At 38.7% G+C, this 62,032-nt stretch overlaps 1 protein-coding gene across 1 annotated transcript; it reads right to left on the bottom strand.

The window, feature by feature from the left end:
• Window positions 1–3,766: 3,766 nt before the first annotated feature.
• Window positions 3,767–55,321, bottom strand: LOC145981338 (methyl farnesoate epoxidase-like). The gene is made up of 9 exons (XM_083114554.1): window positions 55,218–55,321; window positions 31,383–31,494; window positions 28,708–28,938; window positions 21,762–22,180; window positions 17,496–17,604; window positions 15,126–15,306; window positions 13,413–13,527; window positions 11,620–11,761; window positions 3,767–4,032 (listed from the first exon to the last, which is right to left on the bottom strand). The coding sequence occupies exons 2-9, from the start codon at window positions 31,465–31,467 to the stop codon at window positions 3,851–3,853; spliced, it is 1,464 nt and encodes a 487-aa protein (XP_082970680.1). The 5' UTR covers window positions 31,468–31,494; window positions 55,218–55,321; the 3' UTR covers window positions 3,767–3,850.
• Window positions 55,322–62,032: the final 6,711 nt, after the last annotated feature.

Below are 62,032 nucleotides of genomic sequence, written 5' to 3'. Positions count from 1 at the left end.
TATGGTATCTACACTCTGTCCAGCCTATCTCTGGAGCCAGCGAACAAAAGCAAGTTTCTGCACAAGTAGTGACGCGAGCCGGCTCCGCCAATTAACACGTGAGAGCGAATGGAATTGCGTACAGGGGGGAAGCGACTGCAGTACAGCCATCGCAGCAGCGTCGCTCTACCCACTCGATTTCCCCCCTTCTCTGCCGCTATGCGCGGTCTTGCTCCAGATATATCCGGACGTGTGCTGGTGCAGAAGTTGCCACCAGCTTGTTTGGCGTTTTGTTTCAAATTCTTAAAGTTCTCGATGCGTAAAACAAGGAAAATAATTATGGTGGTGACGAATTGCTTGGTAATAATTACGCATCGACGTTTTACCAGCCAGCTATTTTTTAATGGAAGAGACATTTCGGCAAACACACTTCGTATATGGTTGAACATTCACCCGATGATTATGTAACAATGAGAAGAGCCTTTCATTTTGATTGTTACGTAACACGCGTTCACTCTGCACCAATAACTGGATCAACCACGAGCAAGTGAACAATTAAGCAAATATTTTATTAATAATGAATCTGTTTATGTAATACGGTTTAGTTACTGACTCACAAATCCTTCTTCTTCTTCTTCGATTCCAGAATTTTTTAACATGCCGTTTCTCTATCACGTTACGGAATGCAGAGAATGTTTTAAACTAAAATAATATAAATTACAGGGCTCGAGTGTAAAACATGGTAAGTGACATTCTGGTCATTTTTGTGTTACAAAGTAAAATGTACCATCCTTGAATTGTTGAGCGAGATTGCCATGTCATACAATTGCATTGGTCTCAGTGAAGCCTTCTGAAATTGGTAAACACAGCACGAAAACAATTTATCTACAGTATAGTTTCTAATTACCTTTTTTCTTAATGAACTCAGAAATCAACAAAATGTCATTTACCATGTTTTACACCCGAGCCCTTTAACTGATCGGCAGTGGCGGCGATTAGTGAGGGCGCAGGGGGCAGTTCCCCCCTTCTTTTGCAACTTCTGCCCTGCACTGTGGCCTCTTAATGCTAAACGTTATCTTCCAAGAAAAAGTAAGCATCCCCCCCACCGTTTTGACACCATCTCTCTCTCTCTCTCTCTCTCTCTCTCTGTCTCTCTCTATATATATATATATATATATATATATATATATCGCACTACGTTGCCAGAGGTCTCGGGTTCGAATCCTGGCCTGGGCATGGGTGTTTGTGAGTGTCCATTCATCAATTTCTTCATATCAATACTCATCCGCATCTTCGCAAATTAGCCAAAAGTGGCACGAGAAGAGAAGTAAAATGAAGCAAATCAATCAATCTCTCTCTCTCTATCTATTGTATAAATCCATCTTATACAATTAGCTTATTTCAAATTCTACATGACCCAACGATGTCAAGGCAGTGAGTGTTGATTGATTGATTGGTTTGTTGTTTTAAGTCCACTTTATGCACAGTAAGGCTAACCGGGACTGGACCTACAGTTTAAGTGGGATCCGAACAACTATGTGCCTCCATCGCGTACAGTGGGTGTAAAAGGAAGAAATGGCACATATTCCTTAAAGCTTAACGCCCACTAGGATGGCGGAAACTCGACACCCCAACCTCCGAGTGGAAAATTCCATGTGCCTTTCCGAGGTTAGTTCGCCCATGTACCGCGCCGCCACGCTTCGAACAGCGGAACATTTTTCATGCTCGTCTACAGCGGAGCCGAGTATGACGCTTGCCGGAGCTATACGAAGAGACGTGGAATTGCACGAGAGGGCATTTGGAGACGCAACCAAATGAAAATTTCCGCCATAGAAACATGCAGACTTCTGGCACGGAAATTCCGCGCTTCGGTTCCGCTGTAGTGGGCGTTACACCATTTCATTTCAATAGAAGCAGACAACAGAAGTTCTGTTGCCGATTTCCCCCCCGCGTCTCAGTGCGCGATATGCTTCACTCATGCCCTATAGAGGCTGTTCGAAGAATCGGATTGTTGTGAAACTTCGTTTAAAGACACGTAATAATAATAATAATAATAATAATAATAATAATTATTATTATTATTATTATTATAAATCTCCAAATTTTCACCAGGAGGTGGAAATGTGGCGCTGAAATAACAAAAAGCAGAAGTTGGGCTTGCAAAACTTTATTTTTAGTTTATGTCGTTACAGCAGTGTTCAATACGTGTGTCCTCAATGTCAAAGAGCTAATGAATGGTGGCATGCATCGCTTCCCGGGAACTTGTTCATTGTACTGTGACGTCTTATATGGCGTCAGTCATCATAGAGGGATTCTACGCCCAATTTCAGCGCCACATTTCCACCTGATCCTGAAAATTTAAATTATTTTGTCTTTCGTCACCAATCACTTCCCTCATGATCTGCATAGCCTCTCTACCAAGTTTTACAGCAATCTGGTGCTTCGAACGGGCTCCAGATGGTTCTGAATAGCAAACTAACTAACTCTCTAGCCTACTTGAACCCGATGGTTCATGGCTGCACCAACACAGGACTTCCATTTGTCCCTTTCCTGAGCAAGATCTATATACTCTTTTCCATCCCTACCAATTTCCCTTAGGTCCATCTCAACGTTGTCCCTTCATCTTCGTCTTGGTCTTCCTACTGGTCTCTTACCATCAGGTTTCACAACAAGAATCCTGTAAACTCCTCTTTCCTCTCCCATTCGTGCCACATGGCCTGCCCATCTAAGTCTTCTTGATGTAATCATTCTAATAATATCTCGTCATGAATACAAATTATGTAGTTCTAAATTATGTAACCTTCTCCACTCACCTGTCTCCTCATCCCTTTTAGGTCCAAAGATTTTCCTAAGGATCTTATTTTCAAACACTCTCAATTTATGTTCATCTTTCAATGTAAGGGACCAAGTTTCACACCCATATAATACTAAAGGCAAAATTACTGTTTTGTATATTTTAACTTTTAGTTTCTTAGATATTAAACGAGAAGACAAAAGTTTATGAAGAGAGAAGTAACATGCATTTCCTGAATTAAGCCTACTTTTTATTTCCTCTTTAATATAATTTTTACTTGTTAATATTACTCGTAAGTATTTGAATTTGGAAACTGGTTCAATCGAGTTGTTATCAAAAATTAGATTTTGATTATTACCTAACACTTGGTTTCGACCTGTAAGCATATATTTAGTTTTCTCTTTGCTAACTTCCAAACCTATCTCTTTAGCTGGTTTGAAAAATATTTTAGCATTATGATGTAGAGAAATTTTAATTCCAAACCCCACATTTCCACCTGGTAGTGTAAATTTGAACTACTTTTTCCGTCAGCATTTGCCCGTGTCCATTGTCATTCAACCGATGAATATTTATTTATTTATTTATTGGACTCAACAGGTACATACCTAATTACAGAGCCCATATGAAGGATACATAGTGAATACAATTACATATATTTCTGTAATATAGAGATAGAAATTATATATAGCAATATTTATTTATTTATATATATATATATATATATATATATATATATATATACACACACACACTTTATCAGATCATTTCATTAGTAAATTATGTGATTAAGCTCAGGCCATTATGTTAATAGTGGCTTTACTGGAGTCCCTCCATGCACTGTCTGAAATCTCAGGAGAGAAAAAAAAATACTCTTCACGCCAGGAGACGGAGGGGGGCATATTGTCATTTATACGAGAGAATAATTATCTTTAAATATACAAAACAAGCATTTTGTTTACAAAGATATAGTTATTGTTTTTATTGTTTTATGTAATACTACAATTAATACTTTTAAAGAACGATTTCGAATTAATATCACATCTCGCTGAAATATGTATTAAGCAGAGGAACATATCGTTATCTTCTTTCCTCCAGAAAGGCGTTGTAGGGTTTAGGGTGGCAGGCGATCCCATCCTGCACGTCTGTCGACGGTGGCGCCACGTTCGGCGGGACGCTGAAGTTAAAGTTCTTCAGCAAGACGGTTGTGAATAGGAATAAAACGTTCCTAGCGAAGAGTTCCCCTACGCAGCGACGCCGGCCTGGAACCAAAAAAGTATAATCAGTCATTGTTTCACATCATAATACAGTACAATTAAGGCCCAATCACACGGAACTGGATTTCCAGTAGGAATGCCCTAGTGGGTGCTGGACTGGCTACCCATCTGCTAGTTTTCGCCTCACGCGATACTTGTTACCGTACTTGTCGGTATACTTTGATCCCATAAGACATTGCGCAGAGCAGACAATCTAAAAAGATGGACGAGCAAATTGAAGCACGTTGTACGAGAATTACTGCTGTTATTAAAAGTTAAAGTATGAACTAGGAATTGGCTCGGAAGAAAATATGGTAATCAATGCGTAATGAACAAGCTTTTTAACGAACTCTGGTATGCATATTCATGCATGAGATTCGCAGGATTCCTAAAAAAGTTTTGTTCAACTAAATATAACAAACATTTAATACGCTAGTAATAATAAAGATTTTTCATTATTGGCTAATCATATTTGTCACGTACAAATCTCATCGCTTTGCACAAATACATAAATATTAATGAACTGAACACGAATGCACATCATCTCTGTTACTTTTTCTTTTATCGAGAATCGAACAAAAACAACCAACACGCGGAAACCACAGACAAGAAACATTCCTTCGCCAAACTCACAGATTACACTGGGGAACAGTGAAATTGCGGCACACTGTTTGAGAGCTAATTTAGGGCAATTTCATGCTGCTGAATAATGATATAATAATATATTTCCTGAATTGGCTCTAATTTATGAAATAAATTCAACTAAACCAAAATGGCGGAGACATAAGACACACATACAACCTTAGTGACAATGAAGTTCGACCAGTCACAAATATAGGAGTGCGTTGTGAAAGAAGGAGAACACATGCATATGCTGAACATATTTTATTCAGCAGGCTACATGGAACAAAGGAAAACGTAAATTTCCGCTGCAACGCAGCAATGTATGGTGTCCACACAAAATAAAACATTTTCGTCCGTCTACACGTGACATTGAAGTTCGACTACTGTTAGAGGGGATCCTGTTTACCATGGTGTGACGCCGCCCCGTCGGCGAATAACTGTGGCAATGCTTCGGGGCATGCTGCGGACGAGTCGTTCAAGGTATTCCACGTCGATGCGGTGCCATTCCTCCTGCAGGCAGGCGATAAGAGCAGCCACTGTCGTGGGTCCCCTCTGTTGCACACGTCGCTTAAGAACACGCTCCACATTCTCAATGGGCGAGAGGTCGGGACTCGATGGTGGCCATGGCAGAGTTCGCACGTGATGGCGAGTCAACCATTCTCTTGTCAGCCGCGCTGTATGAGGCCTGGCATTGTCGTGTTGAAAGATGAGACGCCGCCTGTGGAACAGGTGCCTTCGCACTGTTGGAAGATGCCGCTCCAGTATGCGTGTATAGGCCTGTGCATTCACGATGCCCTCACAGACGTGTAGTGGGCCAACCCCAGATGCCGTCATGCATCCCCATACCATCACTGACGCAGGTTTCTGTACCCGACGTGCATAACATTTTGCTTCATTCTGTTCCTCCTTCCGACAAATGACTGTTTTCCGTATTTTCCCGTACACAACATTGAAAATGGATTCGTCCGTCCACAAAACCCTGTTCCACTGCCGAAATGTCCATCCCCGGTACATTCGTGCCCACCGTAGTCGATTGCCTTTGTTCAACATGGAAAGGAAGGGTTTACGTTTCGCCTTGTACACTCGGTAACCGCATCGCTGTAGGTAACGGCGAATGGTTCTGGTTGACACTTCAATGTGAAAGCGTTCTCGAGTCCACGGTCGTAATTCGGCCACAGAAACATGATTGTTGGTCTGGATATAGCGCCTAAATATCCGTAGGTCACGCACGCTCAGCAGGCATTTTCGACCGGGGGCCTTACCTGGCTCTGTAGTACCCGTATTTTGGTGGTGTTTGATGATGCAGTGGACGGTTGACTTGGGTAAGTTCAGTTGGCGCCCTATTTCCCGTTCACTGAGTCCATCCCGTTGCAACTCCACCTCTCTTCTCCTCACGGTGTTGTCAACAGGTTTGCTCCTGGCCATGGTGATGATGCACTGCGGTTCCTCGGTGCACAGCACGCGCTTATATACGGCGGACTCCCTTATCGTGTCCGTGACGTCATGCTTCCGTCGAATGCGCCACTATCTGGAATTTGCCGTATGGGTGTGGTGCCTGGTCGAAGTTCAATGTAACGCGTATAGTTCCCCGTTTTCGTTCTTTACGTGACCTTGGGTGCAACATGCTGGGATCACGATTCTTGCCTGCTCACACGCCTCCTCTTACACACATGCGTCACTTCTGCGGGTCACCCATTCCACCGCCTATGCCTCTGTGCATTTAATCACGTATTCCTTTCTGGTCGAAGTTCATTGTCACCAAGGTTGTATAAATGAACTTCCAAGAACAATTTAATATTTCTTTTTGTGATTACAATCTTTGTACCATTAAGAAACTTATTTATTTATTTGTAAATTGTTGCTAGGCCTGTACAAGGTTGATTGTATTCGTAATATAACAATGGAAGATGCAATTCACTCTTGACTGTTCGGTTTCCACCACATATGCAGCTATTACATGGCTGTTGTTTTTAGTCCCCATAGTAAGGCAAAATTATTTATTTTATGTTACTCATTTTCACTAAGCACTGTATACATTACGTAAAATTGATAATTTGAACAATTTCAGCCCATTATCAAATTTTGATATTAACGAGAAAAGCGTGGAGTAATTTTACCTCCTACATTTTCCATGGTGTGTTTATTTTTATAACTGGAGTCAATTCAACTGAACCAATCATACAATTGGCAATCACAGCTGTTTTGTGTGCTGAAACTGTTATTAAACTTTATGCCACAAAATAAAATCTTTTTTTTTGTTTCCCAGTGTTATCTTCATATGGCCAAACTCCGCTCTCCTTCGCTGTTCAACAGAATCCAGTCGAGGATAGCCAGTTGCAATTCGAACATGGTCTATTCCTCAAAACCAGTCAAGCAGCCAGCCCGGTGGCCATGATATCCACCCACTGGTAGCCAGTTCAGCTCCAACTAGGGCATTCCTTCTGGAGATCCAATTCCGTGTGATTCGGCCTTTAGAAAATCAATCATTCAGTGGAAAAATTGTTCAAAAGTTTAAACAATAAAAATATTTCACCAAGTCTTCTTTTGTAGGCATATTCATATCATATGATGTTGTCTTTATTTTTAATCTCAGACTATTGCAGTGACGAAATTAACTACACGCTACATAATACACATAAGGATGACACGACAAATAATAATAATTACGAAACAAAAATATAAAAAGGAGAACCAAAAAAGACAGGAAGATGAAGCCAACATACTCTGCTAAGCACTCGCACAGGAACAACGCATTGACACGTAGAGAGGCAGCTTATGAATGCTATCATACAGAGTGTCCCAGCACATATGAACATTTTTGGTGTCACATACTTTAAAGTTACAGATGTTCATTGGCAGAAATACTTTGTCTCCAATGTTACAGAACAGATCGACAAATCAACAAACAGCAGATATGATTTCCACAGGAAGGGAAGCACAGGTATTGTCAGTCGTATGTTTCATGTTATTCAGTGACCATGGCTTTGTGTGGTACGCATCGTTCTTCAGTTTCCCAGAGGTAGAAATCTAAGGGTATTAAATTGGGTGATTTGAGGGGGGGGTATTTGACACTTCTTACATTGCTAACCTCTGCCACTTTGAGTACACTAATGCCTACCACCTGGCGGGCTGTGACGAAACTAAAAGCTACAGAATTTCTACACGCGCTCACACACACGCAACGTAGACATTGCAGCTTCAAATACAAAAAGATCAGCCAAGTTATCTTTAATAGTTTCTCTGTTATTAACGTTTAAAGAGTGTAAACACTATTTTGAGACACTCTGTATGTACTTGCTATTAATGAATATTAACAGCTTCTTTCACTCTGAAAATGAAATTATCTGAAAATATTAATAATAATATTAACGAACGGGAACGTTCGTTTCTGACTAGTCGGAATTGTTCCAGATATTCACGAACCGGAACGCCGTTCCGGTCCGCTCCGGTCCATTTGGAGCCCTGCCTATCATAATTGATTCGTGTTTGCTCACACCTGTTCGAAAGCATTGACGTTGCGAAGGAAGGTCGAACATATCCGCTCTTCTCTGGAAACTGGGCATCGTTCATTTAAAATTACATGCTAAATAATTGTTTTTATAGTAGATGTCAAAATAGTTAAGTTAATTGGTGACTCAATAAATAACCAGGAGAAAAATTTGTTAGGCACAAAAACTTCAGAAAGCAGGTCATAACTTCATGTTAATTTTAAAAAAATAAAAGGTTTCACATGAGTTTTCATTTTTTTCTTTTTGCATGAAATATAATTAAGCCTTGTTTCCATATTAAAAACACTAAGTTGCTGACCAAGACAGTTTATTAAGATAAGAAACACTTAACAGGTAACGTTTCAACCCTGTATGAGGGTCTTCCTCAGACGAAGAAGGAAGGGAGGACGCACTATTTTAAGTATAGCCAGCAAGAAGAAGGAAGAGAAGAGAGAGGAAGAAGAGGAAGGGGTGAAGTGCAGAGGATGTGAAAGTGTATATATAGGGGAAACGAAGAAGAGACTTAAAGACAGGTTAAAGCAACACATGGATGATGTGAGATTGAAGAGAGACAGGAATGCCATATTCAAACACACTAGAGAAACAGGACATGAAGTTGAATGGGATTCGGCTAGGCAAATAGGAAAAGAGAAGAGAGAACTAGTGAGAAAATGGAAAGAGGCCAAAGAAATAGAAAAGAAAGGAGAAGACATCATGAATTGGAATGGAGGACTCAAGATAAATAAGGAATGGAAGAGTGTGTTAGAGAAAGTTGAAAGGATGAAGAAAAGGAATGAGGGAAAAAGAAGTATGAACAAGGAAGAAAGAAGAGAAAAGAAGAAGACCAGAGGAGGAGGTATTCATCCATATCCAAAAAGGCAGGAGGGGTGGGTGAGTGGTAATCAGGTGGTTCTAGACTCTTGCTAATCTTGACCTGTCAATCACCTGTCAGTTTAGTAGACCCATTAGTCAACACCTGTCAGGAGGTGTAATGTTTAATTCCTTTGGAGAAATCTTCCTAGATAAGGACTGTCAACTTGATTTGTTGTTGTGTGGCTAGTGACCCTGCTATGTGTATCTAATCTTTCTGTGTTTTGTATATTTCGTCATTTTATTTTAGTTCTTCGTCTGAGGAAGACCCTGATACAGGATTGAAACGTTACCTGTTAAGTGTTTTTTATCTTAATAAACTGTCTTGGTCAGCAACTTAGTGTTTTTTTTTGTTTTTTTTGCATGAAAGTAATTCATGGCTAAAGTTTCCCCCTAAAACTCGAACTTTTATCTTGAACGAAATGTGCAAAGGTTATTTATTAATAATGGAATAGAATAACAATGCAATTCAGTAGGAGGCCAATGAGGGTGAATCGATAAGGAGTCTATCCCCTGCGATTTGATAATAACGATAGTATATTAATAAATTGGTATAAAATAATAAAGGATGATTCGTATAAAACTAACACATTTCTTTGTCGTTTTATTGAAACTATAATACCTTGTAATTCTCCAAGTTAGTTTCACATGACGCAGGACATCTGGGAGATTCATAAATCCTCAAGAGAGCACGCAGCTGTGCAGAATTTGGTAGCTTTCGTCGCTGAAACTGGCTCATTCATTGCAAGGATACAGGACGTGCTTCATATTTTCATGGTATTTGTTGAGCAACTGAATGACAGAGAGCTGCGTGAAGGCTGGAGCTGAGTCAAGGATACTTTCAACAAGACGGCGCCACATGCCACACAGCGAACAAATCCATGGTGCTCATTGAAAGGTTTTTCTGGCGACCGGATAATTTCCAAGAACCTGTGGCAACCGAGATCTCCGGATTTGTAACCCCGGACTTCTTCGTATGTGGTTACTTAAAAGACAGGATTTAGGCCACACGCCCCCAGACTTTGGACTATTTGAAGCAGAACATTGTACACGAGATCAATGGTATTGACAACAGCGTTCTCCAACGAGCAGCCAGCGACATGGAACGACGAGTTGCGTTGTGCTTGGAGCAGCAGGGAGGACATTTTCAGCATTTGCTGTAGAGGGTAGTAATCTCCCAAAGTTACTCTACATTTGTGGCGTAACAAATTGTGATTAGCAACATTCTTCTTGAAATAAATTAGGAAAGAAATGTGTTAGTTTTCTGTGAATCGCCCTGTATTTTGTTTTATTCGTTATTTTTGACATCGGTATTTGATTATTACTATTACCTATACAATCTGAACTTTTCCAAACGACAGATTTGTGGCGACCCCCATGTTTTATATTTGAAAACTGTCATCCATCTTGTCCAGGATGTCAGAGATACTGTAAGTGTGACGTCACGTATACAGAATTGTCCTTCCGTATGTAGCAGATGCATTTCAGTGGTCGTTACTGAGATCACTGTGTCACAACACCTTGTGCAAACTACAAAAATTAGTGTATTATTACTTAAAATTTAGTACGATCAGCCATTACATTATGACCACCCCTACCCGCGAACATTTAGGACGAATGGAGCACGGAGAGTAACACGTGACACGCTGGCAGCATGGTATATATTGGGCTCGCTGTTAGTTGTGTATCCGGCGTAAGAAAGGGTAAAGCGGCCGATCTCTTCTCAGTTTGATAGAGGTTAAATTGTGATGTCACGGCACCTTGGTACCAGCATCTCTGAAACGGCACGGCACCTTGGTACCAGCATCTCTGAAACGGAGTGGTTTGTTGGCTGCTCTCGTGCCGCTGTTGTGAGCACGTATCGAATGTGGTGCAAACAACGACACGTCATCCGGAAATATGTCGACAGCGGCTCGTTGATGCCAGAGGCTAGCGGAGGCTGTCGCGCATTGTTTGGAGCGACCGCAGGGCCACAGTGCGAGAAATCGCCCAGGGGTATAACAGTGGTGACCAGGACAATGTTTCACGGCACACGGTTCATCGAACACTGCTGCGTATGTGACTGCGAACATAATGAGGTAGGAGATCATAATGTACTTGCTCATCGGTGTGTAGTAACTCAGGTAACATTAGGGGACTGAGAAGAAACGTAACTTATTTAAAGTATTGTCATAAAAAATAAGATTATTTATTATAAGGGATATAATTACTATTGTTTGTTTATTTTTATTAAGATGAATTTAGATAAGTGTGACGAAAGAAGTGAATGATACTCTAACTATACTCTGTCCAGGCTATTTATGGAGCAAGGCCACGCATAAAGGCAAAGAGGAGGAATCGAGTGGGCAGAACTGAAGGCTGGTAACTGCAGTCGCTTCCCCCCCTCATGCAATATCGTTCCTCCCCACATGTTCATTGGCAGAGCCGTCTTGCGTCACAACTTGCGCAGAGACGTGTTTTCGTTCGCTTAAAGAGTATGGAACCAGTTATACTTTGTAGGAATATTTTCAAACCGTGACCAAAATATGAAAGTTCATTCTTCGGCAAATTGATGCTACCAGCAAATATAACGGGAAAGACGAGTAAGAAACCCATCCTTTTGTAGCCTTACCTAATCCGAAGGGTATGAGGAACTCATCGTGGACAACTTCTCCTTTCTCGTTGAGGAATCTTTCTGGTCTAAAGTTCCCAGGATCTTTCCAGTATTCCTCGTCCATGTGCACGCTGTGCAGGTTCACGTACACTGTTGTATTCTGCAAAGAAGATCATATGTCACTGGTATATCTGTAAGGGTCAATCAGTGTTAACCAGGCTGCCTCGTATATCTCGATGTGTAGATAGCGCGGCTGCACAAAACTCCTGCCACTGGCATAGGCGTGCGCAGACCCTCTGATTAAGGTGGGTGAAAGTTCAGTCGGAGATAGAAAAACCTCATTCCATCTCACTGTTTTATTGTATTATATGGGAAAAGCAGCCGATCTCTTCCCAGTTTGATAGAGGTGAAATTGTGAAGGCACGACACCTTGGTACCAGCATCTCTGAAACGGCACGGCACCTTGGTACCGGCACTTCTAATAGAGTGCACCGAAAAGCACTCTATTAGAAGAATTCCAGTTTCCGTAAAACAAAAGTTATTTGTTTCCATCCCCCTTTATTTTCCTTCTCTCTGGTTCAGACTAATTTACGCATAAACACGATTTCGTACAGTAGATTCAAAACAACTACACATAATATGAATCGGCAGGTTTAAGTAGGGAATGAAGACCAATAAATTGCAATATGACCTTTTGTGCTCGACATCATCGGAAACCGTCGCTCTACACGTGAGTGTGAGGAAAGATATAAAAAGCAGTCCGTAGAGGAAGATAAAGAACCCTGAAATCAACGTAAGTTGTAAGAAGACAATGAATCCCTACCACTTATCCAGTTCTTTTTTGATTTCTCACAAATTTACTTTTTGGACTTATTCCCTTCTTAAACCTTCCGATTCATACATTTATTTCCAATGTGTGACCATTTTTTTCTGCGACCACGTAGGTGTAACACAACTAGGCTAACGAATAAAATGCGTGAGTCTTAATAACAAGTAATTTGCTGGAGAACGAAGTGAGAAAGTCCAATTACATAGGAAGTAAACCCGCCGTAGTTGCGTGGAACTTTCGTCGGCTTGAAAATACTTTACTTTTTCAAGATAATAATATTTTTTAATAACGGTAATAATATTTCTCTACACTAAATGGTTAAGTAGAAGAGAAGGTCTTAACTTCGCCATGTAAACAAAGTCGTAAATAAATAAATACATTTCTATTAGGAGAGGCACCTGCCCCCCCCCCCCTTGACCCACTGTGCGCACGCCTATGGCCACTGGAAGGGGGTTCCGTTGTCGCCCGGTAGATGGCATTCGCGTCGCAGGCTTGTGTGAAGCAGTGCGAGTGTGAGCCTTGTGAAGTGCGGACGTGCAGGGACTTGCCGTCCGGCATATCATGGAGCCAAGTAGGGAATTTGTGAACAATTGAACTGGTTCAGAAAATTTGAGGGGCTCAATCTCTGGACTCTGTAGATAGAGTATAATAGATTTCCAGAAACTGGATATCTTCTAGTTATTTACTTGTATTTTTTGGATATTTACTGATATTCTGTTATAATACCTTTTTCTTCATTTATTGTGGTAATCCTCTGAATCACTTTCTGTTAGGATACAATTTAGACATTTTTTACGATTTCAATTGTTTTTGTTCCTATTGTATTTTTAAGGTAATTGAATGGTGGATACTGTAAGAAACATATGAAAGTGTAGCATATATTGTTGTTTGTATGTAAATTCGCTATAGTTAGCTGAGTTTGCAGAATTAAGATACTTTCCTTTATTATTTTATAGGAAAGAGAAATATGATATTTATTTACCTTAGGAATTCTATATCCCAGAAGGTCCACATCTTCTATGGTTCGCCTAGGAGACAAGGACACGACGCTGCTCAGTCGCTGTACTTCCAACAGCACAGCTGTTGTGTATGGCATTCTAAGATGAAATACAAACAAAATAAAGACGAAATATATGTAACATTGGGAAAAATATTTTAGAGAGCAATGAGTATAGTCATAGTCAACATAATATTATTCTGTAATAAGGTACCGGGGACCATATGTTCCTCATACAAGAACACTCAGTCAATCTATAACTGATCTAGTATTTTTCTTTCCTTTGTATCTTTATTTACACGTACGTATGAAAATTCTAACCGACATAGCGGAAGAAGTAGATGTTGTTTAGAATGGTAGGAAGTCGCCTAAGTATTGAGCAGCGTGTCAAATGTGTACGTGTATATAAGGAAAGCCAATTACATCTCCAAGCTTGCATTGACTTAAATGGAGGTCAAATTGATAATTATGTGGAAAACAGATAAAATTGTCATTGTGGTGTCTAAGTTACTATCTTCAGAAAATCAGAAGTTGCCAATATTATAAATATGCTCTCATTGTTAAATGTACTTGATGATCAAAAGGTGTCCCCTTAATTCGTGGCCACCCTGTATCTTGCCCTTTCTCTCGCTCTCTCTCTACTGTTCTCCCTTCAATGTTCTCTGAGCTCTGTCTCTTTACCTCCGCTCTGTTCTATCCATCCCTTTTCCCCTTTTTTTTTCTCTCTCTCTTTCTCTCTCCTCCTCTCTACCTTCCTTTCGTTCTCCCTCTCTTCTTTCTTTCCCTACTCTCTTGAAATCTCTATGTTGATTGAGTTGGTTATACTGGTTTCCACATTTAACGTTTCGATAATCCGTACTTTTCAACGCCCTTTACGCCTTCATTTATCTTTCCAGCTGATGAATTTTGCCAATCCGCCAAAGACATTTCTACTTGTTTTATAAATATACTTTCTTAGATGTACCAAATGTGATCTACACTCTGTCCCATATATCTCTGCTGCAAGCGAACGAAAACAAGTCTCTGCGCAAGTAGTGACAGGAGCGTATATTCTTGGGTAGCTAGGCTATATGCAAAGCCTGAACTATAGAGAATAAAATATAGGAGAAAAGTCGATCAGAAATTGTAAATATAATCATTCATATAAGTGAAATGATGATGGTGATTCTGGAGTTGACAACCTGATTTCTTATGAGTTGGCAACCTGATTTCCTATGAGTTGGCAACCTGATTTCCTATGAGTTGGCAACCTGATTTCTTATGAGTTGGCAACCTGATTTATTATGAGTTAGCAACCTGATTTTTTAGGAGTTGGTAACCTTATTTCTATTCATAGCCTAGTACCACGTGACATAGTGAGATAGCGAATATTTTGGACTCAGTATACGCCGCTGAGTAGTGACGTCAGGCGGCTCCACCAATGAACACATAAGAGTAACGGAATTGTGTGGAGGAGGGAAGCGACTGCAGTTACCAGCCTGAGAGCAGCGTGTACTGCTTCGCTCTGCCCACTCGATTTCCCCCCTACTCTGTCGCTATGCGGGGTTTTGCTCCAAAGATACCTGGGACAGGGTATAGGTAGGCTCTGTGTCTAGAATTCACTGTAGATTCTTGAATAAGAATTATCCAGATAGAAAAATCACACTACGTTTAGTTTAGTCCTGCAAAAATAATCGAAATGTGAGAAAGTGAATAAACCTTTTCACGTGGTCCATACTGGGTGTAGCCTCTTCGCCCATAACTTCGTCTATCTCCTCCTGAACCTTCCTCTGAACGTCCGGATAAAGGATGAGATACAGGATAATGAATGTCAGGGAACTGGAATTGGTGTCAGCGCCAGCTATGAAGAAATCCACGCACACCGGGAATATCTTCTCCACTGAAACACAACAAGAAATTACGTTTAGATACATTATCATTCGCCATGTCGAAGGTTCTGGGTTCGAGTACAAGCCAGATGACTGTTTTAATTTTTCTTTGTACTAATTTCCATGTGTTATCATCGTCGTGAGTTAGGTAGACTTGAGAGTATTCCAAACTACAACGAACATACTTCTGTCATATGAATATATTTATTTATTGAACTCAACAGGTACATACCTAATTACAGAGCCTATATAATAGATACATAGTAAATATTGTTACATATATTTCTGTAATATAGAAATATACGTGTGTATATATATATATATATATATATATATATATATATATATATATATATATATATATATATATATATATACACACACACGCGCGCACACACTTTATCACAACATTTCATTAGGGAATTATGTGTTTAAGCTCAAGCCAATGTGTTAATAGTGGTTTTACTGACTTCTCATAGGTTCATAGAAAACATGTCAATGGTGTTATTCTTGATTAGCAATTAATTGTAACTGGTGCACATTCTCCACAATGGAGATTTCTTTTCAATTTCCGATCTATTTTCTTTAAAAGAAAATGTCATTCTTTAGTCTAGTTCAACGACGGGATTCGAAAATTAATCTGACAGAGTAGATGTTCACCATCTATTTCGTGATTTAACGGAAGGTCTCATCATTGGCGATGGCTGGTGTGATTTATGTGCTTCCGTGTATATGGGGGGGGGGGGGGTGAAAATCTTTAAAAATTATTAAGCATTGGCTCTGTCGACACTTTCTCAGCCATTATAACCATGTGTTCAGTGACTTGTACAATTTGAGCCAAGATGGCCGCCAGAAGACACGCAGGACTCTACTGCCTACTGTAAAGCGAGTGAGTAGTCTGTGAGAGCGCGGTGAAGCGACGTTATGGGAGACGTATCGCAGCTTTCTGTATCGTGTATGTATATTTCAGTATTTTTATTATAGTTTGTCTACAGCATCATAACCATTCCTGGAAAGGCTGCAGACTGCGTCAGAAACAAGCGGTCAGGGGGGCGAACAACATGTGCTTCAATTTTCGTAGAGAAATTTTTGGATCGATGATTTTAATAATTACAAAATATTATGCAGTTATCCCGCTCACCTCTGCCTCCCCCCCCCCCCTCTAGAACGCTGGTCGCCCTCGCTATATACACGAGAGCGCTGTTTTACAAATACGGCAAGTTCAACATGCCTGCTCTATAAGCAGATGGGATTCGTTCCCTCTAGTTCATTTCAATTTCAAATCAAACTCGGAATTCTTGATTACGGAAACCAATAGCATTTAACTTTTTTTTATTTTTTTTTATAAATGTATATTTGGTTGTAGCTTTGCTGCTATGCACCAGTTACATTTGTTTTACATTTTATAACTTTACAATTTCATAATTTTACAATTTCATAATTTTACCATTTCATAATTTTATAATATAATATTTTCTCTCACAATATAGTTTTTAAGTACATATATTATTTTCTTCGTTGGGTTCCTCAAAAGTATAGCATTTAACTTCTCCCAACGTTTAACATTAGCCCCGTCCAGTTCGCTACACTTTTCGACTCTGCACTCACGTGTCTAGTTGGTTGCACGGTGCAACACCGACTCGTCTACTTCGTCGATTTGGTGTCAAGTAGTGTATTTGGTGTCTGCACCGTTTGCACTACGTTCTGTAGCGGTGTAGTGTGTGGTGTAAGGTCACGTGGTGCGTGCTAACTAATAAAATGAACGTTGAAAGCAGCAGACAGGCATTTGTTGAATCTTCTGAACTTGAACATCGATATCCGTCTACTTGGTTGAATGCCATTTCCTTGCATCAGCCTGACACCGGGATACACAAGCACTATACCAAGTGTCAAAAAGTGCAGCGAACTAGACGGGGCTATTAGGATACTCTTACCGGTCGGGGTGTATGGAGTGAGCCTTTCTGAAGACATCCAAATGTCAACCTCACTTCCATGTAGTACACCTGCATTTTGCAGACTAACGAGGCTCTGGCGTCTGAACCAGCAACCAGTAAAATCTTCTGTGAGGCTTGGGTTTCGTGCTGTCTATATGTCTTTGTGATTGTCCCTTCATCTGATCCGTCTTTTCAGCATTCATCTTCATCTTTACAAAGCTAAAAGTGGCAGAAATGCCAAATATAATATATGAAATCATTCTTACCTGTCATGAGGCCTTTCCCGTTATTCTCTTCTATCTCCTCTATGCAGGCATCGAGGAAATCTCGTTGCTGCCCCTCGACACGTGTTTCGCGGTGGTTCTTGATGGTTTCCTAAAATTGCAAAATTAAATAACTTTTTTCTGCAGACAATGCTACCATATTTTCTATTTCCAGTCGTGAATATTTTCTTACTCCTAATATGAATCTGCTGGCAGTGTTGTTAAAGGTCCAGGAATTTTAAATAAATTCAATTCCGGTCCAGGAGAGAAAATCCGCAAGCGTAAATTGGTTCTGGACCGTAAAGGACCTTTTTATCTGTAAAGTATTTCAATTCGGTCCAGGAACTATTTTTCCGGATCAATTTAAACACGGCCAAGGAACCTATTTTAATGAAATAATACACAACTTGGACCGAATTTAAATTGTGCGAGAAAAAAGGTTCCGGTGCTGTAGCGGAACCCAAGAGAACCCATTGGATTTTATGGGTTCCTGGATTTTAAACAACCTTGTCTGCAGGTGACTGACTCCGAATGCCAATTACAGAGCAAGAGTCAGAATTTGAAAAGTTTAGAATTCTTGAAACTTGTGTAAAACAGGTTTAATTGACCCCTCCAGCTTGAATCCTGGCCTTCATGTTAACGGAGAATTCATAACGGAGCAAAAAGCGACACTTGCCTCTTGGGAACGAGCCAATTAACAGCAACGTCTCACACCGCAAGGTTTCACCCTGCGAAAAAATACGTTAATTCAGATGTCGTCTATGTGCCAAGTTGCCTGGACCTCTCTGGTATGCCCCTGCTTATTTTCACAGACATTGTCGTATGATATGTTACTGGGAACACACTCGATCGGCTGTCCAACGTACGAGGGCAAATCGAAAAGTCTGTGCTCCATTTTTTTTAAAGCCGAAATATGAGGGGCAGTCAAATGAAAACCGAACACCCGCTACAAAGTGACAATGGAGTTGGTTTTATTCAAAAGTAATTGCCACAAGTGTTAAGACATTTATCCCACTGGGAGACGAGACGATCAATTCCAGTCTTGTAGAAAGATGTAGGTCGCTGTCGGATCCACAACCTCACCTACTGTTGCACTTCCTCGTCCGAATGAAATCGACGTCCACGAATGTCTTTCTTCAGGTCACCAAAAATGTGGGAAGTCACAAGGGGAAATATCGGGGCTGTACGGAGGATGTTCAAGCGTTTCCCAGTCAAATGTCTGAAGCTCATCCCTCATCAGATTGGCAGTATGGGGACGGGCGTTATCATGCGAAAGGATGATTCCGTCCGACAGCATTCCAGGGCGTTTTGACTTTATGGCGCGTAGCAGTTTATGTAACGTGTCTGCATAGCGCTGCGCATTGATTGTGGCTCCACGCTCTAGGAAGTCGACAAGCAAAGGGCCCTTTCAGTCGAAGAAGAAGCTCAGCATGACCTTACCGGAACTCGTATGGACAGCCTTGGATTTCTTTGGCGGGGGAGAATCGACGTGTTTCCATTGTTGGCTTTGTCGTTTGCTCTCGGTCTCAAAATGGTGGCACCACGTTTCGTCCCCTGTGACGATACGTGACAGAAACGCATACTCTTCCTCGTGGTTCCGCTGCAAATGACTCATACATCCAGTCGTTCTGTCAATCTTTTGTCCCTCCGTCAGTTCATGCGGAACCCACTGCGCGCAAATTTTTTGGAACTGCAGGTGATCTTTGATAATGGCATGCACAGAGCCATGACTAATGCCAACCTGAACACGAATTTCTTTCTCTGTGATTCGTCGGTCTTCCCAGATCAGACCATCGATCCTCGTAATCACATCAGGCGTAATGGCTCGATGGGCCTGTCCCGGGCGCGGATCGTCTTGCAGTGATGTGCGTCCTTCGCGAAATCTCTTCTGCCACTCGTGCACACTTGTCAGGGACATGCAGTGTTCGCCATACACTGCAGACATGCGACGATGACTTTTGCGTGTTCCAGCACCCTCAGCCACCAAGAAACGAACCACACCTCTCTGCTCTTCTTTGCTTGCCTCCATTTCCAATGCTGGACGAACATACTTTTCACTACGCTCACCTCCTGAGCAATGACGAAGCAGCTGTGTGGACCTGTGTGTTTTCACTATGCATTTCTCCTACCCTACAGATGGCAGTATAGATACGTAACAACAGTGTTGCCAACTTTTGCGAAGAATGTGGGTGTGGGTGGAATTTGCGAGGAATGGGGGAAATAATAAACATGCAGGGAAATCAAAATATAGGAATTGTTCTATGTACCTTCCACTATTTTTTCATATAGTCACCGCAGTGGTTCTGGTATTAGTCTCATCGCATTGCTAGTTTGGAGATGCCGCTGTTGTAGAATTCGGCCGGTTGATCGTAGAATCAGCGTTAGACAGCGGTCTTCGTCGCCGCAAATGAACCTATGTTCTGTTAGAAACTTTTTCAGTGGACCACTGGGGGCGAGGTCTGGACTATACGGTGCATGTTCCAGATTCTCCCATTCGAATGACTGAAGTCTGTCGATGGACCTGTTTGCCACATGAGGCCTGGCGTTATCGTGGAGGATAACCACATTGTCCACATTGAGAATTACTTGGCGCTTTTTCCTGATGGCAGCTCGCAGACGCGAGAGTGTGCCACGGTAGCTGTGAGCGTTGATGGTGTCACCTCGTGGCATGTAATACAGAAGGAGTGGTTCTCGGCGATCACGGAAGACCGTGAACATCACCGTGGCAATGTTTTCCGTTGTGAGCGAGGAGCAATGACCGATCATTGTCATGAAGGTCTTCTCGGCCGTTTTCGAACCCACCACCGCACACTTCCCAAAGCGAGACACTTCTCTATACGACGGCTTCATTTCCCTATGGATCTCGATGGGCGTTTGTCCCCTGCTCCATAGAAAACGAATAACACTTCGCTGTTCATACGACGTGGACGTGTTGCGTACTACAGCCATCATTGCCTACTGACAGCAGTGTGGTCTTGGAGTAGCCGGGAGTTAACGCTAGGCCGTTCCAAGAAAAACCTATTTGCATTGAATGGATATCTCAGTTTCTCAATCACACTATTTTTTCGGTTTGCCCTCGTAATAGCTAAATAACAATATTGAACATTTAATCGCGAAAAAAAAAAGAAATCAAGAGTGTCTTCCAATTCAGTGTTTGTCTCAAAGAATTTCCAGTTGAAGACCACAGGGAAAGAACCTGCTTGGTCCATTTTCTTGATTTTACAGAAGAGCACGCAATTTCCTTCTTATGAGCACGTTCTGTCCCTGTATATGCAACCAAAATCTCTTTGCAACGGATGGAAAAAGCACTTTCTATTCTTGCACTATTGCAAGTTAGAAAGAACCTTCACAGAGCTATTTGACAGCACTTTACCTCAATTTGGCTAAAAGTGTTCCAAATGTGTCATTGCTGATCCACATTTCGTAAATAGATTTCTTTTCCATATAAGTGTCTGTTGAATTTCTGGGATTTTACAAAATTTCAGGAGCACACAGAAAACATTGAGGGGTCCCATATCATATATCCCCGCATTGTGGGGTTACATGCTTTGAATCTAAAGCAGTGGTTCTCAAACCGTGGTACGCGTACCCCTAGGTGGACATGAACGACTTGAAAGGGGTACGCAATCAGCTCAGTTGAGAAATGTCGAGAATACCCACTTTTTTCATACTTCATAGCATTAACAGTCAACAGGAAAATAAGGCTGATTTTTTGTCGCTGACACTCTTATATTTGTTTCATTTCTTAAATTTGGAGCAGAATATCCGCCTGAAAGTTTCAAGTGCACAACCAGACATCAAGAAACTGTATCAGGCTATGCAGGCACATCCTTCTCACTAGAAACTCTGAAGATTTACAATAAAAACTCCAAAATTATGCTTGACAGTTTGTTCAAAACCTTATTATTGTTCTTTACTTTTTTCTCAACAACTCTGGGAAAAATATATGAAAATTAAAGTTTTTTTTAATGTTTTTTTAGCATGCATGTTTCCCATTTTTATTCCTGTATCTTATCAGAAATGTTCCGAACACCCAGTAAAATAATAAACATAGAATTCTCATGTTTATTTGTTTACCATCTTTCCACATACAGCCGGAATACCATTTTGCTCCATTGCAGATTCACGCCTCCAACATATCAAAACCGCCCCACCAATCAGGCAGTCAATAAAGGAATCCCCAAAACCCTCTATTCTGAGAAAACCTATGATCTAGACCATCGAAGGATCTAATTTTCAAGAAATTATCGGAAGAAGAAGCTCACTCACCTGCAGGAAATTCCAAAAACATTCAACGAACTCCATCGTCTGCTTGTAGCCCGATATTTCCGGGAAGAAATACCTCAGCTCCGGTATTATAGCCAGAAGAGCGGCACACGAGAAAGTGTCTCTGTGGGCCCTGTTCATCAGATGCCACAGCTTCAGAAGCACGGGGTCGTCGTACTTGAATCTGCGACCAATTATCAGCACCCACAAGCAGTTCATGACGGGCAGCTCGAAGACGTTCTCCATGGCGACCCCAGCCTCCCCCGCCTCACGGCCCTTGTCCCTCAGCTCCTGGACGAAGTGGATGGCCTCGTCCACGATGAAGCTCTCCATGCTGTTCCTCCCGAAGCCGAAGTCCTTCATGTGGTGCACGGTGAACTTCCGCTGCTGTTGCCAGGGAACGCCGTTCGACATTATTATACCTACAGAAGGAAACCAATATGGCTTTACACATATAATTTCTTTCAAGTACGGTAATACAGGGTGCGCCACGGGAAACGGACGGTTTTCAAATGAAGAATTCAAGAACAAACGATGCTCAAATGTCCACTTGCGCCATGACTGCAACTGACAGTGCATGTACTGCTGTTACGCCGAGCCGGGTCGAAAATGGCATGGCCGAGCGAGTTCAATGCCACCCTAATTCCATACCTACCCCCTCTCCCTGCTTCGATTTAGCCATTTGAAAACCGTCCGTTTCCCGTGACGCACCCTTTAGTATGCCAAATGATATTTAATATATTAATATAGACTCACAATCCGATGTCAGAAAACGTAAACCGAAATTATTTCTGTGTTCGGGTGTAAAAATCTAGCTTGGCTACAATATTGTTCAGATACTGTTTATTAGTTGCCCATATAGCACAAAAGTTCCAGGGAAATCCATACGATATCCACAAATGTCCAGGCCAGGTACATGGATATTGTAGATATCTATTAGACGTCCATAGAATGTCCCATCCTGGATATTCAGTTATGGATATCCATAGGACATCATTGGATATCCCGTCCTGGATATCCAGATAATGCCCCTACCTGGATATCCATAGAATGTCCCGTCCTGGATATTCATGGGATATGCGGTATATGTTCATGTGTTATTCAAAAGTTTATATACATGTTTTGATATCCGTGCAAAGGTTCATTCATAGTGTCCAGTCATTAATATATTATATGCAAACTCTGTGATGCAGTCTCAATAAAAAAATTTAAAAAACTTACAAACTTCCTCCTAAGGCAACGTGTCGTTTACAGTCCATTGTCTCACCCAGCGTCTCACGCATGCGAGAAGACTAGGTGAAAGTTCCTTTGCCTCTGTAGGTCCATTCCCGATTAGTCTTACTGTGCACAAAGTGAACTTAAAACACCAACTCAATCAATCAATCACTCAGGCTTTGCGTCAGACCGTCCTTTGCGTTCTGATTTCGCCAGTGCCATGCTGCAATCGATAGACGAAGACAACGACTACCTTCAGAAAGTGATGTTTTCTGACGAAGCCACGTTCCACGTGTCCGGGCATGTTAACCGCCATAATGTTCTGATATGGGGTTCGCAAAATCCCCATGGCACTCGTGAACACATGCGTGATAGCCCAAAGTTGAATGTGTGGCGTGGACTGATGCGTGATAGAGTGATAGGCCCATTTATCTTTGCCGAGAAGTCCATTACCAGTAACATTTACTACGACATGCTTGAACAGTACCTCCTTCCTCAGTGGGAGGAATTCCATAAGTTTTCAACAAGCTGGGGCAACCCCTCATTGGTCTAAGGATGTTCGAGGTCTTCTGGATAGGCATTTCCCTGGCAGGTGGATAGGCCGTGATGGACCTATTCCCTGGCCACCGCGCTCTCCTGATATCACACCCTTTGATTTCTTCTTGTGGGGGTATGTCAAAGATTATGTTTACCGCACTCCTGTTCCACATGTTGCTACTCTTCGAAGAAGAATAACGGAGAGTATCCTAACTGTTACTGGTGATATGCTGGGGTGTGTATGTGCAGAAATGGATTACCGCCTTGATGTTCTGAGGGGCGCTCATTGAGGTGTATGGCATATAAATGTGGAGAGTTTTAGCTCATTTTGCAATCAACAGCATTGTTCTGTTGCATGTAGTTTCCGAGCTATGTTTTTGTCATGGTACCGGGACTTTATGAACACCCTGTATAACATTATCGGATATGTGTGTGTATTTGTGTCCATCTGTACATGTGTGTGTGAGACAAAGAAAGAGAGAGAAAGGGATGTACTTGAGGTAGACGTATGTGTGTACGTGATCTTTCATATGTGTACGTGATCTTTCATATGTGTAAATCTAGTTCAGGAATGTTTTTTTCGTATCTAACATATGTGTGAAAAATATCAAGATAATATCCATTTTGTTCATGTGAACAAAATCGCACAGAGGTCCGAAAAATATCCAAATATGATGCACAGAATCTACAAAACGTATCCAAAAATGTTCCACAGAATGCCCAAAACATATCCAAAAAATATCCAGAGAATGTCTAAATCATATCCTTCATGGATATCCTATTGATATCCTCTGGACGGAGATATGGATATCCAGGGGATATCCAATGGAAATATACTGGATATCCAGAACTTTGATACGAATATCCAGAAGATATCCATAAGATGTCTTCTAGATATTTGGGTACTGTGTGAGTGCCCATGGATGGTTTTTAGAGTGACTGTACTTTCGACATTTCGAGAGATTTCTTCTCCGAATATTAGGTATGAAGCTCGTCAGCACACACGTCTAAAAGACATCCATTGGATATTCGTGTCGGAAATTTTGACTATCCAATAGATATCCAGGAATATCCAATAGACATCGATAGCATGTTCCCTGGATATCTATTTGTCCGCATACATGATATCGAGTGGTATGCAGAAGAATATTATCTTTAGGCGAATTCGTTTTACATAATTTTTGCACGTACTTTGGATATTCTATGGATAAGAAAAATTACATTTGGATCTTATCTGGACGTTGTTTAGATGTTAAAAGAACATTTTTGGACAAGTTTTTAACATTTTCTGGGTTTTATTGCAATGTAAAAAGAATGTTTCCTGGATGTATTGTTGAGTAGATTGTAACTTTCTCTGGACATTTTCCTATTATATATGGATATAACTTTATCAGGACACTATTTAGGCATCAGATAGATGTCTCCTGGATTTGTTTGTATAATTATTTAGCAAAATCTCAGGAAATCGCGTATATTCTAGAAAATACTGTCCATTATTAAGAAACTTTTTATAGAGTTATGGATATTTCATCACCGTTTTGTACACACATATATAGCATTTATAACATGCACCCCTCTCTCTCTCTCTCTCTCTCTCTCTCTCTCTCTCTCTTTCTCTCACACACACACATACACACGCACAGACAACACGCACGGAGGCACACAAACACACAGTCACCCGTCTAAATTTCCGAAAAATCTTTTATAATTATGATAAGCAGAGTATGCACCTAACTTGAGCATATTCTTCACTTCCACGTTTAAGCACCGCACTTTACTCTGCCGGGGGATCGTCAGGAATTAATCCCGGTTTCGCCGAAGGCCTTTGGCGCGAATTTTAAATTCGTACACTTATTTGACAAACAATTTTATAACTCGTAGACTGTTTGACCAATGTACTTCGGGTAACCTTTGTTTTGCAGCTAAAACATCAGGTCATGGAACCGTGCAGAAATCAAAACGAAAGCCAATAAGAAGGGTTGGCTGGACCGCGGCTCCCAACTTTCAATGAAAAAAATCATAAAAAATGGGGAGTTTTTTCACATATTCGATAATGTAATACACCCAGGAACATGAAATGACTTTCATTCGGTTGAGAAAGAACCATTCTTTGAAAATAAGGCTAAAGTTTGCCTCCCCATTCCAAAATAGCGGGGCAAGAGGGGGTAAACTCCCCTTTTAAATGATTTATTCATTGTAAGTTGGGGGCCGCGGTCAACGCAACCCCTCTTATTGCCTTTGGCGTTTTGATTCCTGCACGGTTGCATGCCCTGATGTTCTAGCTGCAAAACAAAAATTACCCGAAGTAGATTGGTCAAATAGTCTACGAGTTATAACATTTTCTTGTCAAATAAGTGTACGAATTTAAAATTCGCGCCAGCTTCCATACGTAACTTTGGAGCCGGGGGGAAGGGGGGTCCTGGGTGGGTGGGTTTTCTTCCACATGACATTTCAAAGTATTATCTGAACATCTGTCAGCGTTTACAACCTCACATACAAGTATGAAGGTCCTCAAAGCACATGCATTTTTTAATCAGTACAATGGTCCCGTACGGGACCATCGGCGGACTAGGCCTACATTTTCGATGCTCTCGTAGGGGACCATTGGTCGACGAAAGGTTAAACTGGTGTGATGACGGCGAGCGAGATACGCGTACGAAGACTCATAAAATAACTTCTACTAGACCCTTTGAATGAGTCAAACAGATATCAAAATATTTGTCAATTTTTAATAACATGTGGACTAATACTGTATAACCCATGTTATCCAGCACTTTGTAGTACCACATGTTATCCAGCACTGGATAGGCCTACCCCATGGATATCCAAGGTGGGACATTCTCTAGATATTCAAGAAGGGAGATCCTATGGACGTCAAATTGATATCAAGAGCTTGATATCTCATGGCGTATAATGTATAGCCTATACTTATTATCCATGTATCCTATATCCAGAAACGTCCAGTAGATTTCCGTTGGATATTCCCTCGATTTTAGTTTTCAATGTATTAAAGCGTTGAATTAGGTGAAATCCATATCTCCGTCCAGAGGACATCCACGAAGGATATGATTTAGAAATTCTCTGGATATTCTTTGGATATGTTTTGGGCATTCTGTTAAAAATTTTTGGATACGTTTTGGAGATTCTGTGGATCATATTTGGACATGTTTTGGACATTCTATGGAACACTTTAAACAAAATCTCTATTTATCTGTTATTTACTATTATTCGATGTGCCTTCAACTGGTATGGAACCTGGGATACCTTGATTACAAGGCAACGACGCTACCACTGCACCATCGGGGAGATAAAGAAGTTTATAAACGTTAATGATTGAATTCAATTATTGCTTCAATTGCACGATAAAGTATGAAATAATATCTAGGTTCATTTCTACCCGAAACACATCCTATTTATGTCCATTATTGGATATCCAGTTTCGGACAAATCTAGTTCTGTATTGGGTACCAAGAATTGGCTGAATTTTAGATATCCAATTTTGGAACAAGATCTGCCAACGTATTGGATAATCAGAATTGGATGAGTCTTTGATAGCCAGTTCTAGAATTGGTTGACATTCAGATATCCAGTTCTGGATATCCCATGGATATCCAGAGTTTGATATCTATAGATATCTATAGATCTGATCTCAACATTGAGGATATGCAATGGATTTGTGCTGTATGGGAAGTTCCAGACAAGCAAGGAAAGTCGTACCTTATTTTCCTGTCAACATCGGAGGGACATACACCCCTTCAAGATTGTGTCGAACCTTATGTCTGACTTTCCTTACGTTTCTCGAAACTAAGCGTGTTCATATCTTGTCATCTATTCACTTCACGAAAAAAGTTCAAAGTACAAAAATTGTTCAGAATAAGACCATATTTCTAAATACGAAAAGGCACATCAATATCCATATTTATATTATTTTAAATGAAAAATAGCCCCGCCCCGTCTAGTTCGCTGCACTTTTTGACACAAGGTGCAGTCCAGGTGTATCGCTGTGAGAGGCTGGTGCAAGGAAATGACGTTCAACCAAGTAGACGAATAGAGGGGTTCAAGTTCAGAATATTAAACAAATGCCTGTCTGCTGCTTAAAACTTTCATTTGATTGTTGCTCTCTCCACGAAAATAGACCAGTCAATGTCGAAGCTTCATCTTGCCTCCTCCACACTCCTGGCCCTCCAGGGTTGCCACACTTCTTCTAAGCTGCTCAATCGACACTTCGCGCATTTAGCTATGCGGTTTATTTGGTCGGTTGAAATTATTGCTTACTGGCAAGACTGTAGGTGAGCGGCGTGACCTTGACTGGACTCTTTTCATGGCTTTAGCTTTAGTTAGCACGCACCACATGATCTTACACCACATACTACACCGCTCCAGAACGTAGGCAGACGGCACAGACCAAATCAACAAAGTAGACGAGTCGGTGTTGCACCGTGTAACCAACTACACGCGCGAGTGCAGAGAGAGTAAAAATGTCCAGCGAAATAGACGGGGCACACCATGCTTGGAAACCCATAACACAGGACTTAATGAATGGATTATTTTTTTGTTTTAAGTCCACTTTATGCAACCCAGGACTTAGGGGAGACATGCATACATTGAATTTCTTCACAAAACAACACACATGAACAGCAATTGCAAAGACAACACCATCAGAGCGATGCGCTTGGAGGCGTTGAGACTGCAATTCAGACGAGCGGCGCTTTTGTCTGCGCATACCAATATACGAATTGCACTTTATGTCTTCATTCAGCTGATTTGAAAACTATTCACAATAGATGGGTTGCCGTTCCAAGAATAAGCCACCAAAATACTCGATACCATCAAGTATATATGTGAATAAAATTTATATAAATACATTTTTAAAATATCGATCATTTGTGCTTTATTTTATATAGTTTAGGTTTTTGAAAGCATTTAAAGTAAAATAGCGCAAGCAGCATCATCTTATGGCACACCGTTATCGCCCAAATGCAATTTCTCGAAATTTTCAAAATGGCGGACATTTTTGAAAATTTATGTATGTTCCCTAACTCCGATTTTCGGTGATTTTTCTCATGAGATACAGGCGGGTTCCAAGGAATGTAATGAGACAAAAATTAGCTTTCTATTTTTTTTCGTCTCGGGACAAAATATACTCTATGTATATTATTTTAAATGGAAAATGTGTATCGTGAAGCGCCGCACTTACCTCCCCTGATGGATCTGTAGAGGAACTTGGCTATGTGTCCGGTGGGTCTTGCTTCAAAGGCGTTGTGGACGAGGACCTTCATCACCATCTCTCTCCCGCTCACCACCACCATCTTCTTCCTCCCCCAGAACTTCAGCCCCATCACTGGACCATACCTCCCCGTCAGCTCCGCTATCGTCTTGGACCACACTTTCTTCTTGCGCCAGAGTAAGAGGGCTCTGGTGACACTCCCTGCAGAAAAACACCTAATTTAATCCTCCAACAAGGTTGTCAAAGGTCCAGGAACCCATAACTTCTAATGAGTAGGGAAAGGATTTTAAGGTGCAAAGTTATGATACAGAAAGGGAAAAGAAAGGTTCCGAAAATGTTTTCAAAAAGTGCTGATAAAATGCCTTTATTCAATGCTCTCTTTTTCTGTGACTTCTGTATATAAACAGTGGCGGCCGATGAAAGGGCTGCAGGACTGCAGCCCCCACCCTAAACAAATTATATTTTGTTGCCCTTAGTGCAAAAATTAAATATTTATGCTTCCGCTATCATACTGCTTCCCGTTGCGCTGTGTGGAGCTTTCAAATTTACTTGGCTCGCGACAAGAGGCAAACTGGTATATGAAGCCGCATCCCCCTCGGTGACTGCCAGTACATCTCGGATAAGAAACCTTTTCTCGAGCAGGCCTCATCTCCAGGAAGCTATCAACTCGGGGCAAGCCCCGGCACCTAGCGACCTGTTGGGTGAGATGAGTCAAGGCAAATGGATAATAAACCTTTTCCTGCTCCCACAAAAATAGGCAATAATTAGGCTGGAGAGTTCAATGAACTAACCGATCTCTAACTACGCACTGGTAATGATCAGGGTGGAGACCCGAAAGCCAACTGTAAAGTTGAAAATTCAACGTACAGTACATCTCAATGTTAACTCTAACGTAAGCACCGCTTCCACTTCCTTCCCTGCTAGGCCCTTGTCATGCTAAAAAGCGGGCTGCATTTAAAGCAGTCCAATGTACGGTGGCGCTGCCAAGTGGTAGAAATCGAAAGCTCTGACACTATGATATGGCGACACCTCGTATAAACATGCGATTACCGAGAGAAACAGTGGTCTGTCATGTAACGCATCCGTTTCGCTTGTCAGTAAGTGCGTGATAGTTTAAGTTTCCGAATCGATTCAAAGAGTTATTTGTTTTCTGGCAATAAGTTATATAATCTGGTGTTCTGAATGGTAAATCGTACAGGTCAACAAGAACAATTCAATGAAAGACCGCCGCATGAGTTCATCTTCAAATAGTTAAGGTTTTTTTTTATTTAATTTTTTATGAATGCAGTCCTCCTAACAAAAGTACCATGAGCCGCCACTGTATATATAATGCACGTACACCGCATAGGGAACTGTGGTTCTGTCGAATAGGTTATGTTGAAGATTGTGTTTTCTCTCGCGGGTTATCGCTACATTATCTTGGGAGCTATTGGGGCTGGAATCATTATATTACACTATTTTATAGTTCTTGTTCCGCTCTACAAAATGAGACTATAGGATTTTCTGTAGCTGCGCAAGAAGCTATAAAATTCGTTATTTTTCTGTCCAATTTTTCAACAAAACATGAAAAAAAGAAAGGAATGGGTGCTCAAGCATCAAAGAGGGGGTAAAAGAAGATAAATGAGATAATCTCACGAAAAGGTGTAACAAAGTGTGTTCATTTCACTTGATTCGATGTCTTAAAATACATATCTCAAACGATCGGTATGCAAACAGCTATACTTTTTGGTAAGGTGCTGCACCTTAAAATCCCTTCCCTAATAATGAGTTCTATTGGTTTCCGCTGCAGGACCGCAACCTTTTAAATTCGGTCCAAGTTGCGTATTGTCTCATTTCAGTACGGAACTTGGACCCTATTTAAACTCGTCCAGGTTCAAAAGGTTCTTGGACCGTATTGAAATTGATCCGCAAAAATGGTTCCTTGGACAGTATTTAAATTGATCCAGAGAAAAGGTTCCTGCACAGTATTTAAGTTGATCCGGAAAAAAGTTCCGCCCAGAACCCATTTACGCTTGCTGACTTTCTCTTCTGGACCTTAATTGAATTTATTTGAAATTATTTGATCTTTAACAACCCTCCCCGAAATAAGTTGTAGAATTGTGGATTAAGGAAGACCGTACAAATTTGCCATCTTACAAATGTGTACTTACAAATATCAACAGTCCTCAAAGGAAACTATTATCAATTTTACACATCAAATATTCAAAAATACATAATTATTTACTCATAACTTGTTGATTTAATACTTTAAATAGTTCGGAAGAACGTATGTTTTGAACAAAACTCCCACAAATATTGCATTTGGTTGCTAACGACTGTATAGAGATAGTAACTAATTCAATGTTTCAAATTTTAATGAACACACAATGAATATTTTTGTCCAAGGAGAAAATAATATGTGCATCTACGTAATTTATACCAATTATTTTAACTTGAAGTACATTAAAAGAATATTATTGCGCAGTTTCCAAGATCAAGAGAAATATTAAAACATTATTCAAATTAAACCTGCAAAGTTGTTAAATGCATTACTGTAGTGATGGATAAATAAACTTAGTCCGGAGTACAGCACCAAGCTGTTACAATCATAAGACACTTATACGTGTAGTTAAACATTATGTATTTGAACCATAATTGTATCTTACCTGGTGGATAACCTTTTGGATGCCTCGTAATCAAATGTAGGAACAGTATTAGAGCAATCGAAGGGAGTATGAGGAACAGATACATTTCGTGTGATCACTTCAACCACCACGCCTGCAATGAAACGAAGCCAGTGATATTTTATGAGCTAGAATAGAAAAAGCAAAATTCTGAACTTGCAATCTTAAGCCAAACATTCTTAATGTTCTCAAAATGCGTCACTAATTAACTAAACGCCAGAAGGGGTAGCTGGAAGCTTCTTTCCCTGGCCGTCACTCAGAAAAAAAGAGAAATTAATTAATGCTATTTTACCATTTTTTGTAGCATTTGGAGGTATATGAGATTATGACTCCATCTTAGGGATTTTTTTTTCAAATTGTCTAAACACCAAAGTAAAACGTTATTGTTACAGCATCGTGTAATATGAAATGTAGCACAATTTAAAAGAAATACCGTAATATACAATAATGACGTTTGTTTACCCGCCCTTCTGGCACTCTTCCTCATTCTATTCCTGTACTTATATATATATATATCTATCGCTTTGATCTCTGATCTCTGGTTATATATATATATATATATATATATATATATATATTGACTAATTTTACTTTAAAACCAGAGATCAGAGATTAAAGCGATAATAGAGGCCACGAGAAGAATCTCAAAATAGGCTTCACACAAAGTATTTTAAGTTTACTGGAGGAAAAAATAATTTAACACAATTAATTATTAAATGCATTTGCCAATCATTTCAGTTAAAAACAATATTTTGCTTTTCCATTCGCCGTATTTTCCATTAATAGCAAACTTGCTAAGAGTACCATGTCAGAAAATTTAAAAATACAGGGTGTCCGAATTGAAACGCCTTAATTTCAAATACTTATATTTATTTATTTATTTATTCAAAGTTTCAGATACAGCACTTTTAAGGCCATTTTACACTGAAAACTCTAACAAATAACAAGAACAAGTCAAGATGGTTTAAGGTAAAAACAAGAAAAGTTAAATATAAACATAAGGCATAAACAAGGAAACAAACAAAGATTTACATATTCATTTTTAGGGAAGATCGGAAAATGCTTTCAGGGGCAAAAATGTCTATGTTTGTGGGTAGTAAATTGTAGAACTGGGGCAGCCTGTGGAATAGAGCGCGCTGTATAAGGGAAAGCCTAGCGGTGGAGGTGTGGAACAATTTATGACAGTTGTATCATTTGATTAATTTTGTACTCGAGTGTATTGAGGTAGAAACGTCGCTGTGACGTGGTAGACTACCTCAGAGCTCCTCATGTCTCGCGGCTCGAGCGAGGTGGAAAGGGGGCGGTGCTAGTAGTTGAAACGGCAGATCGCTTGACGTCGGACTGGGAACCGAGCAGTGGCTTGACGTTTGTACGGGGTGTAATACCTGTAATTACGTGTTCGTATTGAATAAAGAGTAAGTCAAGGAAACTGATTCTTATTACTTCCCGTCGTCATAAGTATGGCGCACGAACAGGAGGACTCGATCGTCTACGTCGTTAGAATCTGGTTGTAGCTGTTAGATGGAAGAATTCAACTTTTTCGTCTGTGATGTTGGAACGTAAGTACTGAACTTTTTCTATGTGGAAAAGAAGAATGACGAATAACTTTATCGCGCTGTGATTGTAGTACCGAAACTATAAAATAGTTGTACTGAATACGGCGACTAAAATTCTTAGCTAGCAGTAACTGAAATTGAAAATGGCTACAAAAAAGGAATTGGAGTTTCTCTTTAAACAATTTGAAGCTAGACTCGCGGAACAAGTCAATAGTGTTGAAGCTAACGTCAAAGCTGATATTAATAGTGTTGAAGCTAATGTCAAAGCTGATATTAACAGTGTTGAAAGGAACGTCAAAGCGGATATTAATAGTGTTGAGGCCAGTATAAGTAATGTAGGCACCAGCATAGGTCTCTTAAGGCAAGACTTCGAATTATTGGAAGCACGAGTCGAAAAGAAAGTGTCTGATAATTTGGTCGAAACAAAGGAATGCACCCATGAACTAAAGGAACAAGTGGTCAACTTGAGCACGAAATTGGAAGAGAAGATAAACGAGGTTTCTGTTACGTGTGTAAATCAACATAAAAAATTGAGAGAGGTTTTCGATTCTCATGTAAAACAGGTAGAAAATGAATGCGTAGAAATTAAGAAAACACTCGAAATGAATCAAAAGAAGTTTGAAAGTTTAGTCAACCTTGTACATGGAAATGAAAGTAGTATGAAGGAGTTGTTTAATAACATTAGTGGACATGAAGTTGCTATTGATGAGTTGAATAGTAAATTTAACGAAATTAGTGTTAAGTCTGGACAAACTATTCAAGATCTAAACTTGAGCGTTCAAACCGTTCAACAGAAAATATCTAGTAATGACATTACTGTTAAGGGTTGCTTACAACAACTTACAGAGATTACTAACAAATATGAGGTTCTAGATGATAAGCTGGAGAATATTCGGTATCAAGTTAGAGATTTAACGAATGATTTTTCCATTTTAAGAGTAAGTGCTGAACCGGTAAAATCTTCTTTAGGATTAGAAACTAGAGTACAAGGCTTAGTTAGTCCTGATGTTCCTAGATTGTCTGAACAGCAAAGGGAAGCAAGGAAAGCTTCTTTACCCATTGAAAAAACTGAATATATCACGTTTAGAAAGCAAAGACCATTACGTAAAGGAGAATCTGATTCAGATGTAAAATCTTCTAGCTCTGAAACTAAAGTTCAGTTAAGGGGGCTTAAACGTAAATCTGCAAGTAGCTATAAGAGAGGTACAGTTGCGAAAAGCATGTCAAGAGATAAATTTCATGATAGTAGTTCGGAAAGTGGAACTGATCACAAAAGTAGTAGTTACAGAAGGAAGTTTGTACCTAGTACACTTAAGTACTCTGATCTAGATAGGTTACCTAAATTTACTGCAACTAGGATGGATTATTTAGCGTCACAATTTCTTCAAGAGGTTGAGGATCGCTTGGATATGTTAAATGTTCCCAAAAAAGATTACATGAAGTATGTACCAATGCTTTTAAAAGGTGTTGCTAAAAATTGGTTCTCTCAGGAGAAACTACACATTGTAGATTATAGTTCTTTTAAGGTTATTTTCCTTAATGCCTTTGAAAGTGCATCGTGGAAGTCAACATGTCTTGCAAATGTCTTGTGCAAGAGATACAGCAAAGAAAGTAGACAAACTCTGTTAAATTATTTCTGGTCACAGATTAATTTACTTAATTCCATTCAGCCAGACATGCCAGAATAGCAAAAAACTATTTTAGTAGCCCAACAGTTACCAAATAGAGTTAGAGAAGCAATCTTAAATCAACCTAATATTAGTCTTGGTACAGCTGCGGAATTGGTTGCGCGTCATGAAGCTTTGTATGCAAGTGCTGAAGGTGAAAGTAGGAGAGATGGAAGGCCTGTTGGTATTAGACAAGTACAAGTTGTTAATGAAACTAAAAGAAATAATCAATCTAGAGTAAGCAATATGCAAAATTCTAATACAAGCCATGAGACTAATGTAAGGAATTCTGGTAATTTCAGGAGATATGCCACTGATAATTATAGTAGTAATGATAGTAGATCTGGTCAAAGGTCTTGGAGAGTAAACCGTTTTCCATATTCTGGTAATAACTATAGAAATAGTAACTTTCGAGGTAGATACAATTATAGTAACCAAAATCGTATAAATGCTGATAATAGTAGACCTAGGTATAGAAATACTAGTACAAACACTGTGTCACACGATGATGTTCAAAACAATCCTCAAAGAAGTGAACCTAGATCTAGTACTAGGGAAGAAATAGAAAATGGTAATGGTGGGTCTTCACTTAGGGTGAATGCGCCCTGGTTTGTGCCTGAACAACCTTTAAACTAGATAGTGAGTCTATTGTTATTGTGACACAGAATAGCATAGACGAAGATGAGAATATTGTGTCAGTAGCCAATCTTAATACTGAAGATTTAAGAAACAAACTTTGTAATGAAAATTCTAGTAAAGCAAACTGTGAATCATGCCTTAAAAATGTATGTAGGGTAGATATTAATTTTTATGAAGACTTGTTAGCGAAATATAGTTCTAATAACTTAATGTTACCTGTAAACCTCAGGAACAAAGTCAAGAATACAACTTCTATCTTTGCAAATATTAATGGGATAGAGAGTAAATGCTTAGTAGATAGTGGTAGTGACATTTGTTTGATGTCGGAGAACAAATGGAAACGTATTACTAGCGAAGTCACCAGACCTAAATTAGAGCCAATAGAAGATATTATTTTGGTTGACTATTCTGGAAAAAGAAAACAGAAAGTACTTGGAAAATTTTGTGTTGATATAGAAATTGAAGATATTATGTTTTTTGTTCAGTTTGTTGTCGTCAAAGATTTGACAGTAGACATTCCTTTAGGTTTAGATTTTTTGTATAATGTAGAGGCTCTTGTAAACTTCAAGGAAAATTCTTTATTATTACACACCAAACAAGGTGAAAGGTTAGTTAAATTATTACCTATATCTTGTCCAACTTTTGATGTGAGTGAAGAGGCAGAGAGTAGTTGTCTTAAAGTAACACAAAAGTCAAAAGAGGAAATAACTGTTGCTAGTGTAGAAGATCTTAAATTAAAAGCTATGCAAGCTGAAATACTCGGTGAAGATGAAAAGAAGCAACTGTTTGATTTGTTACTTGAATTTAGGATGTTGTTTGATGAAAAACCTGGTTTATGTACTAAATATGAACATCATATTGAATTAGATACAACAGAACCTTTAGTTTCTAAGCCATATCGAATACCTTATCATTACAGACAAAATGTTAGAGATCATATTCAAAAATTACTTGAGTGGGACATTATAGAACTTTCTGATTCACCTTATTTAAATCCACTAGTAATAGTTCCTAAGTCTGATAGAAGTGTAAGAGTATGTACTGACTTCAGGAATATTAATCAACACCAAAAAGTTAGTCAAATTAGACCAATTAATATTGAAGAGGCATTACAAGGATTTGTTGGTAGACCATATGTATCACTGGTCGATATGTCCTCTGGATTTCACCAGATTTTGTTGTCAGAGTCATCTAAAAAGTATACTGCATTTTTGTTTGAAGGTAGACAATACCAATACAAACGTTTAGTATTTGGTACATGTAATGGAGTACAAGCATTTACGATGGCAATGACCAAGGTATTAGGCGACATTCTGTCAGAGAATGTTATCATTTATGTTGATGATTTATGCATTAGAAGTGAATCTTTAGAAAGTCACATAGAACATTTAAGAAGTGTATTTTCTAAATTAAGAGAGAGTGGTATGACTGTACGTCTCAAGAAGACATTCCTCTGTAAAGAAAAGTTATTGTACTTGGGTCACATTATTGACAAAACAGGTATAAGAGTAAATCCAGAAAGAGTAGAGGCTATTCTCAACCTTCCTACTCCGAAGGATGTAAAGACACTTCAAAAAATAATAGGTTGTTTCTCTTGGATGAGAAGATTCATTCCAAACTTTGCTACCATATGTGCACCTTTATATGAATTGTTAAGGAAAGGTAAGAAATGGATATGGACTAAGAAGGAACAAGAGAGTTTTGATTTGCTCAAGCAAGAAATTTCTAATGATGCTAAACTACTTCATCCTGATCTTAATCAAAGGTTTTATGTCCAAGGAGATGCTTCCTTACTTGGCATCGGAGGATATTTGTATCAAATAATTGATGGCGAGAAAAGAATAATAAGTTATGTAAGTCGTACACTGAAAGGTTATGAGAAACAATACACCATAACCGAGCTAGAATGTTTAAGTCTTTTATTTTGTATTGAGAAATGTAATCAATATCTTTTGGGTAAAGAATTTACTTTAGTTTGTGGTCATAAGTGTCTCACTTGGCTGAACCATTCGAAGAATTGGAACCCTCGCTTATTGCGTTGGTCCCTTCAACTTCAAAAATACCAGTTCATTGTAGAATACTGCAAAGGATCTGACAATGGCCTAGCGGACTTATTGTCCAGACAATTTTCAGAGTCAGAGCCGATTTTGATGCACATCAACAATAATGTAAGGTTTAAAAATGAAGTATTGGATATACCTGTAGAGTTGTTAGTCCAAGAACAGTACAATGATAAGTTATTTCAACCTATTATTGATTATTTGAACAATTGTGAAAATGTAAATGTAAGTTTACCTCAAAGGTGTAGAAATTGGAAAAAGTTTTATAAAGTATGCAATGGAATTTTGATGATAAAAGATTTTCACTTTGAGAACATCTGGAAAATATGTATACTCAATCTTTAGTTTCGGTAATACTGAGGAATTATCATGACAATATGGGCCACTTTGGTTGTGAAAAGGTACTCAGAAGAGTTAGGAAACTGTACTTTTGGCCTGGTATGAGAAAAGGTATTCTGAGTTATATCAAAGATTGTGAACTATGTATGAGAACGAAGCCGAGTAGACATCCGCCCAAGGGCATATTCCAACAACATTGTAACCAAGGTGAAACTATTTTGTTTTTGGATATACAAGGACCATTAATTAAAGGTTCGCAAGGAGAAAGGTTTCTTCTAACCTTACAAGATGCTAACACTAAATATCTGTTTGCTTATCCAATGAGGTCAAGTACAGCCAACAGCATTGTAAAAGCCTTGCTAGAAGGATATGTCAGGCATTTTGGCATTCCACACAGGTTAGTTAGTGATAACGCCACGGTGTTTCATTCTAACAAATATGTGGACACTTTAACAAGCTTAGGTATAAAATTGGCGTATACCCCAATATATCACCCTAGTTCTAATTTAGTTGAGAGAATTCATTCGGAACTCAACCGGCTTATGCGTGTTTTTTGTAAAAACAAACACAAAGAGTGGCCGAAATATATAGATGTAGTGGTAAGCTTATTAAATGATAGTGTACACACACAGCTAGGATTTGCCTCCCTCAGAATTACAACTAAACAGAGATCTTAACTCATGTATTTTGAATCATTTTAATTTACCGCCTAATGAAATTTCTCTGTGGAAAGACAAACTATACATGGCTTTTGTAAAAGGTTTCCAAGCAAGGAAGAAAAAAAATGACAAGTACAACTTACAACAAGAAAATAGACCTGAAGTTAAAATAAAAGACCTGGTATTTGTAAAAACACATTATCTTAGCAGCCTCCTAGAAAATCGCACTAAAAAGTACTGTGAGGTCTATGAAGGCCCGTATATGGTAATTGACAAACAAGCAACTAATGTATACATTGTAATAGATTTGAAAACTGGCAAAATCAGTGGTAACCATCACAGTGATAATCTAAAAATCTGGAATTGTACCATTGAAAAAAGAAGTTGTTATTTAAGCCAATTGGAAAAACTAAATCCAAAATTGTACATACATTTGTTTGGGTAGATCAAAGAAAGTTTTTGCTTAAAATTATTTATATTTATTTGCTATTTTTATATTTTCTTTAACATAAATGTTGTTGTATTGATTATATCCAGTATATTTGATCATGATGTATACCAGTTTAACTGTAACTACACAAAGTATGAGTGTAGATAACATAACAATGTGTAAATTATAAATGGGTATTTTATTTTGTAAAAATTTCACTTGAAGGAAATTTTTCTCCCAAGAGAGGGGAGTTATGACAGTTGTATCATTTGATTAATTTTGTACTCGAGTGTATTGAGGTAGGAACGTCGCTGTGACGTGGTGAACGACCTCAGAGCTCCTCATGCCTCGCGGCTCGAGCGAGGTGGAAAGGGGGCGGTGCTAGTAGTTGAAACGACAGATCGCTTGACGTCGGACTGGGAACCGAGCAGTGGCTTGACGTTTGTACGGGGTGTAATACCTTTAATTACGTGTTCGTATTGAATAAAGAGTAAGTCAAGGAAACTGATTCTTATTACTTCCCGTCGTCATAAATTCAGTGTTTCGGGTCGATCGAGAGGGAACTGTGAAGTTGAATTCTGTAAGAAGAAATTCAGATCTTAATTTTCCATTGATTATTTTATAGAAAAATTTCATATCGGCCATATCGCGTCGGGTCTGCAGTAACTCTGATGTTCAAAGTAGTCAGGATGTCAGGTTTCTGAAGATGCCGCAAAGAAGGAATTCTATGACGAACAATGGCGGTAAAGAAGCTGAGGACGGAATCCATGCTAGAAAGATTTGTATTGGAAGCCATGGCCCAGACTGGAAAACAGTATTCGAGAATCGCAGAAATGAATGACTTGAAAAACAGGCTAAGAGAAGTTGGAGTATCAATTTCAGTGAATCTGTAGAGGAGGCCTAACAGGCGCATTGCACTTTTAGTTGTAGCTGCGATGTGTTCCTTAAAGTTCAGTTTTTCATCTATGATAACACCTAGATCTTTTTGGGTCGCAACTGTAGTAATATAATTGTTTTCAAGAACATAATTAGAATGTATTTTGTCCTTTTTTAAAGAGACTGTGAGGGAGGAACATTTCTGTGGGTTACGTTGTAGATTCCACTGCTTACACCATGTGACAAGTTCGGAAGGAGCATAATATAACATAATATACAGGCAAGAACAATGTGGTAGGTGGTATATGGTAGCTTATCTGTGGAAACTTTAAATATGTAATGAATAGTAAGGATTCGTTTATTTTGTATCGTTCCAGAGGGTGAAAAGTGAAAATGACAACCAATGCAGAAAAGGCGCAAAATGTGTGGTGGTACGCAGAATTGGGATCCATTATTGCAGTTGAACGACGGTTTCGTGCAGAGTATCACAGAGACCCTCCCGATGCCAAGAGAATCAAAGCGTGGAAAGCAGCGTTTCTAGAGACAGGATCTGTCGCTAGGAGGCATGGTGGTGGTCGATCACGAACATCAGAGGAAAACGTTCAGCGCTTTGCAGATGCATTTGCACGAAGTCCCAAAAAATCCGTTCGTACGGCGTCACGTGAGATTACGGATTTCTTACAATAATGGATCCCAATTCTGCGTACCACCACACAGTTTGCGCTTTTTCAGCATTGGTTGTCATTTTCACTTTTCACCCTCTGGAACAATACAAAATAAACAACATAATAAATATCTATTTAAAATTTCCACAGATAAGCTACCATATACCACCTACCACACTGTTCTTGCCTGTATATTAGGTTTAATATAAGTATTTGAAATTAGAGCGTTTCAATTCGGACACCCTGTATAAGCTATGCTAGAAAATGCATTTAAAATTAATGAAACAACAACAAGAGATGAGAAAAATAGGCAAAAAAATTAAGAAAAATACAATAAATACGGCAAAAAATTACTGAAAAATGACCCAAAAGCCAAAAAAGATCGCACAATGCGCAAAAATGCAAAATAAAAATTGTTTTTTGGTTCTAACTGAAGGGAAACGGACTCATACCAGGTTTCGCATTGTTTTCAAGGCTCAGAAAAAAATATGATTTGTCATCCATCAACTTCGAAGCTCGACTCCTACTATGATATTTTTTCCTTCGAAGCTGAGCGATTTCTCTCAACCACCTTGGTGCAAATACTTCCGACAACTGCCGCTAGGTGTCAGTTGTATGCAGGCTCTGCGCGCTTCCCACCAAATGTAGAAATGCGTGTGCTTTCTTTTATTTATATTTTTTGTACCCAGTAAGTTTTCATAATCCTGAGCTACTTGATTACTTACGTACAAATATATCTTTGTAGAATGTGTGAACATAGGCACGAGGGGGCAAGGGGGGCAATTGCTCACCTAATCGCGGACGTTCGCAGATTTTCCCCATATATAGGGACAAGCAAGATATTTTTCCGTGGAGCATATTACCCCGATAATAGTGCGGTCCCCTCAAAAACACCACTTGCATTTGAAATTATCGCATACTTGCGTCGTCCCCCATTGGATAATAATTAATGTAAATTACTATGACTGAAATCAAATTAGATGTGTGAAATATATACTTTTATGTTGATATTCGTTTCCTTGCCCCTTCTTCTAGACGTTTCATGCCCCTACATTATTATACTTTCACCTAGAAATTTAGTGTAGAGGAATTTAATGATTGTTATTAAACGATATTATTGGAGAAAATGAAGTATTTCAAGCCGATGAAAATTCAAAGCAACTACGAGGGAAGGGGGTGCAGTGGCGCAACCACAAGAGGGCAGAGGGGCATTGCTTGCATACTTCATTTACTTGCATACTATGTGCCATCATGTGTTAACTAAAGGTTCACGCCTTTTATGCCAATAGTTATTTTCATTCTTCAATGAAATGTTTCACAGTTATTTTAAAAAAATGTGCTTAGGGTGTCCGTTTGCCCCGTTCTTGTTGACTTTTGACCTTTCCATACTAAACCCCGCAAGCTCTGAGATATTTTGAGTTCATGTCTTCAGCTGGCTACAAGCTAGCATATATGGGTACACTTTTGCACCGCTTCCTGGTGTAGTGCTCCGGCGCGAACGTTGCGCCCTCATGCTTTGGACTGACTTGGATTATTAACAGTCGCTTTTCTGCCAAATATGAGAATGAGTGATTATATAATGAAAGTAGTGAAGAGCCACTCACCATGAACACCCATTCCCAGGCCCCGAGATTCGAATTTGTGTATGTATGTGTGTGTGTATATATATATATATATATATATATATATACAGGGTGGCTCAATAAGTCACTTAACACCCTCAGTACAAGGCCACTGCGGCATGGAATTTGAAATTGGCGATGACCAATCATTGCCTAGCCAAGGGAAAACCACATTGACGCCACCCACACGGTCGGCGGCCATCTTGATGTCCGCCATCTTGAATTCAACTTCAGAATTTTAAATTGGAAGGGGGTCGTGCGACATATCAAAATGGGCTAGAATTTCACGAGAAATGCAATGGTGAAGGTTTTTTCGACGTATCTTTAACCAGTAAAAAGTTATGACTGAATTATTGTACCAATTTGCTCCTTTTCGAGGTGTTAGAAAAATGCCTTAAAATTTGTTTAGCGCATCGGTAATGCATCGAGATCAAAGTGACGTCTAGGGAGAGACGTTCGCATGCCATTGCACATTATTTTAATCGGATACATCCATGAAGAGCTGCTCATTATGAATGGTTGTCGCGAACAATTTACAGTGTGACGCTTCCATTGAATTAAAAGTCCTTCACAGTGACAAGGCTAATGTTTATGTTCAGAAGGAAGTTCATAAACAGAATATGTGACCCTTGTCATCTGATAACTAACTTTGGACAAAAACTGGTTCATAACGTTCCCATAAGTGTTCTGGTGTTCTTCCCTATTGAAAAAACTCTGTAAAAAGTACCTTCTTCCATAAGCAAGGATGAAAAAAACTGTTTATTTAACAAATCCAAGTAGCCCTAAGCATTTTTAAGGTTCCGTTGATGGAAAATTGACTAACCAATCGTGTTCCACACAGCACGTCACACCATTAACTTACCAACACTAACCATTCAGCTTTGATCTGTCAAAAATGGGTTATCAGATAAAAAGCATCGAATATTCTGTTTATGAACTTCCTTCTGAACATAAACATTAGCCTTGTCACTGTGAAGGACTTTTAATTCAATGGAAGGGTCACACTGTAAATTGTTCGCGACAACCATTCATAATGAGCAGCTCTTCATGGATGTATTCGATTAAAATAATGTGCAATGGCATGCGAACGTCTCTCCCTAGACGTCACTTTGATCTCGATGCATTACCGATGCGCTAAACAAATTTTAAGGCATTTTTCTAACACCTCGAAAAGGAGCAAATTGGTACAAGAATTCAGTCATAACGTTTTACTGGTTAAAGATACGTCGAAAAAACCTTCACCATTGCATTTCTCGTGAAATTCTAGCCAATTTTGAATGTTGCACGACCCCCTTCCCATTTAAAATTCTGAAGTTGAATTCAAGATGGCGTACATCAAGATGGCCGCCGACCCTGCGGGTGTCGTCAATGTGGTTCCCCCTTGGCCTGATAACGATTGGTCATTACCATTTCCATGTTGCGCGCTGCAGTGGCCTTGTACCGGGGGTGTTAAGTGACTTATTGAGCCACCCTGTATATATATATATATATATATATATATATATATGAAAATGAACTGAAGTGCGAGCCTCACCGATGGCGCAGTGGTAGCGTCGTCGCCTTGCAATCAAGGGCTTCCGGTTTCTTACCCGGTGGAAGCACATAGTGGTTCGGATCCCACTTTAAACGGTAGGTACAGTCCCGATAAGTCCTACTGTGCATATAGTGAACTTAAAACACCAACTCAATCAACCAATCAATGAACTGAAATGGGTTACATTAGCAAATGTTATGAACAGCCACACACTAGAAGAAATATCACCATATCTATTATTCTTAGTCATGTAATAGGGCCAGTGTGCGAAATAACGGCGGGATGCCGGGAAACCCCCTCAAAAACTATTATCCACGGCAAATGACAATTGTTTTTATCCCTGCCTTGAATTTAAACCATATAATATACCACTTCTTAACTTGGTAGCAAACACAAGTGAAAAATCATTCATTGTCCAGTCATCAAAGATTTGCCTGCCGAAAAGTATGCAGCCTTGTGGATTAAAGGAGGAACATTCTACAGCTGACCAACCTCAGCGAGCCGAGAAAACGGCAGGCTGTTTTCCACTTATGTTTTCATGCCATAGTGCTGATATTTTACATCATTAAAATGTTCACAAGAAACTTGTACGTAGGTTAGAACTTGTCAATAGAAATTTGGTCAAGTTTTTGGTGTAACAATTTCGATAATTCTTCTATGATAAAACATTGAAATGCCAAGGCAACATCTATTGTATAAAAAATATATACTAAAAAATTAACGTGGAAACATTATTTTTTTCGTGTATATTTTCTATACAATAAATGTTACCTTGGTCAGCATTTTAATGTTTTATTAACATGGAGACAAGGCTCAACAGTGTTTTCTTAGAATGTAAATAAACTAGGTGTTTCAAAATTATGTTTAAATGTTATCATAAGATTTAACGACCTGGAATAAAACCAGTGTACTAAGGTACTTAGAACTTGAAAGCAATAGTTTACTTCATATACCCCTCCCCCCCCCCCAAATCTACCTCCTGAAATGAAATCACAAATACGCCATTGAATGGGCATCCTCCCCCAAAGAGAAAAGTTTAATTCGCTCAGTGAATAGGGCAAAACTACGGTGGGAAACATTTTACAAGAATTATTTTAAATTGAACATTTTGTTCTCTTTTTAGTTGTGATGCCTCTCCAGTGGCGCAGTGGTAGCGTCGTCACCTTGTAATCAAGGGGTCCGGGTTCGATACCCGGTGGAGGCACATAGTTGTTCCAATCCCACTTTAAACTGTAGGTCCAGTCCCGATTAGCCTTACTGTGCATAAAGTAGACTGAAAACACCAAGTCAATCAACCAACCAATCAAGCAACGAACCAAACAATTAATCAATCAACCAACCAACGAAGATAATTTAACATTAAAGATTCGGATTGAAATATGTTCGAATTTACATAAAGAACAAAGTTTTTATACACCTGCGTGGGATGATATTTCATAAATTAATTATTTGGACTTTTCACACATACACAATTTAAATTTGAATGTAAAAGCATTCATCACTATTTTACTCTTCCTAAAATGTTTGTCCTTCCTCCATTCTTCTTGTGACGTCACAGGCTTTGACCTTCATGTACACTCTGAAGTATTAATTTTTCAACTTTGTTTTCGCCAGAAATTGTGTTCTCACTTCCTGACTGACACACACATATCCTGAATATAAATTAGTGACAAAACTGACCTTGAATCCCTAGAATTCCAATTGTAACGTAGAACTTCGTTCCCTGAATCTTCAGGTTAAAAAGGGAGAATTGTACAATTGTAGCACCAACTTCAAAATTCGAAGGGGGGTGCAAGATTGGCATAAACTATATACCGGGTGAATAATTGAGGAGTTACAAACTATTGAACTTACGTTAATGAAACCAGTCCAGAACGAACGAGAAACTCAAACAGTTCTTTCTTGCAGCTACAAATGTTCAATGTGTGTACCACGGCTGACACGGCACGCATCAGCACGATAGTCTACTGTTGTCTATCACTGCGATGATAGGCTTCCTTGGGGCTGCGATATCACGCGCATCGGTTGGACGAATACATTGTCTTTCATGAAACTCCACAAATAGAAGTCACACGGTGTAAGGTCTGGTGATCTTGGGGACCAAAACATTCCACAAAACACTGAGAGTTGTGGGTGATTAGAGTGTCGCCTAGCGGTAGGGATGTGAACTCTCAGCTTAACAAAAGATACACACACAAACTTTTTGCTTCTCTAGATCTTTCTAGACTGGTTTCATATCTCTCTCTCTCTCTCTCTCTCTCTCTCTCTCTCTCTCTCTCTCTCTCTCTCCCTCTCGCTCGTTTTTCTATCTCCACTTCTTCCTTCCCCTTTTAACAGATTTAGCTGCATGATGGTCGACCCCTGCGTGGCTATTTGTTTGTTTGAGTATATTTTTAAGTCCATTAAATGTACGGGAAGGTCAATAGGGACTGGTCATAAAATTTAAAGTGGGATCTGAACCGCTATGTGCCTCCAGCGAGTGCGTGGCTATTTTTTTTGAAATAGTTTGATTTATTGTTGACAATAATTAGTTGAAATTACTGCTGAACAGCAAAATAAGTACAGTAAAACCTCGTTAATCCGGACTAATGAACCGGTTTAATGAAAGTCCGGATTAACTGAAATAACCTAAAAGAACAGTAGAAAAGAAAGTGCATTAAAACTCCGTTTATAGCAACAAAACACGTTTATTCTGGTGTATTCAAAGGGCATAGGCCTAAATACACTATACAGTACAGTACAAAGTCTGCGGGAATAGAATTTCATCAGTGGTTGACTGCCTTTTATTTGGGAAGTTCTCTTGTTGACTTCTAGCCACATTTAAAACCTTGCATTTTGCTTTTTTGTGAGTGCCTTTTGCCTGTTCGGATTAAGCGAAGTCCGGCTTATCGGGGTCCGGATAAACGAGGTTTTACTGTATATTGCAAAATCATGTAGCAAGAAAAGCTAAGAGATGACTGTTATTCTTATGTCATTATGTAGGTTATAAATATTTGGACCTAAAAAAGGTGAGCAGACAGGCGACTGGAGAAGGTTAAGAAATGCATAATTTGTATTCATTACCAGATATTATTAGAATAATTAAATCAAGAAGACTTAGGTGGGCAGGCCATGTGGCACGAATGGGAGAGGAAATAAGAGTTTTCAGGATTCTTGTTGGGAAACATGATGGTAAGAGTCCAAGACGAAGTGTGTGGCAAGAATTGGAATATTGATTAGATGTGCGTAGGGTAACAAACGGAAGCCACATCGACCTGCACTAAACACGTAAGGAAACTCTTTAACTTGCTCTTCAATATAGTGTAATAATTATCCTTTGTTTTTGTTTCGTTTACGTATTATGGGACCCTGAAACCCCACCATGACTTTACGGACATACTGTATAAATGTATACGTAAATTTTGTGTTATTATATGTAAATTGCACTTTTTTTGTAATGTATATATTTTGTTTAATATTTATTATATTTTATGCTCTATTATGAGTAATTCAATGTAGCTTTATATTTGAGAGAGTGCACTGTGTGAATTTGTATTTCTAAACTTGTGTAGATGTCTGTTTTGGTGGTAGCATCTTTTTGTAAATAGCAAGTGAGTCGTCTGTACTTGATCTGTGATCTTGAAATGCTATAAACGCGAGAATATTGCGTAAGAAATAACACACATTCGCCACAGATCGTCGAAGATTTTTAACTTAAAAGAACTGCTCGGTGTTGTGATTACATCTTGGTATGGTAAGCCTATGTGGTCATAGGCACGCCAATAGCCATGCATTGATGCTATGCACAATACTACAACCATTCTACGTTAAGAAATAAAGTTAGCCTAAAGATTAATTTCGAATAAAGGGCTTAGAGCAAACCTTGGCTCAGTTATTATTGCATATCTCTTGGTGTGGTAGTTCGGGGCGCAAGCTAGGTCTATGTGATCATAGGCATGCCGATAGCCACGCATTGAGGTTATGCGTTTTAGTTGAGACAAGACATCGTCAAAGCGAAATCCTCACCTTCGTACTAAGCTTATTTGCATTATATTTCCAATAAATAAAGAATAAACCCTTTCCTTTTATCTACTGCAGCAATGTGGTTTTATTTCTCTGTGCTGTAAATATTGTCTTTGCCTAACACTATTCCTGTACCTGAGAGGAGTCTGTGTGCTTCGCCGAGTTTCATCGTTCACCGCTGAGTATTACTGAGTTATTATTAGTAAGTAATTAAGTATAATACAACGACATAATACCAAATCTAATAATACAACCCCTAAATAATGAACGTCTCAAGATTATGAGAAAAACTATGTCAAATTTGCCATGTGTACGGAAAATTACCTTTTTAATTTGTATTTTAGTTTATGTACCTGTCCAGATAAACCGCTACATCGAAAATTGACGAATAAATAATGATTGAATTGATTGAATTTAAAATTTTGTGTGCGTCAGTACTTAGGCTATTTTGCACCAGGCACATGCTGCGGGGTCTAACACCTTACCTTATCTAAAAAATAACTAATAACACAATTGTAATGTCGTAGACTAAAATATTCTGACCTCAGTTAAAATCTGAGGCTGTAAAGGGGCACTCGGCACCATGGGCGTCGCCAGAAATTTTTGCAGTGGGGGGGGGGGGGTTTGAGCAAATGATAAAAGTTGAGTATCAGAAAAAATAACAATGAGTATTATTACCACGGCTATAAATGTCATTATACAATAATAAATAATATATACTAAAAAAACAAATTTTATTCCAAATAATATTATAATCATTATTATTATTATTATTATATAAATGTGGAGAATCGATCCACCATCGAGTGAATACCAGCGCAACTATTTTCCATTATTTATTTTGAATGTTATGCAGTTAGTATACTGAAATGCATTTTGATATTAACTTTTGTATGTCTCGTTCAAGAAAAGGCTTTAAATGTTAGGAGGATTTTTTTCATAAAGTTTGTAGTTTGACCTGTAATTATTAGAATTTTGAAAACTGTGGAACATTTTTTTCTTTGGATGAAATGATAGAATATAACCTTGTTGCTGTATTTTTCACTCAATGTTATTACTAACTAAACGAACTTTATTTCTGTTCTTAACAATTAGAGTAACAACTTTCGCATTTCTTGTATCTTCAAATGAACGATATCAATTTCCGGGGAGGTTGACGGGGGGATGGTCACGACGACAATGCTCGGCACATAAGTACCAAACACAGGACAACACACACACACACTCCTAAGAAGATTATACCAGACACCAGAGCCACGTTAGACTGTAAAATGCAGTCCAGGGTGTACTACGTGGACGGTTCACCCTTTACACACCACGAATAACTACTAATGAAATACAGAAAAGTGCATAAAACGAAAATAATGTAATCTTTTCTCGATTTTTTCAAAACGTTCCATACCAAAACTGCTAAAAGTGGCAACTGATATATTTTTATTTGTTTCTTTACCTTGGAGCTCTAGGTACTTTTGCTCATGACTGTATGCGAAAGGTTACTGGAGCAACTCGAAAACTTTGACTAAAGAGTATCATTTTCGAGAGCGGTCCCTGGTTCGATTCTCAATGTGGGGTCCCAAAAAATTCAGTGTCGATCCATCATTTTTAGGACAATTAGGGACCTCCTTTCGCCGGTGTCGAAAGACAGGAAACTGTCGCATACTTCACCCAACGAAAATCCGCTTTTCTAGCCCTGACGCCATAGTTGAGGATTTATTTTTACAAATGGGTAGTACGTACCAACATTTTGGAAGCATGCAGGGTGTCATTTCAATGGCGCCCACGGACCACAGAAACGTACAGAGGACATCAAAACAAAAAACTTTTCTCGGTAACATTTTTCTCGTCGAAATACAGGCTGTTATTCGTTTTCTTAGTGCTAAAGGCGTGAAAGCAGTTGAAATTCACCGTCAGATTTGTGAAGTGTACGGACAAAACATTATGAGTGATGGAATGATACGCAAATGGGTAAGAGCTTTCAAAGATGACCGAAAGGATGTTCATGACGAGGAACGGAGTTATCACTGTTGATTTGGTCGTACATATTTTCCCTTTTTTGCAACGCACTTTCCATACTTTGAACTGCAATTAAAGGGTCCCGGGTTCGGTAGTCGGTTGGAGCTAATTCAAATTATTCGACTCTCACTAAACTGTTGGACAGGCCTGTTTGAACATAACGAGGACTTTAATAAAAACTCTTAAATATCTCTCCTCAAAAATCGTGTTTGAGATTGGAGGACAAGTAGATTGTGGCGAGATCTAGGCTGTAAGAAGGGTGTTGGTTCCTCTGCATCTCAATCAAGCACAACGGCTTTTGCTAAAACGGCTCGTGTGGACTGATGCATTGACGTAAAGAAGGCGAACGGTATTTTAAGTATGACGCAATATTATGAAACACGTCCGTGGTAAATGACTGGATTTAACTTATCGCAAAAGTCATACGTGAGAAATTCAACTGTTTTTAACCTATTGGATCGGAAGCGTCTTGACCTGCTCACACATTTAGCACCACGGCCAATGAAGTAGATCATATCTGATAGTTAGACCTTGGATTTTAGGTTTTTAACCTATTTTTACCTTTGCGGGCAAATAAAAAATAACAAGTTACGTCAACGTTTCATTAAAAAGCGCAAAAACTGGCTAAGTTTTATAGTGCCTAAAATAACCTATTTTGCTTGTTCGAGTCTATTTTAGGTATATGTGCCTAAATTAAACCCTTCTTTTAGGATTTTATATATATTTTTTTGGTTTTACAAGATTTTTATAGCTCGCAAAGGTATTTAATCAGTTTGGTAACGAAACAATTAAATGACTGGCGTGTTTGAAACATGTTCTCTGTCGATTTTCCTTCCTGCAAGTCTATGACGTTTTTCAAAGCTCTGGACAAAACAAAATGTCTGACGCCACTGTTACCTGTACACAATGGCGGCGATTAGAGGGGACAGTTTCCCCCTACTTTTTGCCCTCGGACTTGGACTCTTAATGCTAAGCCTGGTATACTAAGAAAGTAAACTGTCCTCGTCCCCTTCCCCTCCTTCCAGTTTTGGCACCCGTTCACCTCTACTGCCTGCATAGCCCAAAGTGCAAACTTCTGATCCTTGTAGTCTTGCTCACTTTCTCGTCACTTCGGTCCTTTTGTGGCATTCAAGCCTTGCGAAATAACGTTTCAGCATTCAAATTTGCACCACTGACTATGTTTCTGTTCAAAGATAATTTTCAGCACATAAAATTATCCTCACAGACAAAAGACGGGGTTTGACTGTGGATGAATATATATTTATATTATCTTATGACTAATATTACTGAAATGAGAATATTCGTAATTGTAGGTAATGTGAATTTTTTAATTTCTCTTTAGTGTAATCAAGCTTTCCATCTGTACTCATATATCATCATATTATACGAGGGTTGGGGAGTAAGTCATGGCAACCTAATTCGACAATCGAAGGATGTATTAAAAATTTGTTATATACAACTGAAAGAGTATCCATTATGGATATTTTGTTGATAGGAATCATGAAAGAAAACCCAAGCAACCCTGTGACATTCACTTGTATTAATGTTCAAGTTACAAAAACCTGTCTGACCCTGTGACATACACATGTGCACACGTTACAAAAACTTGCCTGATTATGAGAAACCTTTGAAATAATCTCCCGCATTGTCCACAGCACTCAGCCATCGATGTGGAAGACGTTGAATGCCATCGGCAGCATTATCCTCATCACCATGCCTGAAGTTTTTGTGATTTACGACGTGCCGTTAGGGAGAAGCGTCCAGATCTACTGCATAATGCAATCATATGGACAATTCTGTGGACAATGTGGAAGATTATTTCGACGGTTTGTCATAATCAGACAAGTTTTTGTAACATGTGCATGTCACAGGGTCAGACAGGTTTTTGTAACTTGTACATTAATACAAGTGAATGTCACAGGGTTGCTTGGGTCCTAGCAACAAAATATCCATAATGGATACTCTTCCAGTTGTATATAACACATTTTTGATACATCCTTAGATTGTCGAATTATTACTGGGTTGCCATGACTTACTCCCCAACCCTCGTATTATATATACTTATATTTTCTTACGTAGCTCATGACAAGGGTTAGGTGGTAGAGCAGCCTACGGCTGAACCTCGCGCGCTAAATAAAGGAATTATTATTATTATTATTATTATTATTATTATTATTATTATTATTTAGTGATAAAATTGAAGAACATTTCCCGATTTTCAAGGCGAATATTCCAAAAATTGAAGTGTACAAGCAGATGTTTTCTCTTATTCGAACCTTACTTATTACCGACTCTCACCACCAACCCTCCCCCCCCACACACATAAATATATTAAAAATATAAAGGGTCTGTGTGATTCCAATGTACCCAAAAATTACCTAATCAACTTATTTTATCTTATTTTGCAATAATCTTCCGTCTGCGAGATAATTTGTTTTGCAGAAGACATTAACAAAGTAAACGGATTGAGAAAATTTTGTTATTTTTCCATCCAGCTTTCCCTTTACTCCTCGATATAAATAAAAATTAAAGCTAAACTGAGAGAAACTTGCCTCAGGCCATTTATAAATATGTATACATTTAATGGGATTTGGATTTTAAAATTTTGCAATTTTTCATGTCTACGGAGAACGAAATTGAAATAGAGAAAACATCCACTTGTACATTTTTTCATGTTTTACCAAAATTCACGCATAATTCCCGAAGGAATTCCAAGGAATTCCAAGTGAGTAGCCACCCTGATATCGTGCAGCTAATAAAACATACTTAATTCATTTTTAACATCAGCAAGTAACTTTTGTTAACAGCATAAGCATAGTATTACAATAATTAGTGGATAGTTTTCAAAAGGATGTAAGAAAATTACAATTTGGTTAGAAAATTAATATTTGGTTGTTATATACGCGTATATCTATTAATATATTTTACTCTTTTTGTGAAATTTTGTTATTGACGAATGTACCTAATCAGTAGTTTTCAGAAATTTTCTACCATTTTACGTTTTTTGGAACCTAGTTTAGAATTTTTGGAGCATAATTTAAGATTTTTAGAACCTATTTTAGGATTTTTAGAATCTACTTCAGTATTTTTAGAACCTATTTTAGGATTTTTAGAATCTATTTCAGTATTTTTAGAACCTATTTTAGGATTTTTAGAATCTATTTCAGTATTTTAGAACCTATTTTAGGATTTTTAGAATCTATTTCAGTATATTTAGAACCTATTTTAGGATTTTTAGAATCTATTTCAGTATTTTTAGAACCTATTTTAGGATTTTTAGAATCTATTTCAGTATTTTAGAACTTATTTTAGGATTTTTAGAATCTATTTCAGTATTTTTAGAACCTATTTTAGGATTTTTTAGAATCTATTTCAGTATATTTAGAACATATTTTAGGATTTTTAGAATCTATTTCAGTATTTTTAGAACCTATTTTAGGATTTTTAGAATCTATTTCAGTATTTTTAGAACCTATTTTAGGATTTTTAGAATCTATTTCAGTATTTTTAGAACCTATTTTAGGATTTTTAGAATCTATTTCAGTATTTTTAGAACCTATTTTAGGATTTTTAGAATCTATTTCAGTATTTTTAGAACCTATTTTAGGATTTTTAGAATCTATTTCAGTATTTTTAGAACCTATTTTAGGATTTTTAGAATCTATTTCAGTATTTTTAGAACCTATTTTAGGATTTTTAGAATCTATTTCAGTATTTTTAGAACGTATTTTAGGATTTTTAGAATCTATTTCAGTATTTTTAGAACCTATTTTAGGGTTTTTAGAATCTATTTCAGTATTTTTAGAACCTATTTTAGGATTTTTAGAATCTATTTCAATATTTTTAGAACATATTTTAGGATTTTTAGAATCTATTTCAATATTTTTAGAACATATTTTAGGATTTTTAGAATCTATTTCAGTATTTTTAGAACGTATTTTAGGATTTTTAGAATCTATTTCAGTATTTTTAGAACGTATTTTAGGATTTTTAGAATCTATTTCAGTATTTTTAGAACGTATTTTAGGATTTTTAGAATCTATTTCAGTATTTTTAGAACCTATTTTAGGATTTTTAGAATCTATTTCAATATTTTTAGAACATATTTTAGGATTTTTAGACCCTATTTTTGGAACCTAAAAGCACATTTTTTAGAACCTAAAAATCCGAGGTCTACTGATAGTACGGGGTGTCCGGATTGGAATGCCCTAATTCAATTTTTTTAAAATGAACATATGAAACCATTTTGTTTCGTGTGACATGTGCTAGATGGTAACATAACTGTGAAAATTTGAAATAAGTAGAAGAAAGGAAGGTGACGTTGTTTTTTTTTTGTATTCCGGGTTGTGAAAGATGGAAGTAATATTTTGTCGTTAAATCTCAAGTTAGCAACCAATCCTGTGGGGGCATGTCAAGGATATGGTGTATTCAACCAAAGTGACACTATGGTACAGCTTCGTGAAAGGATTACAGTTGCCACTGGGACAGTCACATCACACATGCTACAGGCCACCTGGCGGGAAATGGGGTATCGGGAGCACATCCTCCATGCGACTTGTATGTAGAAATGTAGACATTTAGTAAATGCACTAATTACTACTATGCTCACAGAAAATTTATGATGTATAATTCATTTCCATACATCAAATACATGTGAAGTTACACACGGTTTCCATTAGAGCGTTTCAATTCGGACACCGTGTATTTCATCAGTCTTAGCGTCTACGGGAATAACATTTTCCTCCGTTTCAAACAAACTGTTGTTATTGTTTTATGTGAAAAGGAACGCCTTTCCTTATCAGGCATTGCCCTCCCCCCAACCTTAGTCGGAAATTAGTTCTAGGGGAGGCAAACATTGACGGCCAAGTGTACCTGCAGGGGTAATTAACGCCCAGAACTTCAAATTTTGTGCAAATAAAAATACTTTTCGTAAAATTTTCTTGTTCGCTTCGCTCGCAATGCCTGCTTTTCTTAGTCTTATCAAGTTCAGAACCGTAGCTAGGGAACGGCGGGAGACGGCCCTGGTTTATTGTGAGATGGATGAATTGGTTCTGTAATGTATTTATATAATATATGCGCTGTGTATAATATTTATTAAAGAAACTTTGAATACGTACAAAATTTAGTGTCCACGTCGCTCCACGTTTCATATGTGTGAAACATATATCGTGCATGAAAGTCATGTTAATGTCAAAAAGAATTATATTTGGAATGCATTTATCAAGCATTTTCTGTTTTTCAAAAATAGTTTATGTGTTTGTTTTCCGTTATTAATGTGAAATTGAACATGTTAAAAAAAATAATTCAAATCGTTTGTTAGAACACAAATGCTTTAGCACAAACTTCTACCCCCTTTTTGCGTAATTTACGACGATAATAACGTTTTTGATACTACTACTCCTAATAGTAATAATAATGTTGGTCCTGGGTTCGAATCCCGGCTTGGGCATGGATGTTTGCGAGTATCCATTCATCATTTTTATCATGCCATTACTCATCCCCATCTTCGCAAATTAGCCAAAAGTGGCACAAGAAGCGAAGTAAAATAAAGCAAATCAATATTGACAATAACAATAATAATAATGTTATAACAACATTATTAGTTACATTATTAATAATAACATTACTTTTATTAACATTATTATTATTATTATTATTATTGGTACGTTTATCCTGGTACTTGCCCCCCACCCCCAGACAAAAATCGTCTGTGCGCCTCTGTTCCTTATAGCTGCTGGTTTTAATATAAGCTTACCTCGGTTTCCTGTTGAGTAAAATGTACTCCTTACTTTATCGCTGCGTATGTCACTATGAGCCGAGTCTCCGTACGAACATCTGCCCCTCGGCAACACATTTACCATCGACAGCAATACTCTTCGGTGACTGATGCGTTACGTTTTCTACCTACTTTCACTTGTCGAGCAAATCCGCATTTTCATGTACGTGGGCGTGTGCACGTGTTTTGGATCCCCTTTGTTTCGCTTTTACACCTTTGTGTGGCTCAACATGTGCCAAGGACGCATCGACACCTCAATGCCGTTCTTTCATCAACAATTCCACAAGGAACCTCACGCAGCGCTGGCACGTTGGTCATATGAACCCTGCCTGATTTACAGAACAAATGACTGTTTACGTCCCTTCCTATTGTTCAGTGCGTTGGGAATTCCAACGCTCTTGCTACATTTTCAATTTTGAATTAGTTATTTTCAAGCTTTTTCATGGAAAGCATGACTCAATGTTATGAGTAGACCTCTGATTGTAAGTCTTTTACCTATTTTTTTTCCATTGTAGGTAAATAAGAAATAAGTTACACCAACGTTTCATTTAAAAAACGCAACAACTGGTGAAGTTTTCTAGTGCCTAAAATAACCTATTATTAGAACCTATTTTAGGTTTATGCGCCTCTAAACAAACCTTCTTTTAGGTGTTTATAGATTTTTTTATGTTTTTCAGGATTTTTATATCACACAGAGATATTTGCTAGGTTTGGTACCGAAACAATTCATTGACTAACGTGTTTGTAATATAATTTCAGTCGATGTATCTCCCTCCTAAATCCATAATGATTTTTCAAAGCTCTAAACAAAGCAAAATGTCTGGATCCAATGTTGCCTGCACAGTTCAAAGTACAAACTTATGATCCGTGTGTTCTTACTCACTTTCGTGTCAGTTCGGTACTTTCTGGCACTCACGCCTTGCAAAGTGACGTTTCAGCATTCAAATTTGTTGAGAGTGATGTGTGGGTTGCAGATTGATTTTTCTAGTGGAATGTCTATTATAACAAGCATGTCTCAACCTCTAGCGGGGCATAGGAGGCTGAAGAGTGGTGGTGATCACGTTACTTTCACTATGGTCGAAAAAGATTGTTATGTTATGTATTCAGGGTGGCCACTCAAGGATAAAATTCAACTATAATTCGATAATGTGTGCAGTTCTAACTTCAACGAGCCTTCATAGCTCATGGTGAGAATTACATATATCTTTCATGATTCCTACCAACAATATATCCATAATGGTCTATAATTGCAATGTATCCAAAAATTCTAATTCAGTTATACGGTATACATATTTAAAATATTTAATTTAAGGTGAGGAGTATACATTGGCCATTTCACACACTCAGACTAAAAATACATCTACAGTAAAACCTGTCTATCCCGGAACATGATGGTTCCGAGCAAAATTTTCCGTCTTAACAGTTTTCCTTCTTATACAGGGATGACTTTAAATACAGTATAGAGAGCTGCAGGAAATAATGGAAAGACAGATTTGCATTTCGCATTACTTATAATGTAGAGTACTAATGCATGTACGTACATGAATAAAAATGCGATACAATGGCAATAAGCATAGGAGAGATTACAATTATGTAACTACACAACATGTTGGTACACTTTTTACAGTATTGTAAGAACGTACAGTACGTACTTATGTATCTTTTCGAACCCGGGACCCCTGGCTTTGTAGCGCGATGTGCATAGAGGAAAAGAGAAAGATTGAAAGATGGAATAAGAGAGGTGAAGAAAGATTGAGATAAAAGTGAACTAAAAAGAAAGAAACAAAGAGAGATAACAAGAAAAATAAAAGGATGACGAAAGAACAGAGGAGAAATAGACAAAGAAAGGTGGAGAAAGAGGGTAAGAGATGAAAGAAAGAAACGGAATCGTAACAGCTATGAGTATTGTAGCGCATTCTTTCATATTGACAATGTTACCGATAAGCGAGTGGCAACAGAGGCGTGTTCCACTTACAGTATTGCATTGTTTTCTTGCGAGCGAAAACAATAAAGCAAGAAATTTCCGTCTTACTGAGAATAAAAACATCTCGTTGGTCTTTAAATGGTTTTCCGTTTCCGTGTTAAGGAGGTTTCCGCCTTAAGCAGGTCATTTTCAGGTATAAAATCGGTCCGTTCTGGGGACTTTTTTTCCGTATTTACAGGTTTCTTTCTTATAGAGATTCCGGGATATGCAGTTTTTACTGTATAAACACAAGTCACAAATGTGAGAAACTTGCCTCAGGGCATTAATAAATATGTATAAATTCAATGGGATTTGGATTAATAAAAGGTGGAATTTTTCACGTAATGGAGAAAAATTCACGCAGAATTCCCTGTGAGTTGCCACCCAGGTATTGTGCAGCAAATTATTCATGCGTAATTGATTCTTCATATCAACAAAGTAACTTTTGCCAACAACACAAATATAGTATTACTATAATTTGTGGATAATTTTGAAAATGATGTATGCAAATGAAAATTTGGTTAGAAAATTAATAATTGGTTGTTAATGTACCTATTAAGATTTCTCACGGTTCTTCCTAACGATTATACCTTATCAGTATTTTTCATTAATTTTGAACCGTTTTAAGATGTTTTTTTAATTACTTTTAAGGATTTTTCGAGCATAATTTAAGATTTCTAGAACCTATTTTTTGATTTCTAGAGCCTATTTTAGTAACCTAAAAGCAGACTTTTTAGGACCTAAAAATCCGATTTCTAATTATGAGTACCAATGGTGCTTGCATGATCATTTTAGAAAAAAAAAATATTTCTAGTACATCGGTTTGTATGTTGCTAGATATCAAAACAAATTGATTTATTGGTTGATTGATTGATTTCCTTAATTTCACTTCGTTTTTGAGCCACCTTTGGCTAATGGACACTCACAAACCTCCATGTCCAGGCTGTGATTTGAACCCGGGACCACTGGCGTTGTAGCATGATGTGCTAACTACTCCTCCCCGGGGGCCGACATCAAAGCAAAAAAAAACTTCTCTTTAGTTCTCCTATGGCGGCCATTTTTCCAACATGGTGCATGGATGTTTTTGCTGATGTAGCAGTTTACATAACCCTTAATATCTCAAGAACCATTAGAGCTAGAGACCTGAAACAAAATTCGTTTTGTAGCTAATGAAGTGTACTTTCTATGGTATTTGGGTATGGTTTGCTCAAATTTCCATCCTAAGTACAAAAATTATGGTGTAAATTTGGGTAAAAATAGTTAAAAATGGTATTCTTAAGCCAGATTTTATAAATGAGGGATACACTTGCAGGATGTCAGCAAATAAGTTCTTAGAAATGCAACCCTTTCTTCGGCATGGGCTCAAATATTACCATTAATGGAATTTTGACAATTTTCGGTGTTAAATATCTCAGATGGGTTCTGTACACAGGAGAAACGAGACTAGGAGATCTGAACATCTCAGTAGGTGCTACAAAGTAATCTCCAGCCCACACATCACTCTAAACAAATTTTTAAAAATTTTGATCAGAACTGCATTTTCATTAATTTTTCTAGTGAATGTCTATTATAACAAGCATGTCTCTAGGGATCATTCAACCTCTCGCGAATTCGGTAACTGTAGGTAAAGGAGGCGGAACAGTGGTGGTGATCACGTTACTTTCACTATGGTCGAAATCAATAATGTGTGCAGTTCAAACTTCAACAAGCCTTCATAGCTCATGGTGAGAATTATATCTCTCTAATAGTTGCATTTATTTCAAAACCATGATATGATCCATGGCACATCCCTCAGTTTAATGGTGACCACTGGCGTATGTAGCGGGAGCTGATGAGGCTACAGCTAGTGTTGTTGATACATTTTTTAACGAACACTGCTAATGAAGATAACTTAAGGAAGTCGGACATTTTGGTACCGGGCCAGAGGTGCAACCACGATTTTTTGTCTGGGGAAGCAAGTACAAGGTACCAATAGTAACAGTAATAATAACAATAAAAATTATTATTATTATTATTATAGTGGTGGTGGTAATAGTAGTAGTATCAAAGACGTTATTATCCTTCTAAATCACACTAAAACATTTGTGTTCGAACAAACTATTTCAAATATTTTATCAACACGTTCAATTTGACATTCGCTAATAATGGAAAACAAGCACACAAACTGTAATTTTGAAAGATAGAAAATGCATGATAAATGCATTCCCACCATAGTTTTTTTTTTTAAATATACAACGTATGTTTTACACATAAGCAACATGGTGCGACGAAAAATAAGAAAATATAGTTTGCTAAAACTAATTGTGTACGGATTCAAAGTTTCTTTAATACATATATATACAACATATATTACTTAAATACATCACATAATCAATCCATCCACCCCATAATAAACCAAGAGCAAAAGTGATTTGTCTGTGAAATGTGCCCGTTTCTTTTTATCCAAACAATTGTTCATGCATTTAACACAAAATCAATTAAGAGAAGTCTTACTTCTGTCTCTGGTAATTTACAATGCATTATAGAACACAATCATATATTGCCAGCGAAGCGATCAAGAAATTTTTTAGGTACAGTTTATTGCAAACTGAAAACAGTATTGATTGAATAGGGCGCAAATAATTTCACGGGTCACCATGGCATTCTCTCCTTTACAACTTTTTCATTTACATCATTCGGTGCACAGGGCTGACTCCCGACTAGTATTGTAATAATTTGGTGGTGATTTAACTCTTGTAAAGATGAGCAATACAGCTATGGCGGGTTTCGTGGTTATGGCAGGCGCGTACCATGAACTTCTAAAAAAGAGGCGAAAACGACCTAGATGGTGGATTAGAAGTTTTCTAGAGAAAATAAATTCGGAAGGAGCGTATAACTCGTTGATGAGAGACTTACGTCTTCAAAGTGGATACGAAAACTTTGTAAGAATGACTGCAAGTGATTGTGAATTGTTATTAAATCTTGTTGGACCAGAGATTACGAAAAACAGGACAGTCCTGCACTCGCGTCGTCTGTTTCTACTCCAGAAACTTGCTGCAGGCTGTTTCCATTGTCCGCGGGGCAAATTTGTTCCCGGCACTTGCGCCGCAGCATGTTGCAGACAGTTTCCATTTCAACAAATGCTTGGCACATCCCGCTACGCATGCCGCCCGTCATGTTGCGCGGCAAATTTGTGGTAATGGAAACGGCGGCTTTAGGCCTACCTGATTTGGCCTGTTTGCAACAGATCCAGTCTCTCTGAACTTAGTGATCAGTTTCCGCACAGTGCTGTCAACAATGAGAGCTCGTTCTGGATGGCGCTGATTGAACTCATCGGCGATGACTTTCGAGCTTCTTTCCCCACACATAAGGATGATTTCCACGCGTTCTGCTTGTGTGAGCTCCATTTCTTAGTGCACCTGCAACAATGAGAGAAACCGTTGAAAACACTTCTTTAACACCCTGTAGCATGAACATGAATAAAGTTTAACAAAAATGAATGCTATCATCGTGTTTGTGAGCTTTTTCCAGCGTAATTTCATGTCTCACAAGCCTAGGTTGGCATTTAAAAAAGTGATCTCGATCCAAGATGTCGGCTTTCAAGATGGCGACCATATTTCAAAAGCGGTTCGGTAGGTTTTCCCCCAATCCCCAAACTACATGTACACATATAAAATTCAATAACCGCATGCATTTCGGTTTTATTCGGCCCGTTCTGAACATTTGGACCACCTGTAGAATTGATCTCCGTCAAAGGTTAAGGGAGAATGATGCTCGCTTTGTGGTTGCGCACTGTACCGGGAATTTTGGTGTCAGACATTTCTGTCCATGGGCATTTCGGTACCCTAGATTTTGGTACTCGACATTTTTCTAGTACTTTTCACTCTTACATATACTTTAACCTCTTACCCCTGATTCACTTTCACTGACTTTGTACTTAATAGAAAAGGCCAAACATGATAAAGTGTACTGGCAGTAGATAAAGGAACATACAGGTGCACCATGATTGACTAACTTGCTTTATTTTACTTCGCCTTTTGTGTCACTTTTGGATAATTTGCGAAGATGAGGATGAGTGATGGATGATATGATGAAATTGATGAATGGGCACTCACAAACATCCATGCCCAGGCCGGGATTCGAACCCGGGACCCCTGGCATCGAAGCGCGATGTGCTAACCACCCCGCCACGGGGACCGACTACAAGTGCACCAGATGTGGGCTAATAGTAGTTGTATTTGTGCTATTACCAGCTCAGGAAAGGAAGAGCCCCCCTCCAGCAGATTTGCTTACACTTAAAACTAGCTCAACATGCCCATATGAGCTTTTTGCTCAAGTGTGGAACCCCCTCTAATCTAAGATTTTTGTAAAAAAGCCCTCATGGATTCCATGAGAAAGGAAGAGCCCCCTCAGATTGATGTGCCTATACTTACAAAAAGGCACTTCTGTGAGATTGTTGTCCATAATCCTGTCAAAAATATGCCCCTCTTGATATTTTTTTTGGCCACATATAAAACTAGGTCACGACACACATACACACCCACACTTCACCCACACACACCCACACACACCCACACCCACCCACACACACCCACACACACCCACACCCACCCACATACACCCACACACACCCACATACACCCACACACACCCACACACACCCACACCCACCCACACACACCCACACCCACCCACACACACCCACACACACCCACACCCACCCACACACACCCACACACACCCACACCCACCCACACACACCCACACACACACATACGTGTAAACGTGGTCTTATAAGGCCCGAGTGAGTGTACATATGTTGTTGGAACCACTATAATTTGATAAATTAGCA

This window comes from Lepisma saccharinum, chromosome 29 (assembly GCF_977018435.1).
Source record: "Lepisma saccharinum chromosome 29, izLepSacc3.1, whole genome shotgun sequence".
NCBI classification, from domain to species: Eukaryota; Metazoa; Arthropoda; class Insecta; order Zygentoma; family Lepismatidae; genus Lepisma; species Lepisma saccharinum.
Note: the sequence above shows the minus strand (reverse complement) of the source record. Positions and strands in the feature narration are given on the sequence as shown.

Excerpts from the sequence above, each read along its gene's own strand:
- LOC145981338 (XM_083114554.1), bottom strand. The coding sequence starts at position 31,467 with ATGTATCTGTTCCTCATACTCCCTTCGATTGCTCTAATACTGTTCCTA. Across the intron at positions 28,939-31,382 it reads TCCAAAAGGTTATCCACCAG|GGAGTGTCACCAGAGCCCTC; the intron begins GTAAGATACAAT and ends GTTTTTCTGCAG. Across the intron at positions 22,181-28,707 it reads CTACAGATCCATCAGGGGAG|GTATAATAATGTCGAACGGC; the intron begins GTAAGTGCGGCG and ends TTCCTTCTGTAG.